This window comes from Pantherophis guttatus, chromosome 4 (genome assembly GCF_059756535.1).
Source record: "Pantherophis guttatus breed Tessera chromosome 4, ASM5975653v1, whole genome shotgun sequence".
In the NCBI taxonomy this organism is placed as follows: domain Eukaryota; kingdom Metazoa; phylum Chordata; class Lepidosauria; order Squamata; family Colubridae; genus Pantherophis; species Pantherophis guttatus.
In genome coordinates, this window is record NC_142066.1 from 151,311,116 (window position 1) to 151,379,379 (window position 68,264).

A 68,264-nucleotide genomic window follows, 5' to 3' on the forward strand; every position below is an offset into this window, starting at 1 on the left:
AAATGAGAAAATGGTAGCAAGAAGAGTAGTTTACAAAGGTGGGAATTCTGGGCTCTTCAGGTTGTTGTTGAAATTTAACAGCATGGCCTGGCTAGCCAAGGCAATGCTAGGAGTTGAAGTTCAGCACATCTAGAAGACCATAGATTCCCCATTCCTGCCGTAAAATATCACCTTTGTAGGAATGGGGAATTAGTGGCCCTTAAGATTCCCTTTAAGGTAGGAATGCTAGGTAGGATCATTTATCACTGTCATAGCATTTTATTTTTCCAAAGGATAATATTTCTTGAAATGCCCTGCAGAAATTATAATCTGTTTGCCTTTTTAATCAAATGAACATCTTTCCCTTGATCCTCTGACCAGTTCCAGTTAATGCCATTGTTATCAAATATTGAGAAACAGAAATTTTGAGACCATTTTTAAATCTCATATACAATTCATTTGCAGTAACCTGAACTGTAAGTTTCTGGAACATTAGAAATGGTATAACACGTTGATCTAGATAAGTTCTATAAGACCCTCACTTGGATTAAATGATGTGAAGAGGGGTGAAAAAGATCTGATGCCTATTGGTTTCATATAGCTGTTAAATACAGGAAGTCCTTGCTTTTGGAGTTACAAGGTAGGACTGGCAACTTGGTCATTAAATGAAGCAGTTGCAACTCTGTTTATGATCTTCCTTTAGCTTTCCTTTGCTTTACAAATCTATAGAGTTTATAAATGCAAGGATTGAATATAGAGCTTTTCATTGCCCTTTTAACTGCAAACAATTGTTTAGAGACTCAATAAGGACTACCTGTAATACAAACAATGTAACAGAACCTTGTGAACTTCCATATTGTAATTGCCAATACAGTTCTTTTACTCCAATTTCTGAAGCTACAAAACAACCCAGAAGATTGCAGTTTGTTTTATGTGAAATCAATGTTTGATCCAGAAAAACAAGGAATGGCTTACAAAGAATCCAATTTACATTATTTGAGTTTAAAGTGATTTTCATATCTTGACTAATAGAAGAGAATATTGGTAGTTAAAAATTAAACTGTAAAGTTCTTGGAACCAGGATCTGAGAGCACCAAGAACTCCATGTATTTTTGCTAATTGGAGTTCCCATATTCAGACATAATGCCTGTATTCAAAGATACCATTAACTAACTCTACATGACTAGGATTTCTGGTTATGGTTTGTTGGAAATGCCAGAAATGGCTGTTTTGCTCATAGTTGCTCAAACTATTATGGCTATGTACACAATTTAAACTAAGCCAAAAGCAAATAAGCATAACAATGGCTTAGCACAAAACGTGAGCTTGGCCAGTGGCAAGCTATGATTAATATGGCATTCTCAATAATTTCCCGTCTCACATAAAGGAAAAAAAAAACAGCATATAGATACAGAAGGCTTATTCATCTCTTGACTTCTGTAATATCCAAATCTTAACCTAATATTACAGATTGGATTGAAGCCTATTAAGTAAGACTAGATATTTGATTCCCCCAAGCAGTTAACTCCTTACCCCAGTGCACAGAGTGAATGGTTGCTTTCCGCAACCTTCAGACACTGCATATAAGATGGAGACTTGTTGGTCTGCTTGAGTTTACTCACATTGCCTTCCTTTGTCTCTCCTGTCCTCCTATTGGCTATACCTGTATTCAGTTAGCTAAAGGTAAAAATGGGAATTTACATACACACACACACACACACACACACACACACACACACACACGCTCTTGGTAAGATTACACATAAATTAGTTTTTGCTGTCATATATAATATACTTCTTTCAAATCTCATGATCTTCAAAAATAATACATGACATATAGGTTAGCTATGCAAAATGTTTGCTGGGAAATCGCTGTCATACTATACTGTTTGGAGCATAAACACGCAATTAGGATGAAGTTTTTATTAGGTTGTTCTAATTTTAAATATAGTTTATGTTTGAAAACAGTAACATTACACTTCACTTTTATCATAAAAATAGACTTGTTGTCTTTAACCTATTCCTTGTTAGATTACGTTTCAGTATTTAAATTATAATCTCTTTTATCAAGAATCTTCTAGTTAAATGTATTTAACCAGTGCCAATTCTGTTAGAACCAATGAATACCTACATACAAAGAGATCATTGCTTTTAAACTAATACTTTGTTAGTTTTTCAACAATTACTCTTGATTAGCTGTGTGAAATTCACCTGTTCTAGTGTAGAATATGTAAGCCTTTAGTTTTACCTAAGTCCACAGAAAGGATCTATGTGCCAGTGCACAGTACTGATAGTTAAGAACAGGACTTGGAATGTGTTCCAATGGCATATTGTTAATAAAGCTAAATGTAACTTGATCCAGACGTCAGATGGGAGTTTGGGGAAACAGATGTATTGCTAATATTTGCTCTTTGTAGACTACATAAATTACTTAAGTAAGAATGGCTCTCTAAAGGAAAACAAAGCCACTTTTTAGAAAGTGCTTAAAATGTTCATGTTAATTTGATTTGGGAACTAAGCATTCCTCTATATAAAATAATCCAATTGTCTCTTAACCTGAATATTCTTATTTTTATTGTGCTTATGAGGACAATTGGACAGCCATTACTGTTATGTGCATTGTGTTTGCAGGTTCATCGGTTGGTGGTTGTGAATGAAACTGATACTATTGTTGGCATCATCTCCCTCTCTGACATCCTCCAAGCATTAGTGCTGACGCCAACAGGTATGAGTTCCCCATTTTCTCTAGCAACACGACAAGTATTTTACATTGCTTTTATCTTTATAAGAACTCCTAAAACATAGGCAGACTATGAAAGGATTCCCCCATTGAAATTGAGGACAATGAATAAGGATATTTTTATGTACGTGCCTCTCAAATGTAGTAATAATTCATTTTAAACCAGCATATGCTTTAGATATAATCCTCCAATTTAAAAAAAAAATCCTTAAAGCTTTTTTTTTATTTGATTTATATGCCGCCCTTCTCCAGAGACTCAGGGCGGCTTACAATGTGCTAAGCAATAGCCTTCATCCTTTTGTATATTTATACAAAGTCAGCTTATTGCCCCAACAAACTGGGTCCTCAATTTACCTACCTTAGAAAGGATGGAAGGCTGAGTCAACCTTGAGCCTGGCGACATTCGATCTTACTTTAATTGCAGACAGCTGGTGTATACCAGGTGAGTTCTACTCCTGTCTTAGGTGTGAAAACCAACTAGGTGACTTCCTCAGCCCAGCCCAGCCCAGGGCTACTGTGGGGAAAAATAGGAGGAGGAATAAGTATTAGGTAGGTTTATATTTATTTATTTATTAAGTTTATATGTCACCCACTTCACAAGTTGAGCATTCATGATGTTTGTTACCTTGACTTATTTATAAACATAAGAAAGGTAGGATTTTAAAAATCTTTAAAAATAATATTATGGGTGAGTATGTTCTTCCATGCAGTTTGTACGCTGAGATTTCTTAAACATTACAAGTGAACAAGAAAATTATTATTATTGTTAAGTATCTTTGACATTAACAGAGTCCTGATTCAGTCTCAACAGAAAAGTTTAAAATAAATAAAAGACATTAATATATCAGCTGCACTAGAAATTTGTTGTACTAGAAGTTTAAAAGTATATTGTAAACTAGAAATATTCAAATTGATCTAAATATGCATAAAAAGATTTTTGACAGAATACATAAGAGATTTTGAAGTAAATTATGAAGTTGGAAGTGGATGTTTTAATCCATTGAGTACATATAGAGACCTGGCATATACAGTTCATTCAGATAGTGTTCAGACCTCCTTCACTTTCATCAATTTTGTTATGCTGAAGCCTAACTCTACAGTTGTTGAAATTTATTTTTTTCCCTCATTAATCTACACTGGATACCCCATAATGCCAAAGTGAAAATAGAATTTTTAAAATGTCTGTAAATTTATTAAAAAGAAAAAACTGCATTATCACTTTGGCATAAGTATTCAGATCTTTCACTCAGTACTTTGTTGAAGCACCTTTGGGCATGATGCAACAAGCTTTGCACACCTGGATTGGGGGATTTTCTGCCTTTTTTTTTTTGCAAATCCTCTCAAGCTCAGACAGGTTGGATGGTCATCATTGGTGGACAGCCATTTTCAGATCCCTCCAGAGATGTTCAATACAGTTCAAGTCAAGTCTTTGGCTGGGCCACTCTAGGGTATTCACAGAGTTGTCCCTAAGCCACTCCTATGTTGTCTTGGCTGTGTGCTTAGGATTGTTGTCATGTTGGAAAGTGAACCCAGATTCAGCCCAATCTGAGATTTTGAGCGCTGTGGAATAGGTTTTCATTGAGGATATCCCTGTACTATACTCCATTCAGCTTTCCCTTAATCCTGACCAGACTCCCAGTCCCTGCCCTGAAAAATACCCCCCCACCACAGCATGATATCATCATCATGCCTCTCTGTTGAGATGGTATTGGGCAGGTGATGGTACCTGATTTCCTTGAGTTATAATATTTAGAATTGAGACTGAACAGTTCAATCTTGGTTTCATTAGACCAGAGAATCTTGTTCCTCAGTCTGAGAGTCCTTCAGGTGCTTTTTTACAAACTCCAAGTGGGCTTTCATGTGTTTTGCACTGAGGAGAGACTTCTGTCTAGCTACTCTGTCATAAAGCCCCAATCAGTGGAGGGCTGCAGTGGCAGTTGTCCTTCTGGAACTCTGTCCCATCTCCACACAGGATCTCTGGAGTGGAGTCAGAGTGACCATTAGGTTCTTGGTCATCTTTCTAAGGCCCTTCTCCGGCAATTGCTTTGATTGGGTGATCAGCTCTTGGAAGAGACCTGATTGCATCAAACGTCTTCCATTTGAGAATTATGGAAGCCATTGTGCTGTTAGGAACCTTCAGCGCAGCGGAAATTTTATTGTAGCCTTCCCCAGATCTATGCCTTGCAATAATCCTGTCTCTGAGCTCTGTAGGCAGTTCCTTTAACCTCATGGCTTTTGCTCTGCTACATATGCATTCTCAACTGTGAGGCCTTCTGTAGAGATCTGTGCCTTTCCAAATCATGCCCAATCAATTTAACATATGTCGACTCCAAATCAAGGTGTAGAAACACGTCAGCAAGTCGAGAGAAATGGGAGGCACCTGAACTAAATGTCAAGTGTTATTGCAAAGGGTTTGAATACTTATGCCAATGTGCTATTTCAGTGTTTTCTTTTTAATAAATTTACAGACATTTCTAAAGTTCTGTTTTCACTTTGTCCTTATGGGGTACTGAGTGTAGATTAATGAGAAAAAAATGAATGTCAACAACTGTAGAATCAGGCTGCAAAAGTGACAAAAGTGAAGGGAGTCTGAATACTTTCTGAATGTATATAAGCCTTTAATATAGGAAAAGCAAAAGTGTGAGTAGCACTGAGGTGAACTAGACAGTGCTGGACCTAATCCATCTGTGCAGAAATCCTTAGCCCTGTGATGCAAGTGTGGCATTATCTTGAAATGGGCTCAGATTTGGTAGGTGCAGTCTGTATTTCTTACAGGGTATAGCATGAAACACTAAAGTAACTAATTTTGTGAAATACAATAGGAATAAAAAAGAGGGGAAATAATCCTACAGATAATACACCACAAGAGAAACATATTTTAAGGGAAACCATGAGAAAGCAAGCTGTAAATGGGAAAATACACACTTGCTACACAGAGATGCCAGAGATTTATCTATTTGCTGTTTATTAACAGGCGCCCGGCAAAAGGAGAGTGGAACTGAATGACTGCTTTGAACAGAACCATCTTGGAAAGAAGAATTTGAATAAAGTGGCTGGGTCATCTTTGCCTCAAGAACATTGATGGCAGTAGAGAAGAGTCAAGTGATGATGAGAATGTGTGTGTATTAGGCTAAGTGATGGATAGTCTATTATTTCCCAGTGACTGTCGCAAAACAAGCAGCATGACAAAAAGCTTCTGTATTCAATGCAGGCTTGCATTTCAACATGTTTGCCAAAAGATTTCATCTGATGTCCATCTCAAATGCACTGGAAAAGAATAGCATTTAATGTTATGTTTTAATCTGATGCAAGTCACTGGTCAGCAACAGATCTCCGACATAAGGCAAGTGTATGGCATATTCATATCAGAGTGCCTTATGTCAAAAAGCCAACAATATGTCATCACTGTTGCCCATCATAGTAAAGGAACTTGCTCTGTGAAACAAGACACTGTATTTGAAAATTCAAGTCGCTAAGCCTAAAACCAAATCAATTTCAGTTATCATTAGATTTGTTCTAAAAGCTGTAATTTAAATATCAGTAGATTACTTTAAACTTTAATTACAACTGTGTGTTTCTAAATGTTACATTCTGAAGAGAGATGGTAAAACAAAACTGATTAAAAGCAGCTTTATTTATTTTTATTTCTGCAATTTTTACACATCTTTGGTGGATAGTTAAACTTCACCATATTCATTAATAAAGCATTGATTCATATATAAGAAGCAAATCTCTCATTACTGAAACAGGTGATAGAAGCCATCTTTACAGATGCATTACACAAAAGGTTGAGAAATTGTTTATTAAATATATTGCTACCCAACATGTTTTGTTTGTCCACAAAAATCATATAGTGGTATTCTAAATGAATAAAGTATATTGAATTTAAGTTGCAAGAAGGTAAGAATATAGTGTTAGAAATCTATCTACTATTAAAACTCTTTCCTGTAAGCTTTAATTGGGCAAAATGATGCATCAGGACAAGTTTTGAACCAAGTACCTCAAGTGGTTTGGACAGAAATTGTCCAAAATATGGGATTCATGATTCCCGAGGGAATGAGATTAGGGAAATTTGTGGCTTCTTCAGCTCTGGTCACATGATGCTCATTTTGAACAGTTCTGTGAAATCTACGATAGTTTCCCAGCTACTTTTAATATTCCCGGTGTTTTTTAAAAAAATAGAAAATTTGAAGTCCAAAACATATGGAAACACAAATTTACCTGCAGGATTAGTTCATAATTTTTTAAAAAAATTATCAGTTCTACTGGATTTTTCTAAAATATTGAATTACGGAAATTTTACATTACTTAACTGCATATTGGTAAACAACCTCTTGAAAGCCATGCAGATTTCAGACAGAGTTAAAGCTTGCTTAATTTTGTTGAACAGATGCTCAGCTTTTAGATTAACTTTTAAAATTATACAGACTAAATATGTACACTGATTGAAGAAAACAATCTGGAAAACGGACCCATGTGCCCTGTTTGACCATGCTCTCTTTAAATAAAGGCAGAATTCAAATTGAGGTGTGCAGATGTACACAATTTGCTGGTGAGAACATTTTATTCCACAATGTAATGTTTTTCATAGGAGAATTCTTCAAACTCATTTGCACTTGCCCAACTCCAACATTCCTTTCTCAGGGTATGATGACCTGAAGCAAGCACAGCCTTCAAATTGTGAACTAATCTGTTTCTGCTCCTTTCCTCAAGACACCAATCATTTGCCATTGCTTTTTTCTTCAACAGGCATCACTTTCTTGGTCATTTACCAGTAACTCAGCAAATATGTATGTAACTTTTTTTCCCGTTAACTACTTAGTTTGCCATTTTCATGCCCATTCTAGGCAGATCCTTCAATACAGATCTCTTCAATGTCTCCTTTAAAAAACGCTACCTTGCTATCAGTACAATGCCTGAAATTTTTAGGCTGATGTCTTTCAAATTTATCCCCTATTATATGGCTGGATTCCTTCAAGAATTACATAAACAATCTGGCAAGTGCTAAAAATTTAATATTCTATATTATGTTCAATTTTCATGTGTGTGGACTTCAGTTCCCAGAATTCTTCAAGAGGCTGGCAAGGGAATTCTGGTAGTTAAAATCCACATATCTTAAAAGTTGCCAAAAATGAGAAATTTGAATTTACAATTAAACAGAAACTAATCCCAGCAACATATTCAAACATGATTGTATTTTCAGCACATGAATTGTTCATTCATTGAATCAAGACTGAAAATATGTTTTTTATCAACAGAGCTTACATTTTACTCCCCCTGGCATGTACACTCAAGATACAATATACACCCACATGCAGTAAAAAGTTGTAAAACTGCCATTATTAAAAGAAACGTGAGGAGAAGCAGGGTCGGTTTATGAAGGGGTCACAACCGGATTAGACTTCCTGGTTTGCTGAGTCTATGCCTGCCAGCTGCGTTCTGCCTACTTTGAGTTGCATCTGTCCCAGCTTCATCTAACTGCGCATGTGCCTGTTTTTTTTAAAACCATATATGTTAAATATATATTTTTTAAATGTTGGAACTACTGAGCCGAGTATGCAACTCCCCAAGCAGAAAAACCCGATGCGATGGACCCCGAGGGAAGAAAAGCAGCTCCGTCCTTCTGCATGCAGATCCCCTGCAAGCTGGATCAAGGGGAGTCCCCTCTCCGTCCTCAACATCTTGAGACGCTGAGCTGTATGTGGAACCACCACTAGATGGCGATAGAGCGGTTTGGAAAGCAACCTCGGGCTATGGGCGAGAAAAAAGTATGCGCGTATACGTGGAGGAAGAAAATAGAGAAAAGTGGGTATAAAGGAAGAGACATAAATTCTCACTTCTGTTTATTACCCTTTGTCCAATGTTTCTCAACCTTGATGGCTTGAATATATGTCGACAAAAGCCCAGCAGCAGACTGGCTAGCGGTTTCTGGGAACTGAAGTCCACATATCTTAACATCATTGAGAAACACTGGTCTAAAAGTAGACAAGTATGTTATTGCAAATCACATTGCTTCAACTGTATCTACAGGAAAGAGATCAAAATCTGCAAGTTGGTGCTGTGTTGAGATTCAAGACCTGGCCCTTTTGTACCTTGCAAATTTTGACCTTGCTTTTCAGAGCTGATTTGATCTGTCCTTGGAGCTTTGATCTGATCAGTTGGAATTTCTACAGATCTACGGATTTTGTGAGCATTCTGATTTTGCAGGGGCATGAACCCCCAATTCCATTCCAGGGTCTCTTATAGGTTATGGTCAAGATGATGGCCACAATGGTGCAATCAAAGCTCCTCCCATTTTTACATGCATTTTTAAACTTCACATGTTCAGAGCTTTTATTGCACTATTTTGACGGACATCTTGATTTTTTTGACAGTATCTCGCAGACACTCCTACTGCTTGCTCACAATTATTATTTCTCCATTGCCCTCAAAGATGTACAGCAACTCTTCATGCAGCTTGCCTCTTTCTGTGTGCATTGATGGGAATATATTCCCAACCTCTGTAGCGCATCTGTCATAACAACAGGGACTAGGATCTCTGCTATTGGAGAAAGCCCCTAGTTGCTCACAGAAACTTGCAAATGCCCTTTATTTTTTACCAAAACAAAGCACCAACTGTTATTACATCCACCTGGCCTACCAGGACAGGAAGGCAAGGTATGTTACAGGTCCCATCGATTAGGTATGTAGCTCTGGTGGGACTGCAAAAAATGGGCCTCCTTGGTGATGGCCCTTTCCCTATGGAAGATCATTCCACCTGAGGAACAGGTTGGTTTCCACCATGTTTGTTTGCTTGCTTATTTATCGTACCACCAGGTAACTGGGCAACTTACAATATTAAAAAGATAAATTTCATAAAAATAAAATACCAAATGTTCCTTTTCCAAAAGGCCCTAAAATATGGTTTGGTCAGTGGTACTAGAGCCCATGTGTGGAGATGAAGCCAAATAAGTAGTTGATTTAATTGTGTGTCTGATGCCATGGGTGGGGTGTAATTTTTAACAGGATTTTATATTGTGATTTTTTTAATGTTGTGAGATAATTTGGAGTCATTTATGTATGAGTTGCATGGTCATGTAAATTTGTTTAATTAATTAGATCAGATATTGTAATATCTTTGGGGTGGATGTAGAAGACGACCAGGCTGAGGCCAAGGGCAGGGTCAAATTTATCATCATTCTGGAGTCTCTATACCCCTGAAAGGGACCTAAGTCCAGCCACCCTTGAAGTTTGTTGACTCTTATCTGGCGCCAATTTGCCTTGACTGTTGGTACATCAGATTCTTGTGTATAGTTGTATGGAATAAACTCAGAGCTTTTGAACTCTATCCTGGTTCCTGGTTTCTTGCACATGATAGTGGATGTATGAATGACATTGGTTGGTCTCTGCACCTCTGTACTAAATAACGGAGAATAAACTCATTCTCCATTATTTTGTCCACATTGTTCCAGTCTCTCGACATTTAGCTGCTTTTCAGACAAAGGAATCTGAAGCGTTTAAAAATAGCTGTTCCTGGGAAGCAGCCTGAGAAGTTACAAGCAGTCCAGCCTTTTTCAGACTTTCTTTGCATCTGCCGTAAAGTCAACACTGGACTCACCAATCTCTGCTTTCCCGACATCGTCACTGTAGTACAATCCAAGTGACATTTTGAAGCAGCCTTACTTCACAGGAAACGGAGAACAATTTACAGTGCAGTGATTTTGAACAAATGTTTCTTTCTCCACCCCCCCCTCCCTCTTCTGACATTTTGCTCAGAATGCTGTTTGCTTAAAGGCCGGCCAAGAGAGAACGTGTATGTTTTCACTGTGATGTGCTGTTAACAAGGGCACAAAATGCACGGAGGTTTGTTCAGGGAACCGAACCTTAAGAGCACTTGAAAGGTTGTGCCTAACCTCTTTTCTTTCACCTGGGATTTTAAAAAGAACATCTCGTAACGTAGGCATCCCTGAACTGATTTATCAGTAAATGAAGCAGAATTGTTGGGGAGCACAGTGCATGTAAATCCTTAACTTACCACCATTCGTTTAGTGACTGTTCAAAGTTACAGTGGCACTGAAAAAAACTCACTTATAACTGGTCCTCAGGTTAACATCCATCCACGTTCACATGATAAAAATTCTGGCACTAGGCAACCAGCAATGCCCCAGAGTCGCATGTTTGCCATTTGCAACCTTCCCAGCCAGCTTCCAACAAGAGAACTCAATGGGGGAAGCCAGATTCCCTTAACAATCACACAATTCAGTTAATTATGCCAGTGATTCACTTAACAACTCTGGCTAAAAAAGTTGTAAAATATGGTGCAACTCACTGTACAACCATCTTGCTTAGCAATAGAAATTCTGGTCCTAATTGTAGTCGTAAATAGTTCTTACCTGTAATGGGCTCCCTGTGTTTCAGTTGCCTTTTTCCCATCCAAATCTGCAAGCAGAAAGCAATGCTATTCCGCTTCTTCGCTCTAGGAATTTTTTAGAACCAATTACCTTGTCCCTAATTGCATACAACTACCAAAAGTCCTAGATTAAAGAATATCTTAAGGTTACACCAACTAGTCAGTCTTAACATCACAGAAGCTTAATGCACAGGAAGTGTAACTGGCTTCATTCTAATACAATTTCATTAAAACAAATCAATTCCGCTTTTATTCTGGGGCCGCATAGTTTTTGGAGTTGGCTTTTCCAAGGAAAAGCACAGCCTTCATTCTGAAAAAGGAAGATTTTCAAATGGGAACATTTCCACGGTACTTTAAAGCTCTTGACCATTTTAATGTTTTGTGGACTTCAATTCCCAGAATTCCACAGCCAGCTCACCAACTTTTTAAAACGAGCAAAGTGCAACTCCCCAAAAGTTTCAGCAAGCACATAGCTGGGAAATTCTGGAAGCTGAAGTTCACACACCTTAAAGTTGTCAAGGCTGGGAAATACTAGTTTACACTGAAAATAAGGCGTACCAAAAACCACCACTATTCATGGTCTTGTTTAGGAAACAGGCTCTCTAGCGGCGCCTCCATTTCCCCGCGAATTCCAGCAGCCCCGCCCACCGCTCGCATTGTGAACATTTTGACAATGAGTCCTGCATGGAAGCATGCATGAGGGGCACACACGCCCTTCTGTCCTCGCGCAACCCCGCCCTGCCGCCGCTTGACCAATCCAAAGGCAGCACCCTTCCCGACCCCGCCCTTCTCGCGTCTCTGCGGCCAATAGCTGAAGCGTCGAGGAAAAAATCAATAGCGAGAGGGTGGGGAGCGTGCATCTCACGAACGCGAGGAGGGGGGGGAAGAGTGGGAGGCGGGACCCCCATCCCGTTGGGCGGAGCAATCCTCGGAGAGCAATGACGCCGCGAAATTTCCAGGGCCAGCGAGCTCCACCGGTCGGCCAATAGGCGGAGCCGTCGCCCTCTTTTCCCCGCCCCCTTCCGGGGGCGTCCCCACGCTGAGGGGGATCCCGGGCAGGCAAACGGGGAGTGGAAGCGCAAGTGCGCGCGCGCGGGGGCGGGGCCGAGGAGGATGGCGGTTGTCGTCACATGAACTAAAAAGCCGCCGCCGCCGTCGCGTCCCTCAGACAGACCTCACGGGAGTCCCTCGCAGGTCACCGACGCCCCTTCGGCAGCTCCTCCCTCAGCGCCCGATCTTTCTCCGCTGCACGGCCGCCGTCGTCGCCGCCGCTCCTGTCGCCGCCACAGCCTTTGATGCCGTTGGGTTCTCGGAGGGGAAAAGATGCCACCGTCCAAGTCTCGTAAGATCGCCATCCTGGGCTACCGGAGCGTCGGTGAGTCCCGCCCTGAGGTATCCGGGGTGCTCGGCGGGCTCTGCCCTCGCTTTCACCGGGCGGCGGACGGGCAGTAGGGGCGGGTTGAGGCCTTCCCGTTCAGATCCCGGCGCTGGCAGGTGCCGAGGAGCGCGCCGATGAACCGGACGGGCCTCTCCCGCACTGCCGGCCGGTGCTCGCGGCGGATGCCAGGGCTGCCCCGGAGGAGCCGGCGACCGGACACCCTGGCCGATCGGACGCCTCCCCCGCCGCCCGAGCGAGGTTTGCATTTCCCGCCTGGGCAGAGCCAATTCAAAGGGCCTTCCTGGGCGGGAGGCGATCCTGGGAGCCAGCAGGGATGCTCGTTCCGCTCTCCCGGAAGGCGCCGCCCGGGGGTCTCTCTCGATCGCGCCGCCGGGATTCACCCCGGCGCCCCGATCGCGCCTCCCTGGTAGCGGCGGCGTTGGGAGAAGAAAGGGTCGTGGTCGGCGGAGAAGCCTCTTCGGGTGGAGGCTCTCGCCGCCTCACGGAACCCAGCTGCCTTTGACGGCCGCCATGAAACTTTCGGCTGAGTTGGGTGGGAGTCACCGGCCCTTTTCGGAGGGCATTGTGCAAACGGCGGGGAAAAGGTTAAACGCGAGTTACGCAACCTTTTATTTTGCTTCCTCAAATTACCACACAGGCTTTTTTTGTTTTGTTTTGTTTTGGTGTGTATGTGTGTGTGTGTTGGTGTGTGTCGGTGTCAAGGTGGTTTGGCCTTTTTGTCCCCCTTTCGGTAGTAAAAATTAAGGTGATGCTGTGAGCCGGATTGAGGATTAAAAAAGGCTACCTTGAGTTTCACAGGAAAATAGATGCAAACCAAAGGTGACTTTTTAAGTTGTAATGTTCGTTCAGCAGGTGTGCTTGCAGTAAAAGTTTTCTTTTGTTTTCCGTAGTAATTATAAATGCACCATGCCTTAACAGGGTTTTGGGCATGCCATAAAAGTGAAAGTGATGCGTTAGGAAAGCTGTTTTCACTTTTCCAGCACCAATCCCATGAGGAAGACCACTTGCGCATTCTGCTTCTTGAATTAAAATTTGGACAGTTCTCTCTTTCCTTCTTTTTGTCTTTCTCTCCCCCTCTTCCCTCTTTCTCTCTCTCCCTTTTCCCCTCTTCTCTTTCTTTCTTCTCCCTCCCTCTTCTTTATTTCTTCCCCTTTGTTTTCTTTCTCCCCCTCCTCTTCTCTTTCTCTCCCCACTTCTCTCTCTCTTCCTCTCTTTTCTCTCTTTTTCCCTCTCTCTCTCTCCCTTCTCTTTCTCTCTTCCCTTTTTCTCTCTCTCTCCATCTCTCTCTCTCTCTTCACCTCTTTTCTCTTTTTTCTCTCTCCCCCTCCTCTTCTCTTCCTCTCTCTTCCCCTTTCCTTTCTCTTTCTTCATCTTCTCTCTCCCCCCCCACTTCTTTCTCTCTCTTTTCCTCTCTTTTCTCTTTTTTCCTCTCTCTCTCTCTCCCCCTCTTCTCTTTCTGTCTTCCCCTTTTCTCTCTCTCCATCTTCTCTTCCCCCCTCTTCTCTCCCTCTCTTTCTCTCTCTCCCTCCCTCCCCCTCTTCCCTGCTTATCTCTCCTGTACCTTTTCCGACCTTTATATCTTTGCTAGCCATCTGGAATGTTATCCGAAGGGACAAGGAAGTGAAAAGTCAAGATGGAGAGGATGGCCACATGTTCTAAAACCCGCTCTTTACTGTGCAGGTTGCCTATGCTTTTATGTATATTAGTGACCTTCTCTCTTGTTCCACCACACATACTTCTTAAGTACTCCATTCCCACCATCTTCAATTTCCTTGTATGTTACTTCAGACATTCCCACAGCTCTCTTCCCTATGAGTGGCAGAATTATGCTCTTCTAGACAGCCATCTTTTCTTCTTGACACACAAACCACCTATCTGCCTACTTTTCCTTCTATCCCTATTTCCTTGGCTTACATTTTCTCCCATTCTGTTGCAAATATTTTAGGGGTATTTTGTATACTTGTCCATGGTGGTATAAGGATTCCTGCCTTGGTCAGGGAGTAGGACTAGAAGACCTCCAAGGACCCTTCCAGCTCTATTGATTCTCTCTTTCTCTCCCCTCTTCCCCCAATATCATTTCCATTGTCACCTGCCTGCTCAGAGTTCAGAAGTGGAATGAGGCTGTATTCTCCCTTGAATTACACAGATAAATAATAATGTGAGTAAAGCTGCACAGTTGTATACAACTGGAGAAATCAAGAGATCTAATACAGGAAGACTAGGCATTCCCAAATTTGCTTTCAGAATGCTAATTTTCAGATCAAGAAGCAATGAGGCACATTTTGTATTCCCAATTTTTTGTGGTCTTTGTAATTCTCTAGGATTCTCAGTGTTGAAAACTGTCCAGAATGGATTCCTACTTAAATTTAGGTTCCCCCTAATTCTGGCCCCCTTCTGGGAAAAAACTGAAGACTGAGCTCTTTTGGAGGACGTTGGGAGGGGGAGTGTGTGTGAGAGATGTCAAATGGATGGGTCATATGTGTTTTATGTTTTCATTTTTTGGGTTCTTTCTATTATCTTGCTTTCATGTTTTATTAATAGTTGAGAATCAAATTAGATTGCAAAGGCTAAACAAAATTTTAATCAATTAATAAACAATAAACTATTACATGCAGAGGTCCTTGAATTACAGGATTGTTATGGTTTGATGTCTGTGTTTTGACTTTTCTCCAGGAACCTCAAGGAACATAATTACCTCCAACCTCAATGTTATTCCTGCAATAATCTCAAGCAGTAGTTAGGCTGGAAGAGAGTAACTAGTACAAATTACCTAATGAATTTCCTTTCTGACTGACTCAGAAACCTAGAGAATTACAAAGGGAATTTGAACTTGACCCATGCCTCTAATCTTCTACCAGGACTCATCTCTAGTTAATTTTCTTCACCACCTGATTGTGACTTACTTGGGTGACCACCAGGAAGAGTAATAAAGTAGAGGCAGATTAGTTCCCTTGTGTGGTAAAGAAAACTATCTAGGTATTTATAGAAAGTCGGCAGAAAACAAGCTCAACTAGATAGAAAATTTACATTTATTCTGCAGTCCATACAGCCCTCTAATTGCTACTAATAAACTAAATGCAGAATCAGAAGAAAAATTAAGAACAGCAGACTAGAACAAAGCCTTCTCAGATTATTTGACAATAAAGTGAGATTTGCTGAACATGGAATGTGAAGTTGTTCCTAAGGAAAATGCCCTTTTTCTAACAGCTGAAAGCAGACTGAAGCTTTCTTAGGAATTACAAAGACTTTGCAATTTGTATTGTTTCTCATTATTTCCACTAACTGGCATAACAAGTAAATATAGGTTAACATGTGTTCTGTGCATACATAGTTTCTTCACTAGGCTGTTGCATTTAAATATGCAGTTGACAGAACATACTGAGTAATACTAATGTAGATTTTCTTGCATTGAAGAAATGTGATCACCTAGTTGCTATTGGTGACCTCAAAGCTTTTCCTGGTAATTGCATTTGTGAATGATTTTGAAAGAAGAGCTCCTTCTTAGAATCCTGTGAGTGTGTTGATTATATTCAGGAACAAACTAATGATCAGCTAGAGTGGATGTTCAATCTTACTCAGATAAAAAATATTGGTTAAGGCGCACAGGATATAAAAGTCAATTATTTTAGGACCGGAAAACACTGCATAGTTAAAGATTTAGGATTATAGATATTTTGCAGACATAGACTTAGAAAACAAAATGTAAGTGACAATTACATGCCATTTTTTCATGTATTGTACAGCATAGGGAATTACACATGGCTCTTTTGATGCTTATGCCTGGTTCAATATTTGGTTTGCCTACAAGTGAAATAACTGGATGCTTATTGAAGTTCTCATAACATAAATCATACAGTTTTCCAGTTTTACTGAACACTATAAAATGCCCCTTTATGTTACCTACCTGCTTCTTACTCCCAAGAGAGAATCATTGTATTCTACCCCAGATGATTACAAGCTAAAATGAATCTACTTTAAAGGTGTATTGTCTGCTTTCTCTCTCCCCCCACCCTTGCCTTTAAGGCCTTTAAAGAACTTTAAACAAGGAGCCATTGACATTCTTTACATATTTGTTCTATTGTAAACAGAGTGATGTTAAAGAACAAGGTGAATCAGAGAATAGATTCAAAGTCCAGCCAGGTACATAGGCTTGGGCCGCAACATCTACAATATGTACCATGGGAGGGTTGCATAATAATGAGTTGTCTGAAATCAAGTAATTTCCATGCAAACGAAAGAGAAAGTATCAAAGGTAAAGTGATTATCAGTATCACAGTAAGCTTTGGTGTGTGTTTACTACCCTGTTTCCCCCAAAATAACACATCCCCTGATAATAAGCCCAATCGGGCTTTTGAGTGCATGGCAATAAGGCCAAGCACTTATTTCAGGGTTCAAAAAAAAAAAAAAAGGCAAGGTCTTATTTTCGGGGAAACACGGTATATTATGTGGAAATATAACAGGTAATTCAGTCAGAATTTTTATATTGTATTCCTATAGTGAGCTGAACATTGGATTTAGTGGCCTAAACATTTTCAAAGGCATCTTTCTGACATTTCTCTTCCATTTGTATGAATTTTGTCTTGTAGCATGTATATTTTTGAATAAGAGGTTGAACCCCAAGAACTGAGAGGGAGATAAGTGTGCAAGAATTACCTGTAAAGTCAAACTATATTTTTTTTATTTGTTATAAGTAGACAAGTAGCTTCAACATATTTATACCTGCCAAAAAGTATAGGTTTCCTGTTTGAGGTAGATTCAATTGTTTTATTAATATCTACAAAATAATTACTAAATCCTACCGTATATAGTTCTGAAACAGTATATATATTGTAGAGACAAGGCACTTGAGTTATTATAAAAGAGTCATTATTCTAGTCTTCCTTTTCTTAGCAAACTCTAATGGGAATGTGGAGAACCAGTGGTTAAGTAGTTTGAGACTCTGTTAAGTGCTTTTTAAATGACCAATCAGCATTTTCCAGCTCAGTCTACCTCAAAAATTTCTCATGGGGATAAAATGAGGGGAAGATCTCTATGTGTTCTCTTTCAGTTCTACAGGAATGGTCAATAAAAATGTAATACAGTAGAGTAATAAGAATCAAAAGGATACAGCCTTAGTGAAACAGATTGGCAATTCCTGTTATTGTGTGACAATAACTGTCACGGGGAGGCAGGGGGGTCAGACTTTCAATTGAAAATTACATATAATTAAGATATATCTAAGACCTTCTGTATGCTTACTTGTCTTCCAGTTCTTTTGCCTTCTTTTCTCTCTTCCCATTTTTTGCTCTCCAAGGACACAAACACATGTAACCTGAATTGGAAAAAAGAGAATAAAGCTACATGTGAAAATTGGAGAAAAAAATATCAACTGGCTTTAAATAAACACCAGAATTTATGATATCTATAGTCCTCAATTTATGACCACAACTGAGTCCAACATTTCTGATGCTAAGCAAGAGAGTTGTTAAGTGAGTTTTGCCACATTTTACAACCTTTCTTGCTATAATCTGGTTTCAGGCGTGGCCACAGCACGGAAACGGCATTGGTCGCCCTAGTAAATGATCTCTGGCGGGCCAGGGATGGGGGTTGCTCCTCCATCCTGGTCCTTCTTGACCTCTCAGCGGCATTCGATACCATCGACCATGGTATCCTGCTGCAGCGGCTCAGGGGGATAGGGTTAGGAGGCACTGTTTTACAGTGGTTCTCCTCCTATCTCTCGGGCCGTCTGCAGTCTGTTTGGGCGGGGGGTCAGGGATCCTCCCAGAGGCCTCTCACTTGTGGGGTGCCTCAGGGCTCGGTTCTCTCTCCTCTGCTCTTTAATATCTATATGAAACCGCTGGGTGAGATCATCCGTGGTTTTGGGGTGAGGTATCATCAATATGCTGATGATACCCAGCTTTACATCTCCACCCCTGACCACCCTAGGGATGCCCTTTCCGTGATGTCCCACTGCCTGGAAGCGGTGCGGGTTTGGATGGGGAGGAACAGGCTCAGACTCAACCCTTCCAAGACTGAGTGGCTGTGGATGCCGGCATCCCGGGATCTGGAGGTTCCATCCTTAATGATCGGAGGTGAAACCCTTGCTCCCTCCGACAGGGTCCGCAACTTGGGTGTCCTCCTGGATTCTCGGCTGTCTTTAGATGACCATCTGACGGCCGTAACCAGGGGGGCCTTCGCACAGGTCCGTCTTGTGCACCAGTTGCGCCCGTTCCTAGACCGGGATGCCCTCGCCACGGTCACTCATGCCCTTGTTACCTCTAGGTTGGACTACTGTAACACCCTCTACATGGGGCTGCCCTTGGGATGTGTCCGGAGGCTTCAGCTAGTCCAAAATGCAGCCGCGCGGGTAGTTACGGGGGCGTCTAGATACTCCCGTGTAACACCTCTCCTGCGTGAGCTGCACTGGCTACCGGTGGCACTCCGGATACGTTTCAAGGTGCTGGTGCTCACCTATAAAGCCCTTCATGGCTTAGGCCCGGGGTACTTGCAGGACCATCTCCAGCCGTTCTCCCATCGTCCTGTGCGCTCTCACAGAGTCGGCCTCCTCAGGGTGCCGTCGGTCAAACAATGTCGGCTGACGACCCCCAGGGGGAGGGCGTTCTCTGTGGGAGCCCCGACCCTCTGGAATGGATTGCCCACTGAGCTCAGGACAGCCCCCGACCTTCTTTCCTTCCGTCGCGAGCTGAAGACGTGGCTCTTCCGCCAATTAAACTGATCCGTTTGGGGGTACACTGATATAATTTTAAATCGTTTTTAATTGGGTTACTGATTTTAATTTGGTATTGTATTGTGATTTGTATTGAAGTTGTCTTTTTGTAAGCCGCCTTGAGTCCCTAGGGAGAAAGGCGGCATATAAATCGCAATAAATAAATAAATAAAATAAATAAATAATTGTTAAGTGAACCACAGCAGTTAAGTTAGTACTTGTGTATCCCCAAAAATAAGAATGTGTCTTATTTTCTTTTGACCCCCCGAAAAAATGGCTAGGGCTTCTTTTTGGGGGGTCCTAATTATTGAATCACCTTGTGGCAGTGGGACCGACAGCCCCGCCCAGCAGGAGCCCGCTGCTAGCCTCCTTCTCTGGCCGCTTGCCACCGTTCGCACATGTCTCCCCTGGACTCCATTTCACCATCAGAGCCTTCCGGAAAGCACTCTGCAACTGAAAAATGGGCACCGGATTGACGTGTGCATCGCCCCCAGCTTCCATTTTGCCTTCAGAGGCCTTCCGGAAAGTCCTCTGTAGCCGATAACAGAGCTCCAGATCGATCTTATCGGCTGCAGAGGGCTTTCTGGAAGGCCTCTGAAGTTGAAATGGAAGCCAGGGGCGCTGCGCCCGTTTCTCAGCTACAGAGGACTTTCCAGAAGACTCTGACGGCAAAATGGAGGCCGGGGCAACACTTGCAAGCGGTGATAAGTGGCCAGAGAAGAAGGCGAGGCAGATGTCAGGGTATGTGAGGCCTGGTAAGTAGGGCAGCTCCACCCCTCCATCTCCATCCTAGCTTAATTTTTACCTCTGTGCCTCACCCCACCCTCTGCATCCCGGGGTGGGCAGGGTCTTAATTAGGGCTAATTTTGGGGGCAGGGCTTAATTTGAGCGCATGCATGCCAACACATAGGGCTTCTTTTCAGGGTGAGTCTTATTTTAGGGGAAACATGGTAAATGAATCTGGCTTCCCACTAACTATGCTTGCCGGAAGATCTTAAAAATTGACCATGTGACCCCAGGATACTGTAACCATCATAAATAGGAGTTGGTTGCCAAGCATCTGGATTTTGATCATGTGACGATGGAGATTCTGCAACGATCGTCATAAGTCACTTTTTCAGTGCCATTGTAACTTTGAATGATCACTAAACGAATGGTTGTAAATTGAGGACTACCTGTATTTAGGCATTATGGAGAGAAATTAATCTGGGGATGCAAAATAGTTTTCTCATGTGAGAAATCAACTAGAGAATCCAAAGTGAGAAAGCTCTAATACTGAAGTGAGAAAATAAATTGAATAGATCTAAATTTGGAAAGATTTTGATTTTTTTATTCATTGAAACATTGAAGATCCTCAAAATACCAATCCTACATTGGTGTGTTTTAACCATAATCAGGAAATGATCACAGAATACTGAATAAAACTCATCCTTAATTATTAAAAATGTAGACAAATACAATTAAGAATCTGGGTATAAAATTGATGTATAGAGGGGAACAAAAAAACAGATTTGTTCCATAAAAGAAGAATTCATATCATCTTGGAGTACTGTGTGCCAATTCTGCCATTAATGGGTTTCATTTTGCTGCCCCTCGTGTTTCAATTATTCTAGTGCTGTGGACAATTCATTAAGCATTAGATGCATTTTTAGGGGGGAAATTATATTACATAGTTATACTTTGCAGAGTTGCCAAATCTTTCATAATAAAACTGGAATAGTAGTTCAGCATAACTTAAGCATTATGTTGGGTATTTGTAAGGAGTTTGCACTGGATTCCCATAGTGCTAGAGCCTAGATCATGTTGGCTGTTCCTCAATAGTAGCCTAAAATGCCAACTTTAATTAAAAGCTTCATTTTATGCCTGCCTGCCTGCCTAGTGGCAAATCTTACTGCAGTGAACTTGTAAGTGGGAGCAGTAAGCACTAGAGGCAGTATTCTTAACTGTAATATTGAGCCAGAGAAAGGGTTGTCTAAGGACACTGTGCTAGAATTAACTCTTGAATTACCTGTATGCATTTGCTTAGCTTTGATCTCACTTTCAGAAGTATTTGATTACTTAAACAGTACCTTTAATACACTTATGTCCCAACATTTAGATATTTCTACTCTACTTCCTAGTTGTATTTATTTACAGATTGGCTTCTTTAAGTGGGCTGCATAATTTATATATCCCATTGTAATTAAACCTTGGATCACCGTGCTGTGGACATTTCTGATATAAGTAGCTCCAAAGGGAAGCAATTTGATACAGTCAAATCAGCGTAATTCTAATATTCTAAATAGCTGTGTTTGAAAAATGTGCATGAGTGCTGTCTTTGAGGATAAATTGCACTCACTTATTTCAAATATTTTGGTAGGAAAAAATAAGAACACTGGATTGAATTCTTAGAACTACATAGAATCCTTCAAGCTAAAAGTTTTTAGCTGCTTTGCCTATTTTAGTTTATATTTTCCATAATACAAATTTGGAAGTCTGTTCTTCCTGAGTGATGTTGAATATTGCACTTAGTTTGAAATTCCTCTTATATTCTGTGTGAAATAGAAAGGTCATACTTTTATGAAAATCAAGTTAGGCATGACTCAGATTATAATCAGAGTGTACAGCAGAATGTGATGAAGTTTAATCTTAGGTTGATTTTGGTCTGACAAGCACATTAAATGGATTGTTGAAATACTAAGTTTTGGTTCTACAGTTTAACATTGTGTAGGAAACTACAATATCCAAAAAACATAAATTGGGATCCTCAGTGTTCCTATTTGCTTGCAAAATGCAAGATTTATAGAGAGAACATTTTTCTATTTAAAAAAGGGACATCATATATTTATTTGAATGTTGAATGTGCATGAATTTATTTGAATGTGCATTTCTCACAGTCCTGACAGAACATGGCAAAATACTTTCAGAAATGGAAGGATTATTTTCCCCAAAAGCAATTTGTAATATGTGATGCTGATTTGTTAACTATATTAAAATCACTCTAAAAATGCCTAGAGACAATGTTCTTTATCCTGGCCTTAGTACATTCAGTAAAAATAAGATTCAAAAGTTTAACATAGTCTTTCTGTTCACATTTGACTCAGTATTGTTTGCAATTTGGTCCATCAAATGCCTATAATTCTGTTAACAACTTCATAAATGTTATTATTATTTGTCAGATTTTATCTTTCTTTTATTTTTGTCAGCTCAAAGCAGCATGTATGCCTAATACTCCTGTCTTTTATTTTGCCTGCAATAATAACACTGGGGGCAACTGTCCCAAAGTCACCCAGCCAGCTTTCATGCCTAAGAGAGGATTAGAACTCATGGCCCCTAAGTTTCTAACCCAGGACTTTATCTACTATGAATTCTCTTTCCTTGTTTTCATCAACTTCTTCCAGATTTAAAACTCTCTTACAGGTATACAGGTAGTCTTCTACTTACAATCACAATTGGGAATGGAATCCTTGTTGAGCGAAGCAGTCTTTAAGCAAGCTGCCCACGTGACTGCTTTGCTCAGTGACTGCAATCCCAACACACCCAGAGTTTAGGTCTGTGGGATCTGAACTCCATTTTTTCATCCCGCTGAAGGAATTCAACTCCCCTCAACAAACATTTCTTTCAACCAGCCCCTCGAGACAAGAGGGAATCCTCTTGGCAGGCAGCAGCAGCTTACAACCTTCCCTGCCTGTTTTTCTATTGAACTTTCTGGAGAAACCCGCCAAGAAAATTGCAAATGGCAGTTGTATGACTGTGGGGTGCTTGGCAACTGGTCATAAATGTGAACAGGTAGCCAAGCACCACTCAGATCACAATCATGTGACTACAAGGTGGGGATGGGGTTTAACCTTTTACAATGACCAGCAGTTCTTTATGAGCCAAAAAGTACTCTTTCTCAGATTGACCATAAATCGAGCACTACATATACCAAACATTCTGTATATGAACCATTTCATGTACAGAATAGCTGATTTAGGATGCTATGTATAGAAATCAGAATTCAGGTTTTCAAAGTTTTGTTATATATGTGGAATGACACAGGGTTATTTGGTTCTCCATGAAAAGCAAAACACAATTATTGTGGTTAAGAGCCTGAAAGCAGAAAAAAAGCTAAGGATGTGACAGCAATGACAGTGAAGAGATTTGGAAAAGATAGTAAATTCATCAAGGCAAAGAAACATTTTCCAAGAGCAGTTCTAATAAATAATAGGACTATGCATAATTTTGCAAAGAATTTAGAAATGCTTTTTCAGAGGAGGGTCATTATGAACTTGCTCCCACACATTCCATATCATGAAGCACCTTTTTGGAATAAAATCCAAAAGACATTTTCCAGATTTACTTTTCTAATAAATACATTCTTAATACTTTGAGAACTGTTTTTTAAATTATAATACTGGAACATTTTTATCTTCTGGATTTTCTTCGCAAACAGTTTTTGTCTACATTTGCAGACAATCTTCCAAAAGAGAAGAGGTCTTCAAACTTGGCAACTTTAAGACTTGTGGACTTCAATTCCCAGAATTCTCCAGCCACCATAACACAGCATGGCTGGAGAATTCTGGGAGTTGAAGTCCACAAGTCTTAAAGCTGCCAAGTTTGAAGACTCTGCAAAAGAGAGTGACAGAAATTTTGTATTGGTAGATGGGGGCAAAAATAATATATTTGGTGATAGAATTTGGGTAACTCATGAGTTTCCAGTAAGATCAAAATATTGTATTAGTGATGACAAAATTAGACCAAAGTTGGAAGTACAGGTAGTCCTCGACTTACAACAATTCATTTAGTGACCATTCAAAGTTACACTATGACCGTTTTTCACGCTTACAACCATTGCAGGTCATGTGATCAAAATTCATGCACTTGGCAATTGACTAATTTATGACGGTTGCATATGATCCCCTTTTCAGATCTGACAAGCAAAGTCCATGGGGAAGCCAGATTTACTTATCAACCATGTTACTAATTTAACAACTGCACTAATTCACTTAACAACAGTGGCAAGAAATTGAGACAGAATTCACTTAACTGTCTCATTTAACATCAGAAAGTTTGGACTCAGTTGTCGTAAATCAAGGCCCACCTGTATTCATTTTTTTAATGTTATGTAGGAATTGAAGTGGTATATAAATTATATGAATAAATATGTATAATACTTATGTTAAAAGCATATTTTGTGTTTGTCCCCCTTCTTCCATTATTGCTATTTGCTTTTTTTATTTGCATAGCCTATCCCTTTAAAAAAATAGAAAACAGCAGATGGGATAGGATGCTGTTGGTTCTGGCTATTAAAAAAAACTTACCTAAAAAGATAAGTAATGAGAGGTTAAGGAATGTGACTATTTTGACTCTGGTGCCATCTGGTTATGGTCTTCAATTGACAGAGTTCCCAGCTAGCCATGTGTCTTAAAAGTAGCCTGAGATATTTTGCAAATTTTTAAACAGTTTCCCCCAAAATAAGTCATCCCCTGATAATAAGACCAATCCGGCTTTTGAGCGCATGGCAATAAGGCCAAGCGCTTATTTCAGGGTTCAAAAAAATATAAGGCTCTTATTTTCGTGGAAACACAATGTTAGTTTATAAATATTTAAGAATTATAGGCTGAGACAATTTATTTGGATAAGTTAGTGTATAATTTAGGCCTATAAATTTAATAAATAAGTAAATTTACAGCTTTTTCCAACTTGGTACTTTCAACATTTCACATTCTGGTTGCAAATTCTGCAACTTTTTGTCCTAACATATTGAGAGGGTATCCAGTTGGGGAATGCTGACATATATTGTTATGTATGTTATTATTTTGAAAGAAAGAAAGCCTTTTAACTTCAGAAATTTCACTTACGAAATTTTTGTCAATGTTGAAAGTGAGCAATATGATCCTGGTGCCAAAATTATTTGTCTTCTCTATTCCCTTCTTTTGTGTAAAATAGAAAAAAGTTTGAGTAATAAGAGAAAAAATAGCCCTCTATTAATAGCTCAAGCAGAAAAAAAATGACTGCTGCAATTTACAAAAATATGCAAGAATTGCACCATTCTGGATTATTTCAATGTCCTAATAGCATAAAATTTAATGTTAATGCCCTTTATTGAATACTATGCAGATTGTTCTGGATTTATTTACTTACAATCTCTTACATCCACCCACAGCTGAATTGATAGACTGAAATAATCACTATCACTGGCATGCATATCACCAGTAACTTCAGTCACCATGTCCACATACAACTTTATACATTTTATTCCTATTCCTCTCCTCTGCTTGCTCATAAGGTATTACTGTCTCCCATTCAGAGTTAAGCATCGTATCATATAGTCCAGTGATGGCTAAACTTTTTTTCCTCAAGTGCCAAAAGCACACACACACGCGATAGCCCACACCCATAATGCAATGCCCCCCACACACCCCGCCCCCTGCACATGCACGTGCAATACACCCCCCTGCACTGTCCTGCCCCCCTGTGCAGGCATGTGCATTTTTGCCTTTTATGACCTTTGCCAGTTTCCCCCATTGACTTGACTTGTCAGAAGTCAGCAGTGAAGATCACAAATTGTGATTGATTGATTAAAAATTATACATTGCCCACATCACTGTCTAATGACTCTGGTGGTTAATAAGTAAAAACTTTGTGATCACATGACTGTGGGATGTTGCAACCATTGTAATTGCAAGCAATTTGCCAAGTATCAGATGGTGGTCCTGTTCCTGGGGGGGATGCTGGAATGGCCACAACTACATAGATCTATCATAGGTCCCCCTTGTTCAGCACCATTGTAACTCAGAATAGTCAGTGGTCATCCAACATGAAACAATAGAATAACAGTTGGAAGGGACCTTGGAGGTGTTCTAGTCTACCCCTCTGCTCAGGCAGGAAACCCTATACCATTTGAGATAATGGCTTTCTAATTTCTTGTTAAAAACCTCCAGTGATGAAGCACCCACAACTTTTGAAGACAAGCCATTCAATTGGATTATTGTTTTCATTGCCAATAAATTCCTCCTTAGTTCTAGGTTGCTTCTCTCCTTGATTAGTCTCCATCCATTGCTTCGTGTCCTGCCTTCAGGGGCTTTGGAAAGTAGGTTGACCACTCCTTCTGCAACCCCTCAAATATTGGAAGACTGCTATCATGTCACCCCTCGTCCTTCTTCTCATTAAACCAAACATACCCTGCAACCATTCTTCATAAGTTTTAGCCTCCAATCCCCTAATCATCTTTGTTGCTCTCCTCTGCACTCGTTCAGGGTCTCAACATCTTTTTTACATCTTGGCAACCAAAACTGGATGCATGAAGAACTCATGAAGCTAAGATGAAATGTTGAGAATTACTCCTAATTTAATAGGAAAGGGCATAACTTATCTAAGCTGCACAAACTAAGAGTTAAAGCCTCCCCCTTTCCCACCATTGTTTTCAAAATAATATAAAAAGAATCATTCCAGATATCCCTAAATGAACATATAATAGCCATCTCTCCACCTGCTATGATCCAAAAGGGTTTGCCTTGTGAAAAGATTCCCAGCAGCTTTGTGAGCATTGGATTTGGGCTGGATTCCAATATATGTTGAAGACATCCGGTAGATAGGAATAGTCTAGAAGGCAAATTATTTACAAGACTTTGAATTAAAATAATTTCTGAGACTGTTCCAGTTTTCACTCACAGATGGCAGCCTGATATGAAGATAAACTATGCCAATGATTTGATGCAGGCGAACATGTCCAACTTAAAGATCCAGTGTTCTCTTCTTCCCACTTAAAATAGAAAGTAGGCAGGCAAAATAGTGTCAGTAATCTTATTTGATTATAACTTTATAAAATTACAATCTATTCTAGTGTCTTTCAGTCAGCTCTGAATTGTAGCTGAGGGTGCAACTTGCATGCCTACATTTTGTTGGCAAGGAACTAGAAACATGAATGTCACATAGCTGACATCTTCTGGGATGATATTCTTTTTACATTACTATAATTTGATTTGTTTGGTTTTGAATAATACAATTTATGTGATGTCAGGGATTCTAAATTATTGCTTTTTCTCATCCAGTTTTTCTAACAGCTGCATTCTTCTACAACTGTGATTGCATCATATTTCAGGCCCTACATTCAGTAGAGTTTTATGCATAAAATGTTGATCCTAACTTTAACATATGCACTGTTTGGAATCTGTATGATATAACATATAACATGTATGTTGCTTGAATGTAAGTCCTAATGCTAACAAGAAGTTGAGTGAAGAAAAAATTGATCAATATAATCAATGATTATGTGAAGAAGATGGAAATAGCACTTGAAAAAAGAGTTTTATATTTCATCAACATAAACATTGATCTAAACTGGTGTTTTTCAAACATGGCAATATTAAGATTTGTGGATTTCAACTCTCAAAATTCCCAAGCTGGCATGCTATCTGAGAAATTCTGGGAGTTGAAATCTATACATTTTAACATTACCAGGTTTGAATAACACTGGTCTAAACAAAACATTAAACCAGACATAAATTTATGCCAAACTATTCTTTGAATGAAGGTACAATATATTTTGTGTCTTTATGCATGTTTTAATGAAACTGATAGGTAGTGCCTACTTCTGTTCAGTCTCCCCTTTTCCTCCTTCCATTCTTTCAGATAAAACAGGAACTTCCTTTACTAACAAAACAACCATGTACAAGGTAAGAAAGAAATTAGTCAGTGTTTTTTTTTTAAGTAAGTGAAATCTCTTCTTTGGTTTCTGTGAATTCTTTAAATAAGCAATATTAGTACTGAAAATTATATATTGAATATTCATCTAAAATGGTATTCTATATATTCTAGAGTAGGTTTTTCAAACCGTGAGTTGCAATCTTCTAGAGATGTCATGTGCAAATTTAAGAGTTTGCAGTCACCAGAACTGGAATTTGAATGTTCCGAGGCTTACACTTGTATCTTGCTGTTGGAAAGGAGGGATGATGGTGATGATGATGACGATGACGACGACGATGATGATGATGACAGCTAACAAGATAACAAGGTTTTAAATGTCAAGTTAAACTAAGGAAACGAAGGAACAATGCTAAAAAGTTCTTTTTGTACCCAGCAAACTTTTAACTCCGCTCTCCCTGTTTGGGAGTGATTGAAGAGTTGGTGAAGATTAAAAGCAATATCCTCCTTGCCTAAGCATGCATGAGAAATATTTATATTTCCTAAAGAGAATGAGTAAATTAATCTATACTTTTTGGTGGGGGTGGGAGGGTTCTTATTTCTATTATTCCCATCATTACTTATTGTTACATATTTTTCTGGATATTTACATTACTATTCTAGTTTTTACTATCTTAGTATCTATCATAGCGTGAGTAAAAATATATACACGTTTGTGTCTGTGTAGTTACTTTGGCCTGTTCTTGCTGTGGCAATACTCATGTTAGCATCCATGATAGATGGCTCCCTTTAACTAGAAAAACTTTTGGTGTTTCACTTGTGCTGCTTGAACATCTGTGGTCTGAGGATGGAGATTAGGCCTAACCTTGTAAATTTTGTAAATTTGTCATGCACAAGGTTGGGAAGGAGGAAATCTCCCAAGAGATTTCTGTTAGAATTGAGTATATTGATGAGTGTATTTAAACCTATTTACTATTTTAAAGAATGACAACATTACAGTGATTTTCTTTTCCATATGATTTGTTCAGAGATGAATTTTAAGTCACCCTTGATGAACTGTGCCCTAGCATGTTTTTAAGGTCAACTTTTCATGTGGATGAAAATGCATACAGTAGATGAACAGACATTGATTAATCGGAAATTGGCTATAACTGGTGCCTCTTGGTTTTAAGTTGTTTTTAAAAGAATTCTGATCCATCTGCAGTTTGATGCCAATTATGATTTGACAATCAGCTACAGGAAGTTCTCACTTATTGATTGCAGTTGGTAATGGCAATTCCAATGCTAAACAATGCAGTCAGAAGATGAAATATCACTATACTGACTAATGATATTAGTTCAGATTGTGGTTATTAAGTGAATCACCTGTGGTCATTAAGTGCAACACCATATGACTACAACTTGCAAATTCCTACCTTCTTGACTTCGCTTGTCGGAAACCAGCTGTTATAAATAGTGATCATATGACTGCAACATAGACATCAGTTGCCAAGTGCCTGAATCACAATCAGGTGTCCATGAGAGCACTGACGGAACTTCAAGGACTAGTCATAAATCTTCTTTTTCAATGTTGTTGTAACTTCAAACAGTCGCTGGAAGAGCAGTTGGTAAGCAAGGATTACCTGTATTCCTATCTTGGTACCTTCCAGGTGCGATGTTACTGTAAATTTGGCCTTGGTGTCTGAAAATGCTTAAATTCTAATCCCATCACATCTGAATGGTACCAGACTGGATCTATAGTAGATTCAACATCTCTCAGAAAAGTGATGATGGCATAACACTTCAAAAATATCTGTATACAGAGGAAACATGAGAGACTATGTTAATTTAAAAGCTCAGTCTTTATTACACCATGATTCTTTCTCTATGGTGAAATACTAACGTAAATATGACTTTAGTATTAGAAAAATGTAAACCTCATCTGAAAATACCCAATACATATCATGGTTTAAAAATTATATTGCCTATAGACAAACGTATGAAGCAGAAATTTAGCAGGTATTTCATTAAGCTGGGCAGTATAGGCAAAAAGATAGTAAAATTTTAAAATAGTTTTCCATGTGTCTAAGTTAAGGGTGGCATTCTGTTTCATACTGTATTAACAATGCTTCTAAATCTTAAAATCTGTTATTAACGTACGCCTGACAAAAAATACATTAGTCAAAATATTATTTTTCAGGGATTCAACTTTGAGAATAGGTTTAATATTTGATTATAATAAGTCTATGAATTAAAGGACGGTTTATGCTCTACTCTAAGAATTATGTCTATTGAACTAATAATCACAGAGACATAAGTGGAGAATGAATTTATTGCCAGTTCTTCATCACAAAAATATTTGATTTCTGGTTGATTATCAAAATAATATTGTTTTAAAATATGTGTTGTCCACAATCATAAAATACCAATGCAAGCAAGTCAGTTACTATAATTGTAGAAATAATTGTGATAAATTGAAAGCCATAGCATTTGACATGTAAATTGTTGTGATTTCACTTGGAGCTGTTTTAGGATAGCTTTCCCTCTACTGTATTTCAGGAATATTTTGTTCCTTCAAGCAATCTGGGTATGCTTTGTATATTAAGAAGGCTGTTTATGTATCCAGAAGTGCCTTGAGTTCAGTTTGTGGCATCTTCAAGTAGGGCTGAATGAGTCTTCTAAGAAAGGTTTAAAAGTTGTTGTCAGTCAAAGTAGGCAAGGCTTCCGTGTCCTGAGGTTCTTCAGATTATTAGGGCCAATACTGGCCATGTTTGCTGGGCATAAAGAGGGAACAACAAGTTGAAAAAGGCTGTTATAGATAGAACCAGATAAATAGTCTATAGTATGGTGAGATTCAGAATATCTGAATTGAGGATCATAAAATCACCATTCCTATGTACCTCAGCTAAACAAAATCAAGCCATGGAAAATATTTATGGACTGAAATTCCTATCATTTTTTCAGATCTCAGTCCATTTTTTTCAAGATGCTGAAAAACTAAAATCTGTCTGAAAAAAATTTGCTTAATGTATAGTGTGCAGCACTTGTAATACTTCCTTTGCTTTCTTCATAGGGAAATCATCTTTGACCATTCAGTTTGTGGAAGGCCAATTTGTTGATTCCTATGATCCTACCATAGAGAATAGTAAGTAATTCTGAACTCTGCACAAGTCAGAAGAATTCTCAACAATGTAACACGGTTTCTGAACCTTGTTGTTATGTTTTCCCCTAAATGTTTGGCTATCTTAAGGTTAAATGTTCAATAAAGGCGGAAATATATTCTATGTATATTATATACACATACGCTATTTTGTAGCAATACTCTTATAGCCAACTCTGTGGCATTTAAACATTGTTCTCATTCTTAAAACAAAATAAAATATACAGCTACCCAATATATATATATATTTGCTGTCATTTGGCTGCAGTAGTTTTTCTAGCACGGTCTTTCTACTTTCCAAACTTGTGCCATTTTAACCCATCCTCCCAAGGCAGCAGTTTTAACTAGCCTCTTCATTGCAAAAGGCCCTTCCTGGGAGCCACCTCCAGATATTCTTACAATTTAATCCATACATAAGATAAACCATGTTTTTGTTTATTTTTCAATTTTCATTGAATCTTCAAGTTAAGATTCAATAGTTTTAACATTGTTTACATTACATTTTAACCTGTCTTTTCTCAAACTACATAAATAATATGCTAGAATTTTATATTACTAAATACATCAGAGAAATCTCTGTGCAGTATTTAAGGTACTTTGTCTACAAATGAAGGCAAATATATGTGCCTAGGATAATGTTGCAAGATCCAGTCTGGGTCAATCACTGGGACCAAAGGTTTACTGTCCTGAGCTTTTGGACTCCTGTTGCAGCCCCTCTTCAGGGAACTTCTAAGAGAAGTTAGAGAAAGAAGTTCCCTGAAGATGGGTTCCTGCAGGAGTCCGAAAGCTCAAAAGAGTAAATCTCCAGTCCTGGTGACTGACCCAGATTGGATCTTGTACTTTGTCTGCCTTTCAAAAAGGGTATCTGAAGATTTTCTTATTAAATGTCAATCAGTTCTAGCTATCTATTCCCACACATCCACAAATACATCCACACACATGCTGAGTGTACCGGAAATTAGGCCCCATAGGCTAATCACAATATAGTTTGTTTGTTTGTTTGTTTGTTTGTTTGTTTGTTTGTTTGTTTGTTTGTTTGTTTATTTCTCAGAAAAAAATTGTTTTTGTACTTAGGAATGTTCAAAGGTCACATGTCAAATGAGAAAAGAAATGTTTAGAAGCAAATAACAACCAAATCGTTTATAGTTCAATTCATATAATAAATTGTCCGTGGGGCCTGACTTTTGGTATACCCTGTATAGGCAGGTGTGCACACAGACACACAAAACCATACATTACACATAGTATAGACAATACTATGCCACATGGTTTTAGTTACCATTCCTGAAGGTTATTTAATCTTATTTCAAAAATATAAGTGTGAACACTATTTCTCATATTTAACACTCCATTATAGATGAGAAGTAGGAGTTCTACAATGTGTTGGCCTGTAATAAATATTAATTGTAGTAATTTTAGAGAACTAGGTCAATTTTTGCATTTTTCTGTTTTTTTCTTCCCTTGTGTTTGGATTGGAAACATTTGCAAATATGATTGTTGTCTGTGAATCGTAAATATGTTTAGAAGTAACAAACTGAAATCTCAATCCTCAATGAGGATTCTAAAACAAGTCTGAGATTTACAAAGTTCTGCAGTTGTCTAATGCAGCAAATCTAATTTGGCTGTATTCAAAATATATTCACAAAACCTTTGAGATATCATTCTGTATGTATATTGTGAAATACACCAGATTCAGTTCAGTAGCTTAAAATTCAGTTTTGTAATCATGGCATCCTTCAAACATTGAAAAATGAACTTGATTTGAAGTCTGTTGCAAAGTACAGTATTGATAAACTATCTTATGGTGTGCTGTCTACTGTATTACTGCCAGGAAGCTTGTGAAACCTTGGTGGAAAAATTCCCCAGTGCTCCTGTTTTGACTTAAATTCTGAGACCTTGGTAGAAAAATTCCTCAATGTTCCTGTTTTGACTATAAATTTTTGAGACTTGGAAGAAAAATTTCCCAGTGCTTCTGTTTGGATTCAAGTTAGCCTTTCAGCTGGACCTTCTCTGCATAAAAGTCCTCAGAATGGTGGCCTTGGTATAGCAACTAATTCTTCAGCAATGAATGTTTAACAAGGTGTTTTGCATTTATCAATTCTGAAATTTTATCCACCACACATTGCTGCTGATAGAATATCTAATATTTATATTTGGAATGATTTGGATGGCACTTTCACAAGATGATGGATATGCCAAGCTGCAGGTACTAAATTGGGGCAGGCAGCCTTAATGACAACAGATACAGTTCATGAATGGAATTTCAAATCTAGAAACCTGCTGCTACCAAACTTAATTAACTTTAAAGATTGGTTAAGGAAATTAAATTTATGTGTAATCAAGTACAATCTATTTAAATGCAGATAAGTAAAATTGAAAAGCAAGAAGCATATGAGAAACAAGAATATTAGTTTTAACATGATTTTAATTTTGTAAATGTAAAAAAAAGCATTTTAGTCAATTAAAAGGTAATTTCTTGAGTCAACCCTTTGTTAAATGTTGCTTATAATTTCCTAAATAAGAAGAACCATAAAGTCCTCAAGTCCACCATATTCTTGCAAGGAGGAGTTACAATTTTTTCCAATGCAGCCTGCAATTTCTAAGCATAGTGTATGAGCAAATGGACTGTAAAAAGTAACTTTTTCTGCCTCTGTGAAAAAGCCTTTCATGGAGTCAAACGCAGCTAAATTTATTTCATATTCTTGAATGTACTTTACTGGAAATATTACACAGTGTGATTCCCTTATATTGTGTTTGTATCAGTTTTCAAACTTTTAATATAGTTTATAACTTGGAGAAAATTATATTCTATATTATTATTATTATTATTATAAAAATAATACATATACTACTGTGTTTCCCCAAAAATAAGACCCTTTCTTATATTTTTTTGAACCCTGAAATAAGCTTTGGCCTTATTGGCATGCGTTCAAAGCCCGATTGGGCTTATTATCAGGGGATGTCTTATTTTGGGGGAAACAGGGTAGAACCAAACTTTTAATGTCCAACTGGGTTTTTGTTTTGTATTGGGCCTGTGCATCAGTCTCTCTCTCTCAGCCCAACCCACCTCACAGAGTTATTGTGAGGAAAATAGGAAAAGGAAAGTATGTTTGAATATATTTGCTGCTTTGAGTTATTTATGAAATTAATAAAGGCAAGATATAAATAAACAGAGCCTGGTGGCGCAGCAGACTAAAGCACTGTTATTAACATCAAGCTGTCTGCAATTACTGTAAGTTCGAATCTCACCAGGCTCAAGGTTGACTCAGCCTTCCATCCTTTCTAAGGTAGGTGAAATGAGGACCCCGTTTGTGGGGGCAATAAGCTGACTTTGTATAAATATACAAAAGGATGAAGGCTATTGCTTAACGCATTGTAAGCTGCCCTGAGTCTCCGGAGAAGGGCGGCATATAAATCAAATTATAAATAAATAAATAATTCTAATGGAAAAATTAAATATCTTATTAGCAAATCTATTTTTCCATTATTATTATGTAAATCCATTCAGGTGTCATAACTGAAGTTTTGGGGGATTGTTTAGTAACATAGCATTTCTCGTGTTACCTAAAATAGTTTTACTTCAACACTACTGCTGTATTTTATTAAATGCATGATTTTAATGAACTGCATCTGAAACATTAACGTAATCTTATTTTTATTTGTCCAGCATTCACAAAGCTGATTACTGTCAACGGACAAGACTATCATCTTCAAGTGGTTGATACTGCTGGGCAGGTATTAGTTTGGGTTCAGTATCTTCAAATTGCATTTTGTGTTGATGTACTTGAAGAACTGTGTTACGATCAAATGAGTTCAGTCTTTTTAGTGTTACCTTCTTCACACACATTATTGTAATACAAAGACTCCAGTGGTTAGGAGGCTGGAGTTGTACATGCTGGTCCCCCATCTCCCTTCCCGGCTCTTTCCATTCCTGTCTCCTGTCCCATTGTTCCCTGGCCTCCCTCTGTTGAACATGAACATCTGAACACCTGCAGTCCTGGAGCATGTGCAGGAGCACTGTGATTTCGTTCAATCAAGCATATGGACAATGCTTCTTTAGATGTCCCTGCTAAATATGAGTTTGGGAAGGAGGTACAGCAGTACATTAGGATTGAGCTTCATCTTCATGTTTGTCCTCCCCGTTTTAACTTTCCAAGTTCATTAAGATCCCAAACAATAAGAGCAAAAGCCACTACCAAGTCAATTCCACAGGATTTGTCCAACCCAAGTCCTGGGGAGAACCATAACCTAAGAAAATGTCTCACACAAGACCATCTGTAATTTTCAAATGGACAAAGGAAGTGGCAAGATTCTGTTGCCACAACCTTATAATATAAGTAGTATTGGCAAAGTCTTATCTCCAATAGGCAATCAAGAAAATGCTATGGTAAATGGCCATATCTCTGAAAGGTGCTTGGACTGGCTAGGAAGGCAACCAAAATAGAACCTTTAGAACTTTGGAAATGTCTCATAATAAGCAGCAGGATTAAAGTTCAGATCTTTGGAACTTTACCATTGTTTGGTCCGGCCTTTTGTGCAATACTCTTTATGTACATTCCGGATTTTGCTATAAACTGAAATCTGAAGGGTTTTTTTTAAACCTTTGTAATGCAGTTGAATATGTTCAAAGTTACTAGAGTGGGTTATCTATGTAATTTTGTATTCTTAACAGCAAAAATATAAAATTGATAAACTGTAAATCTAGTTTATGTAATAGCTTATTTTAATAGTCTTCTTGCAACTTAATTTTAATATAGCAACCTGGGAATGCAAAGTCCAGTATTACCAAATTCCCATTTAGCATTTGTCAAAATCATTGGTTATAAACTTGATTATATGGACATACCATTTTCAGTAATACTGCTTCTATGCCTTATATTTTCAACTGATTTCTTGCTGACCCTTGTACAGGCATTGAAATCTTTCAACTATGCCTGGAATTTCAAGCGTGTAAGACGGTGAAAAGATGTCAGTTTGTATACATTCATGTATGGTGTTCCAATGTTGTGATGATTATGTTTAATCTTAAGTATCAAAGGTAAGTGTGTTTGCTACAGAACTTCAATATGAAGCTTTATCTTCCAACAGGATGAATATTCCATATTTCCTCAGACCTATTCCATAGACATCAATGGCTACATTCTTGTTTACTCAGTCACTTCAATAAAAAGGTAACTTACGTTCCTATATACTATATACACTATATATTTGTTATCTAATTTTGAGCTGTTTTAATCTGTGTTCAGTCTTTCCATAAAAATCAAAATCTGTTTTATAGGCTCTGGTTGCTTTTATATGCATTGAGGAGTTATAGCACATGAGCTTAAATACATACTATAATGGAAGGCTTAAAAACAGAAGAGCTAAATTGTATTTTATGCTTTTCACTCAAGTTGCCAGTTTCACTACTTTTCCTCATCAGTGTGAACCTACAAGGAAAAAATATGTGGCCAGAGCAGTGACTGTGCTACCTAATGTCAAAGTGACCTTTTAATAAAGTTAGGATATAAGTTGAGTAAAGACTGTTATAGTACAATTACAAACAGATTTATAGTACATGTTTAAAGTTATGGGCGTCTGAGATTCTTCATAGTCTAAATGCTAGTCTAAACACTGGGGCTTCTAAACTACATATGTGTGAGTTCTGAATTGTCTCAAGGTTATCCATTATTTTAGATAACACATTTAAAAATTAAACAATGAAACAAGTAAAAATATCCAATGATTATGCAGGAACTTGAAAAGGAACTTTTTGATCTGTTTCTCACACTTTGCCCTAGCAAGCAAGGGGTGATAATTTATTCCAGTACAGTACTGAATTCTCCACTAAGTTGCCATTTGTTCTTTTTTGCCTCCTGAAGCAAAAACCTTGGTGCTTTCTCAGGGTAGTTAGAACTTGAGAAGCTAAATCCCATTACTCTAAATATAAAACTTTTTGCCTTTAGTTCATTCATGTATATAAGGTTATATTGTGATATTTCCAATCTACTGCTGCCTGATTGTGTGTATAAAATAAGGCAGGCAGGCAGAGTTAAGACTCAGACCGATCTTCTTATTGGATATTCTGGCCTAGGATGTATTATACAGGGCAACAGAGAACAAAAAAAATTTAATGGACCAAATAACCTCAGTTTCTGAATTGGTACTGAGGCCAACACTGGAAATTTCCTTTGCTGGAACTCTGCTTCATCTGATGGGACTCAATTATCACTTTCTCATATGTGTGTATTCTTGGCTGCAGGGGATACAAAATCTTTTACTTTTGTTTTTTGAAAACATTTAAAATAGGCTTTTGGCATTGTAGCTAGTTGGAGAATTAATAAAAGTTGTGATGCGGTAATCTTTGGTTTCCAAATTAATATGCTGAAAACTTTTGAGATACTTCTTACATGCAAATGATCTTTTTTTTTATTAAAGTCTTTTCTTTCTGTGGTGGCTTTCAACAGATTTGTTTAGGGTTTATTGATTTCAAAGATTAGTTTCATAAGAATGTTTTGCCCCCTACAATGATTGATCTTGTGTGAAGTGGCCAAGTATAAGTATATATATCCATTTTCCAACTGACCTTGATAGGGTTAGGGTTCCCCACTCTTGCTTTGGCCTGCTATATGCTTGCAAGCCACTGCCTTCCCAATTCCATGGATGCCCAGCCTTTCGAGATGGCATGCATTGGCATCCTCTCATAGAAATATAGACAACTGATGACAGAAAAAGATCTAGTGGTTCGTCGAGTCTTCCCATTGAGTTTTTGTTGTTTTCTTTTATCTATTATTTTAATTTTTGACATTTTGCACCCAGTTAGAAATTCTAAACCTGATTTTAACAGAAAATGCTGTGATTTTTGAAAATATAAGAACTATGCATAGCTTATTAATATTTTTGAATTAAAATGACTGAAATCTCATGAGATTAGGTGGCAGACCCTGGTTCTTGTAATATTCGACTGCTTCCTTTTATTTCAGAGCAACTGTAAGTGCCATATTACTTATCCCCATTTATACAGCACAGGTAGTCCTCAACTTACGACCACAATTGGGACCAGAACTTCCATCTCTAAACAATATGGTTATTGAGTAAGCTGCACCCAATTTTATAACCTTTTTTGCCACAGTTGTTAAGTGAATCACCAGGGTCATTAGGTGAATCATAGTTGTTAAGTGAAACTGCCTCCACTGCCTTGGTTTGTCAGAAGCCAGCTGGAAAGTCGCTAATGGGGATCACATGACCCCAGGACTCTACAACCGTCATAAATACATGCCAGTTCCAAGTGCCTGAATTTTGATCACCTGGCAATGAGGATGCTGCAACAGCTGTTAAGTACAGGATCTGATCCTAAGTCACTTTTTTAGTACTATCTTAACTTTGAATGGTTGTTAAATGAATGATCAAAAGCCAAATATATAGTCTTTCATTTATCCTGAAATATATGTCCTGCATTTTGGTATTATTATCCTTTTCTGCTTTTCTTTTGTTCCCATCTGGGTTTCCTTTCTTGGCATTTAATTTCTTTGTTTTTATGTTTCTTGTATTGTTACTGGTTTTTAATTTTATTAATGCTTTTAACAACTTGTAAACCCAGCGTTTCTGGGAGTCGGGCAGCATATACATTTTAAAAATAATAATATTAATGTAAAACAGCCCCCTTATTTTGAATATGCAATCATTGTATTTAGTTATGAGATTTTACCATTTTTTAAAAAATCAAATTCATACGCAGCTCAATTAACATTTCTTGCCATTGGATAAATTGAGCTAAAGACTAATTGATCATTTCAAAATGTATCTCTATGGGAATGTTATCATTGGCAAGTTTTCGTTGATTATGTATGGACTAATTTTTTCCAGGTCTGCTTTGGCACTGGAGTGCCGGGTCACCAAATCTCTTTCTGCTCCAGACAACCCACTGCCAGAAATGACCCAATCTCCTGGGAAGGTTTCAATTTGCTCTCTGGAAAGACAGAATATTCTTTACACAATCATCATCCTTATTTTTCCACATTTATTTCTAGGCAAATAGATACTCTAACAGTTTAATAGAATAATTTGATCTATTTAAAACTATTTTGTAGATTGGGTAGAAATGTTACAACTTTGATTGTCAGATATAATGTCATCCTTTTATTTTGCAGTTTTGAAGTGATTAAAGTTATCCATGGCAAGTTACTGGACATGGTGGGAAAAGTCCAGTAAGTAGAAACACAGTCATTTTCATTCCATATTTCATTTTTTAAGTTGTTTGCAATTGTTTTACTCCCTATGAATTTGATTCTATTCTGAAATCAGTTGTATGTTTTTTCTTCCACAGGATTCCCATTATGCTGGTTGGGAATAAGAAGGACCTGCATATGGAACGGTATTGAATATTTCCTTTTAAACAGGAAGGTTCTGCTGCAGTCATGTTAAACTTAAAATATAGTACAGTATTTTAGGGATCTTCATATTTTCCCCCCTCCAATGTATTACCTTGGACACAAAATTTTCATCTGATTCTTTTTTCCTGGCCTTTATCTGCCTATGCTTGTAAACCCAACTAAGCTTGGATCATTGGCCAGTCAATGACCTATTTAGCTGAAGGCAAGAATTGCAGGCCGCCAAGGACATGCTATATTTATCCTACATTTATCACTTTTTCCAAGGGTCTTAGGGTTATTCAGGTTCAACCTCAAAGGCTCCCTATGTAGCTGGTTAGATTAAGACCACGTAAGAGGTTCAGGTTCACCCACTGATCTTCACAGGATATGTAGGAAATCTAGTGTTACCTAAATTCTTGACTTGCTTTCTAGTACTACAACGAATCCATGTGGCATTCATGTTTGTGCATGCCCATACACTCGCACTCTCTTTATGGAACAAGTAGATAAAAATGTGTACTTGTTGTGAAAATGAATATTTTTCATTACATTAAGGCTTCATCAGGGATAGATCTGGGGCAATAGTTCATTGACAGCTGTATTTGCTGGACAGATTATTCTGACGTTTTATCTTCTCTCTTTTGCTTTTCTTTGCATGTTTTATCAAACTTGAGGTTTTTTCTGGCACATCATTTCATGCATTACAATTATTCTTGAAAATGTTATCTACATTCCTTGCTTCTTATTCAGGATATTCTTAAGCACCAAGGTCATTGTTGCCACTGCTACATCTACCAGTACTACTGCATTGAGAATTTTGGCCAGTTTCATGGCTTTTCAAGATGCTTGCAATAAGCTGAATAATACGGCTATCATTGAAGACATTAGTGTTTCTTCATTGGACTGATAATGTGTGTTGCAGCAATGAAGCTGCAGAGGTTTCTCCCTGTCTCAGTTGCTTTCTCTAACCCGACATTCTCCAAATGCATTGGGATGAAACTCCCATAACTTCTTGCATATGGAACTTGTTGGGTTCCATAAATCATCTAAGAACTCACCACATCTGGAAAAATTGGGCTAGCTGGAAAAGTCGCTTAGTGTCAGAGATATTTATATTTGCTTGTGTGAGGCTTGGGGCTGGGCTATTGGAAGGACTGCCTATCCTCTATTACATCCACCTGGCATACAGGATGGGAAGGCAAAGCTTGTTATGGATCCCATCAATTAAGGATGTACATCTGGCGGGACCACAAAAAGGGCCTTCTCAGTGGTGGCTGCATCTCTATGGAACATAATCCCCCCCCCCCAAGTTATGGTTGGCCCTCACCCAATTGCTTTTCCAGAAGGCCCTAAAAAACTGATCTTGTCAGCGGGCCTGGGAACCCCAAATGGAGACAGAGCGAATCAAATAGCTGATTTCATTGTGTTGTACTGTAGGGGGTGAGTATAGATTTTTTAATGGGTTTTGATTACATGGTGGATTTTTTTAAAAAAATGTTATTTACCCAACATATATGTGAATTGGGTAGCTATGCAGTTGTGGTTGACTTAAATCACAACTGAGCCAAAAATGGCCATTGCTAAATGAGACAGTTGTTCTCCATTGTTTGGTGGAGACAACAGCCAGTGTGGGTAGCACTCGCCCAATCAGCTGAAGGACTGAGTCAGCCAATAATGTTAAAGCCCGCCCTTGTTGCCGGGCAGGTCCAGCTTTTGACTCAGTCCCTTCAGTTGATCGGGCATGTGGGTTCCTGGCTCTGTTCTTCTATATCCCTTTTATACCTTTTCTATCGCTAAAAATTGGATTGATTTACCGTGTTTTTGACCTTGGACTGCTGGACTACGTTTTGTTTGTGTATTTTGGTGTTTGGACCTCGGATTGATCGACTTCAGCTTCTCTTTCTGGACTGTGATCATTGTGAGTGACTCCTGCCTCATTGTTTCGTCCGTGGCTAAAAGGAAAGCCCGCTTCCCTTGCTGTCCCCTCCGGGGGTTGGGGGGGGGGCTCCTTTCCTTATTATCGGCTCATGGTGAGGCTGTAAAGTGACTTATTCATTCTGCCTCGGCTTCGAACTTCAGAGCAGCGTTTGCTCTCCCTTTGCTTGGGCGCGGCTGCGGCAGCCATTTTGGGACTCCTTACGCGCCGTTTCTCGCAGGGGCATTAATTGAAAACCTCCGTTTTCGCCTTTCCAGCCGTTTGCCACCGGAATCTTTATATTTAGCTGAGAGGGGCGTTCGGACCTGGGAGGCCTGCTTCTCCTGCCTTGCTATCAGTCGCTGCCGTTTTTTCTGCTGCGAGGCTTGTTTCTGACTCCTGCCTGCTCGCGCCTGTCAATCAACCTCACTGCTTCTGTTTCTTCAACGTGGGAAGCCTCATTTAACAGGAACTCTCTAACGCTTGCAACCTGCTAGCTGGGCTTCGCTTTGCTCCATTCCAGCCGCCTCAGTGACTGCAGGGATTTCCTGTGCCTTCCTTGGACCGCCTGCCATTTTGCCATTGATATTGCGACGGCGGCCATTTTGGTGAATTGTACATTGACTTTCGGCTGGAACTGTGCCATCCTTCCTATATACTGACATTTGGACAAATATTGTGGAGCGTTTGCGCCCCCTATCCTCAGCCTCTCCAATCTCCTGGCAGAAAATTTATGCTGTTTGACTTTATACTCTTTATTTGAGGGGCTTTTACGCCCCCACTGCCTTTTACAGCGTGATACTTGTGGAGTTCTTTAACGCTCCCGTCATTGGATTACTGTATTGACAGGGGATAATTGGTGGAGTTTTTCGCGCCCCCTCCCCCAGTCTTAATTGAGGCTCTTCCTTTACACACTGCAGCTATGCCAAAAGCACTGGCAAAATCTAAACATGGCCGTTCAGCCAGTACTGCTGCTCAAGTCCAGTCTCATTCTGGTTCTCAGGATAGACCTGCGGAAATTGCAGTTTCCAGTGACTCGTTACCATCGGCTGAGACTCATCGACCTCACCATAAAGGCCACAAGCACAGCGGGACATCGAAATCTGAGAAACACAGAGACACAGTCTTATAAAAGCTCTGCGAAAAAGCGAGCGCTGATATTGCTGCGAAGGGGGTGGTTTCCACTCCAGTAGCTGACAACCCGCCTCTTGAGTCTCTTTCTAGACCTGATACGCCGGATCAGTTGTCATTGAGGGATTGTCCGGTGACCATCTCGACTTCGGATTTGTGGGGTACTTCTGCTCCTCCTACTTCGGTGGCCCCTCTTCCGGAGGTTGTGCAACCTGTCGCTTCTGCTCCTGCGAATTCTTCTCAAGTAGCGACGGTTTCCTGTCAACATCTTCAACTTGAGCAACTCCAGCTTCTTATCGAAACTGCAGTGCAGAGGTCTTTAGCTGCACGAGAGCAATCTCGTAGTCGCCCGGAATCTGTGCGTTCAACTTCATCCACTTCTCCGGAACGACCGGTCGCTGAGGAATCCCGGCTTTGGGCTCCTGATTCTCCTACTTGTTCCCACTCGAGCCATCCCTTGGCCTTGACTGATGTGGACTATTGTGACTCTGCTTTATCTGACGATGAAAATTTGCCTCAAGATCAGCCGGTTTTCACTGGACTTTTTCCACAAGCCTTATTTAAGTCCTTATTATTTAAGGCCGTTAACACTGCTCGCTTGTCTTCACCAGCGGTGGATTCAGCTCCAGCCTCTGAGGCTTTGGATCCCATGTTTGCTGAGCCGGCCAGACCTGTTACCTCTATCCCGACTCCTCCCCTGTTTGTCCATGTGGTGAAACGCCAGTGGTCATCTCCGGGTTCGGTCCCGTCGCTTTCTTCCAACGACCACAAGAACTTTCAAGTCGCTAACGAGTTAGGCTCTCTTCAGGTGCCGTCTGTTGACGTTCCTATTGCCGCTCTCCTGCCCAACGCCAACGTTCCGGGTGATCCGGATGAAGCTCTTCGTCCGGATGAACGTCGTTCAGACTTGGTCCTTCAGCGAGCACATCAAAGTTCTGCTTGGGCTATTAGGGCGGCTTCCTCCGCCTTGTTCTTCAACCGTAGTACTTTACTTTGCTGCGCCAGCTTCAAGAGAAATTGCCTCTGGAGGACCCACGGATCCGGCAAGATTTGAATAAAATTGTCGCAGCCTTGCAGTTCTCGGCGGACTCCACATTGAGCGCTGCTCGTTTCGCTTCCAAGGCGATGGCTTCCACGGTCGCTGCTCGTCGACTTGTCTGGCTTCATCACTGGCAGGCTGACGCCCGCCATAAGTGGCGTCTGGCTTTGGTTCCGTTTGGGGGGTCTCGTCTTTTTGGTGATGCCCTGGAGCCGTTCCTCACCGAAACCAGAGATAAGAAGAAGGTGTTGGCAGCGGTCTTTAGACGGGGAGACTCTCAGTTTGCTCCTTATACCCCTCGCTCTCAGTTCCGAGGTGCTGATGGTGCGGGCTCTTCTCCCTCCTTTTCCTCTAGGCCTTACAATAGCTTGGGCAGGCAGCGGGGCGCTTTAGATAGGTCCTCTTGGGGGAAGCCCTTTGTGTCCAGGTGGCCCTTTCGAGGGGGAGGAGGTCGTTCCTACCGGCGCCGGCGCTGATTGCATCGCGACTCCACCCATTGGCGGCAGACTAGCCCTTTTTGTCGCTGTGTGGGAGAAGTCTACTTCTGATAATTGGGTCTTGGCTACCTTAAGATCTGGGTTGGCCATTGAATTTTTTCCCCTCCCCCGAGTACCTTTGTTTGCTGTCCGATTTCTCATAATCCTGAGAAGAGAGCGCGTATGGACGCTGCGGTACAGCATCTCCTTTCCATCAGGGCTATCCAACCCGTCCCTCCCGAACAGATCGGGTTGGGGTTCTATTCCCAGGTTTTCCTGGTCCCTAAGTCCTCAGGGGGGTGGAGACCCATTCTGGACCTAAAATGGTTAAATCAGTATGTTGTATACCATAAATTTAAGATGCAATCGTTGAAATCCATCCTTGACGGTGTTAGGAGGGGCGATCTCCTTTCTTCCATCGACTTGACTGAAGCCTACTTGCATATCCCTATTCTCCCTTCTCATAGAAGATATTTGAGGTTTTGTTACAGGGGGGGTTCATTATCAGTATAGGGCGTTACCCTTTGGGCTCTCGTCTGCCCCCCGTACCTTTACAAAGGTATTGGCGGATTTGGCTGCTTCCCTCCGGGTTCAGTCTGTTAGACTTTTATGTTATTTAGATGACATGTTGGTGTTGTCCTCTTCTGCTCACCAAGCTGTGTCGGATATTAAGTTAACTCTGGAGACGTTAGCTGCCCGTGGTTTTTCTGTTAATCTAGAAAAGAGCAATCTTGTTCCCTCCACCTCTCTAGTTCATTTAGGGGCCCTGATTGATTCTGTACAGGGTAGGGTGTTTCTCTCCCCTGACCGCCAGAAGAGTTTACGGGACTTGGTAGTTAAGATTGAGGGCTGTAGGTCTACTTCCCCTTATATTCTTTCTCAGTTATTGGGAAAGATTATTTCGGCCATTGCCATTGTTCCCTGGGCTCAGCTCCACGCCTGGGAACTTCAATGGTTTCTCTTGCCTCTGCAGAAGTCGGGCAAGGGCACATCAACCAGACCGGTTCCCGTTCCCTTCTCGGTGCTCCGATCCCTCCGGTGGTGGCGGTCCCCAGCGATATCAGCAGGCTGTCTCTTCCTAGAACCCTAGCAGGTGGTGGTAACCTCCGACGCCAGTCTCCAGGGCTGGGGTGCCCATTGCCAAGGCCAACTTGCCCAGGGGACGTGGAGCGTAGCGGAATCTCTTCGTCCAATCAACTGGTTGGAACTACAAGCTGTCTTCCTGGCTCTCCGGGCTTTTCGCCATCTGGTCTCCGGGTCTCATGTGCTTGTACTAACGGACAATGTGACGGCCAAGGCACATCTCAACAAGTTGGGCGACACCAGGTCCAAGGCCCTGTTGTCTCTGGCCATGAAACTCGGCCTTTGGGCGGAACGCCATCTCGAGTCTCTACAGGCGGAACACATTTCAGGTGTCGCCAATGCACAAGCAGATTGGCTGAGCCGTCAGGAGGTGGACAATGCGGAGTGGCGGCTTCATCCCAGGATCTTTCAATCCCTGGTTCATCGGTTCGGGACGCCAGTTGTGGACTTGTTTGCAACTCATGCCAATGCTCAGCTGCCCCGTTTCTTTGCCCGATTTCCGGAGCCTCAGGCAGAAGCCATCGATGCACTTCGGGCTCCATGGCCGGACGGTCTTTTGTACGCCTTCCCTCCAACCTCCTTACTTCCCAGGGTCATCCGCAGGATTCTGGACGAATGGGCGGAGGTGATTCTCTTGGCCCCTCATTGGCCGCGCAGAGCATGGTTTGCGGACTTGGTCTCCCTCTCTGTCACTCCCTCCTGGCGCATTCCCTTCGAGGCGGACGCTCTGGCGCAAGGGGCACTGAGCCACCCGGACCTTCCTTGGCTCAGCCTGACCGCCTGGAGATTGAGCGGCTCTCCCTGAGGAGTGCTCTGGCTCCAGAGGACGTGATTCGGACGATCCAGGCGTCGAGACGTTCCTCCACTGACAGAATATATTCTGCGACTTGGCGGGCTTTCTGCTCATGGTGTGACCGGATTGGTGTGAATGTTCTCCGACCCTCTATTATGGACATTCTTGTCTTTCTACAACGGGGTCTCTCCGATGGCCTTGCCCCTAACACGTTACGTCGCCAGATGGCCGCCATTTCCTCTGTACTTACCTGAGGTTCACTGTCTTCTCTGGCTCAACATCCTTTGATTAGACGTTTTCTTTGGGGCGCTATGAACCTTTCTCCTCCGGCCCTGCATCGTTACCCTACCTGGGACCTTCCGTTGGTTCTCGAATCCCTCATGGGTCCTCCGTATGAACCACTGAGGACGGCTTCTCTGCGGTTGCTGTCTTGCAAGATTGCCTTTTTGGTGGCTGTGACCTCGGCTCGCCGCATTTCGGAGGTGGCGGCCTTGTCCATCCGGGCTGATCTCTCTGTGTTCCACGCGGACCGTGTTGTCCTCCGATTGGATCCTACCTTCGTGCCGAAGGTTAACTCCGTTTTCCATCGCTCACAGGAACTTATTCTACCAAATTTCTGTCCACGACCTTCGCATCCTCGTGAGCACTGTTGGCACACTCTGGACGTCCGGCGGGCGTTATGAATTTACATCAAGCGGACGGCTGCCACTCGCAGGTCGGAAGCGTTATTTGTCTCCTTCCTTCCAGTCTCATTGGGTCTCAAGGTATCTTCTTCGACTATAGGCCGCTGGATTCGACAGACCATCGCTTCAGCTTATGACCTTCGTTCTCTGCCGCGACCTTCCCGGGTGACGGCCCATTCCACACGTGGTGCGGCTACGTCGGCGGCCTGGGCCACTCAACCTCCTTTGTTGGAGATTTGCCGTGCGGCTACATGGACATCTCCTGAGCCATTCATACGGCACTATAAACTGGACAAGTTTGCTTCGGCGGAGTCCGCCTTCGGTCGTCAAGTGTTACAGCAGGTTGTGACCAGTGACGTAGTTTCGGACCAGCCTGGCCCCTCCCAGACTTGGGGACAGTGAACTGGGGTATGTCCCACACTGGCTGCTGTCTCCACCAAACAATGGAGAAGGGGCGTTGGTCCTACCTGACATGCTCCTTCTCGTTGTGTGGAGACAGCAGCCAGACCCTCCCTTTGCCTGTCTGGTCCTCTTATTGCCTTCCTTCTTGAGTTTTTCTTTTCTGCCTACCCACACGCCGAGTCTGCCATTATAGTCCTTCATCAAAAGCTGGACCTGCCCGGCAACAAGGGCAGGCTTTAACATTATTGGCTGACTCAGTCCTTCAGCTGATTGGGCGAGTGCTACCCACACTGGCTGCTGTCTCCACACAATGAGAAGGAGCGTGTCAGGTAGGACCAACGCCCCTTCTGTGAGTTTTGCCTCATTTTATGCCCTTTCTTGCCACAGTTGTTCAGTGAATCTGTCTTCTCCTATTGATTTTGCTTGTCAAAAGGTTACAAAAGGGGATCGCATAACCTGGGATCTTTGCAACCGTCGTAAATATGAGCCAGTTGTCAAATGTCTGAATTTTGATCACATGACCCATGGGGGTATTGAAACAGTTGTAAGTGTGAAAACTGGTTATAAGTTGCTTTTTTTAGTACAATTGTAACTGTCACTAATGGTCATTAAAGGAATGGTTGTAAGTCAAAGACTACTTGTATAAATTTATTTAATTAATAAATATTTAATGCTTGAGCCAGAACTTCTAATTATGATAACTTCACATTTTTTAATATTCTTTTAGAAGAAAGATTCCCCAAATAATGACCCTTTCTGAGTACAGGACTCTGCAAAATGTATAGCATTTCCCCAATGGGCCCAATTGGCTGTTCCAAAAATAACACACAGCAAATTGCTTGTGAAGCTGTTGTAATGTGCAATTGGAGATGGTGCCTAAGTTTTATATGGGTTGCATAACTCTACAATGAAAATGACTGCAGATTGGTTTTCCCATGCAGTGTTGACCCACACGGTCAAAATTCAGATGCTTGGCAACTGGCTCATATTTATGACGGTTGCAGTGTTCCAGGGTCACATGATCACCTTTTGCGACCTTCTGACAAGGCTACAAAAATCACACACCAGGACTCCAGGGCCACACTACCATTGAACTTCTGGGTGAGCAGATGGGTCTTCTCCCTATCATAAGTCTCTCACAACAAATTGCCTTTTTCTCCCATCTCCACTCCAGGGTGATCAGCTATGAAGAAGGGAAAGCTTTAGCAGAATCATGGAATGCAGCTTTCCTGGAATCTTCTGCTAAAGAAAACCAGGTAACAAAATATATATTCAAATCCCAAGAGAGACAGAACACTCTCAAGAGCTTGTAAAAATATTATTATAATTATTAAAACTTTTATGCCACCGAATTCTCAACAACTCTGGGTAACAGACCAGCTTTCAACCTCATACAATTTTGCACAGAAATCCAGTCAATTAATTTATGGATGTGCAGAAGGTAAAATAATTTACCTTCAAATAAATGAAGTAAAATAATATATAAATAATTTTTATTTATATTAGAAATAAATAGATGCCACACATTTTTAAAAATACTTATATCCCATGTAGTTAAATGGTGTTTGTTTATTGCAGCAGCATTCTTATCTGCTCATACACTCTCTTATTTGGTTGCTTTCATAACCTGATGCTATTCCACATTAGGCGTTTAACTGGAACAGACACGGCCATTTTAGAAATTTGGTAATATGTGTTTTGTGATTCCTGTTAGTCCTTTTTTCTATATTGCTTTTGTTTTTACAGTACTTTTAAGAAAGGAAACATTTTCTAAAGAGGCTTAAACAAAAATTAAGTCAGTCTTCCTACAACTTGCTAATGATCCCTTTTCAAGGGGGAAAATTCAAGACTGCCATTTATTTGACTCTTTCTATCACAAATCACCATATGTTACCCATTTCAGCCAGTGAGGCTATTGTGAAACAGATACAGACATCAGAAACTGAATATAGCCACTTGATTCCAATTGCCTAAAATGTTTTTTTAAAAGGTAAAAGAGGATGTAGGGTAAAAGCCGCTATTTTCCATGGCCCATCAGGGCAACTTAAGCCAGAGTGTGAGATGAAAAGCTATCATGAAGTGGAAGACTAGTTCAAGGATGCCACACCTTGGCGACTTTAAGACTGGTGGATTCCAGCTCCCAGAATTCTCCAGCCAGCATAGATCATTCCATTTTGAAATAAACTGAAAAGGGTATTACTAGTTTTCCACTCAATCCCATGCAGCCTTATGTCATGGGGTTTGTACCTGGATTAATAATGATTATTGATAATGATACTACTTACTATTACCCAGCAGTAGTAAAGCTTATGCCCTGGCCCAGTGGGTGAGACCAGCTATTTGTAACATACACAACAAATCACAGACCATTGCTTATCTATTAAGATGAGAATAGATTTTCCTTGTTTCTAAACTCCTGATTCAATAATAGGATTTTTTTTTTTCATCAAAACAATATTCCTAGAGGTTCTTTCCTAAAGAGAAAGTGACTTGCAGGTTTGAAATCTGTGTAGAAAAAATTGTTAATTCGTTGTCAATACAGTTTAGGATTGTGCTAAAGTAATATTCAGGAGAAATAAATTAACTAGCTCCTTATGGACCATTTATATATAGAGAGAAATACATTGATATGGTGAATATGTTCATTTGATTTTAGATTTTAAAATGGCCCATGAGACCCTATGCGCATCTGGCCATAAACAAAACACTGTTCAATTACTTGTTGTATTACATTTTTAAGATGCCCAAGGGATCATTTGAGTCCATGGAACAAATTAGACTGGAAGCCCAATTCAAAATTACACCTGGTTGACAAATAATTCTTGCAATATAAGGAGACAGGCATTGGATTTGGGTGGGCTTTGCTAATTACTGGAACCAATATTTTCTCCTAGTGCATTTTCTGGGCAACTGTTTCTTCTTCAGTCCCAGCCCTCAAATACATTTCAATGCATGTTTTAAAAACAATGGAGGCAAAAATGCTACTGAAAATCAATGGCACGGTAAGAAGCAGATTATTTTAATCAGGCCACAAAAGGCCAGTACTTGGCTAGAAAATCTAGTTCTTGTGTTGCTGTTCCTGTGTATTCCTCACTGTTGCTTCCCTCAACTTGATGATTTCTGGATAGGCTAAGATTACATTTCTCTAAATTTGCTGCCAAAACCTCCATGGCCTCTGTGACTTTCAAAGGACAGTTACTGTATCTAATCCACCCCATTTAACCACCAACACTGACACTGGGTATTAATTATCATTCTAACACAAAAGAAGGAACTCTGTACAGTTATGCATTGAGTTCTTAAAAGATCTCCTTCTGTTTCCTTCTTTCAGACTGCTGTGGACGTTTTCCGGAGGATAATTTTAGAAGCAGAGAAGATTGATGGAGCATCTTCACAAGGGAAATCTTCCTGCTCAATGATGTGACTGCACACTGGAGGCTCTAAAGTGGGGATATGTCTTCTCTCTAAAGAAGCAAACTGCCTGTTCCCCTCACAGTGAAACTACGCTTTTTATTCTGTTAACTTGAACTATATACACTCAATTTGAGACTTTTCCCTTCTGATTATGTTAAAGTCTGACTCAGAAAGGCTTCATTTTCATTTTCAAATTTTAAGCAATCATATTTTCAATTTATATATTTCTTAATATTATGACCAAGAATTTTATTGGCATTAATTTTTAAGTGTAATTGGATTAGAATAATCATCCAGATGAAGCATATTGTTACACTACTAACTAGGCTTAAATATCAGTGTTTCTTTGTGTTCAATGTATACTTGTAAATAAAATACTGCAAATTAGGTATGCCTCTTGTTGAAGTTCTTTCAGAATTGCAGTTCTTTTCACATTAACAATGCTTTGCCCAGGATAATAAAATTCAATGTGGCATTTCTGAACTCTGATGGTATATGTCAAAGAGAAAATTCTTGGAGGTAACTTAGAATCATAGGTCAGGAAGGGACTTTGGAGCTCTTCTAATCCAATTCCTTGTCCAAGGCAGGATGTCTTATTGCATTTTGGACAAATGATTGTCCAATCTTTTCTTGAAGGTGTTCTACTCATTAATTGCTCTCATTGTCGGAATTTTTTCTCCTTACTTGTATGTCTGTCCCATTGACAAGCTTCCACCCCTGACTTTTTGTCCTTTTGTCCTATTCTACCCATGACTTTGTCCTGGTGCCCTAGAGAATAAATCAATATTCTCTTCTCAGCGACAGCCCCTCAAGTGCTGGAAGACAGCTATCATGTAACCCTTAATCCTTCTCTTGGATAGATTACACACACCTAACTTTTTCAACAGTACATCACACAATTTAATCTACAGATCTATTATCATCTTGATTGCTCTTCTCTGCACGCTTCCAGGCTCTCAAATACTGTTTTTTGTATTGTGGTGACTTAAAGAATCTGGAAGATTTTGATTGATTGATTGACTGATTGATACACAGAATTATATGGCTATCTCTCATACAGTGACTCTAGGAAGCTCATAACAATCCATAAAAAAATCAGCTAAAAACAAAAGCTCCCGGCAAAAACCTCATCCTAGCCCAGGGGTGGGCAAATGTGGCTCTTTTACAACCTGTGGACAGGTTATAAAAGAACCACATTTCCCCATCCCTGTCCTAGCCCATCTACGGTGCTTGGAGGAAGAGACCAGTCTCACAGTCCTCTGGAAAGGTAAAAGGGTGGGGTTCCCTCAGATCTCAGGTGGAAGGTTGTCTCAAAGGCCTGGGGTGATCACAGAGAAGGTGCACTTCTGAAATCCCATCAGGTACCCACATTTAAGAGAGAGGAGGACCTAGAGTGTATCCAACTTAAAGGCAATAATCCTTGCCCCTTGAGGAAAGCAACTGGTAGTCAATGCAGCTGACATAGCAGTGGTGTTACTTGGCGCCTCAAACTGCACATGCTACTACATTCTGCACAAGTTGTAGCTACCAAAATTGTCTTCAAGGACAGTCCCATGTAGAAGGCATTGTAGCAATCCAAATGGAAGATGGTTAAGGCATGGGTGAGGATGAGCAAGTCACTTTTGTTCCAGGTGTCAAATCATTTCAGCTGGCAAGAGCTTTAATAGGCAGGAGGGGGGATTACACTTCAGAAGGTGAGTGCAATCACCCAATTGAAGACTCGGCTACATGCAATCCAAAAAACAAGTCAAGTCTTCAATTGTAAGATTTCTATTGCCATCTTGACCCACCCCCACCCTGGAGATGTCCCTAATGATTGGTTCTTACTGTGTGGGCAATTCATTAACTCTGGTGATTATATTTTAATTTGGCATTACATCTGTATTTACTCTTCTTGGTAAACGTGTTTTTTTTCCCCTTTGGAGTTTCATATTCTTGCGAAGATTATTTTCAGTTTGCAGATCCTTTGCTCTCTGAAATAAGATCTGGTCTGAATGTGGCATGACAAACTTTCCTGTAAAGCTTATCCTGATACAGCTGACTGTTGAGGTGTGCGTGAATACATCAATTGACCACTGTCACTGTGAATGTGTTTTAAGTTGATGCTGTTATCCTGACGAGTTAATGGAAACAGACTGCAGAACAATTGTTTTAAATTGCCAGCTATTTTACTAGAGTAAACAGCATGTTGACCATTTTGATCTTTGCTCACTTAATAGATCCTGCACACAGTATTATAATACACATTCAGCCATTGTGAAGTTGCAATTAGGCAGAAAATTCAAATCACTTTCCTTGATGATGCCTCTTGCCTTTGTCTACTACAGTGGCTGTAAGATATTTTCGGGGTGAATCTCTGCTAATTGGAAAGAATAGGAATTTATTTCTAAATTCTACTGCCATTTCATTTTGCCCCAAGAAGAAATTAGGACATCACAGATTCTGGACCATAAGGCTTAGAAATGGGTAAATCTGAATCAGATGATGATGATGATGATGATGATGATGATTAGCTAATCTTTAGTGAGATTCACAGCCTTTGAGGCTGATTAATAGCTCAGCAGCTCGAGTCCTATCCAAGGACCTAGGAACTGTTAAGGTATTGTTGGAGGATGTAAGCTGTTCCGAGTAAGGTGGTTTTTTGTAGAGTCAAAATGTTCAAGTCCGGCAAATTTAGAATTTCTAAATAGCGGGGTAGCCCTTTGGGTATTGCTCCAAGGGCTCCAATTACAATCGGGACAACACACAATTTCTTTTTCCACAGTCGTTCAACTTCAATTTGCAAGTCCCAGTACTTTGTGATTTTTTCTTGCTGCTTATCTTCAATCCGTGCATCACCAGGTATTGCAATGTCAATGAACCATACTTTTTTCTTTTCAACTATTGTTATGTCAGGTGTGTTGTGGACCAAGTGTCTGTCAGTTTGAATCCTAAAGTCCCACAAGATCTTGAGTTTCTCATTCTCTAAAACTTTCTCAACCTGATGTTCCCAGTGGTTTTTGCTGTACTTAAATCCAAACTTCTGGCACAATTTCCAGTGAATGATCTTAGCAACACGGTCATGGCGTTGTAGGTAGTCAGTTTGTGAAATTTTGCTGCACCCACTGATCAGGTGGTCGACTGTCTCATCTTTCTCATTGCAGAGGCGGCATTTGCTGTTGGTAACATGTTGAATTTTTGCCTTCATGCAGTTTGTGGCTAGGGCTTGTTCTTGAGCTGCCAAAATAAAGCTTTCTGTTTCTTTTTTTCAGTACTCCTGATCTTAACCAGTTCCAAGTTAGTTTCTGGTCAGTTTTGCCTTCAATACTTTTCAAGTATTGGCCATACAGAGCTTTGTGTTTCCAATTTTCAGTTCGCTGCTCAATTACTTCTTTCTTATATTCTGCTTTTGTTTTAGTTGTCTTTAAAAGGCCTCCTTTATTTACTTCCTTAATCATTGGTTCTTCACTTTTCTGGATGTAATCATTCAAGCTGCATTTTTCTTCTTCCACAGTCTGCTTTACTTGTAGGAGTCCTCGACCACCCTCTGCTCTTGGTAAATATAATCGGTCAACATCACTTTTAGGGTGCAAGGCATGATTCATTGTCATGAGCTTCCTTGTTTTTCTGTCCAAATTGTCTAACTCCATCTGGGTCCAGTCAATTATTCCTGCAGAGTATCTAATCACAGGTATAGCCCAGGTATTTATGGCTTTTATGATGTTTCCTCCACTCAATTTGGACATTAATATCTTACGAATTCGCCGAATGTACTTGGCTGAAGTTAATTCCATGACTTTATTATGCATTAAATCAGAGGCTTCTAAAATCCCCAAGTACTTGTAGCCTTCTTCTGATTTTACTGCCTTTATCATTTCTTCATTCTCTAGTTCTATTCCATCCTCTTCTATGATCTTGCCTGCTTTGGTTGCTATTGTTGCACATTTGTCAATTTCAAACTGCATACCGATGTCTTGGCTGAATTCTTTTGTGTTTTCAATTAATAAATTCAGTTCAGCTTTTGTTTTACCAAACAGCTTCAAATCATCCATGTACATCAAGTGCGAGATTTTCAGTCCTTTCTTTGCAAGTTCGTATCCCTAGTTCATCTTCTTCAAAATGATTGTCAGTGGTAGCATTGAGAGTATAAAAAGTAGGGGTGAAAGGGAATCGCCCTGGAAAATGCCTCGTTTAATTTCAACTTCACCCAGTTCTTCTTCATTAGCCATAAGTTTCGTTTTCCAGAGGTTCATTGAAGATTCCATGAATTTTTGTATGTTGCTGCTGATGCCTAAGATTTCCAGGCATTTCTTGATCCAGCTATGGGGAACTGAATCAAACGCTTTCTTATAGTCTATCCAAGCCATGAACAGATTGGTTCGTCTTTTCTTTGAGTTCTTTAGGATTAGCTTGTCGATCAGCAATTGATCCTTTGTTCCTCTTGAGTTTTTGCAGCATCCTTTCTGTTCTACAGGAAGCAAGTTATTTCTTTCCAGGTATCCATAGATTTGGTTTGCAATGATACCAGTAAGAAGCTTGTATGTTGTTGGCAAACAGGTGATTGGTCTATAGTTTCCAGGGTCCTTTCCTTTTTCTTTATCTTTTTGGATCAAAAATGTCCTTCCAGTTGTCATCCATTCATCATTTTCAGGTGTTTTTAGGATCTGGTTCATCTGGGTTGCCAATCTTTTGTGCAGACTTGTAAGTGCCTTTAACCAGAAGCCATGCAGCTCATCCGGTCCAGGTGCACTCCAGTTCTTCACTTTTCTTGACTGTCTTTGCACCATTGCTTTTGTTATTTTCACGTCTTCCATTTTATGCACTTTAATAGAGTCCTCAACCTGTTTGATCCATTTTGCATTTCTGTTGTGCTTCTTGTTGTTTTCCCACAAATTCTTCCAGAATTTCAGAGCTTTCTCTTTATCAGGCTTTTCATTTGTTGTTACTCCGTCTCCATTTTCTAAGCTCTTATAAAACTGGTGCTGATTTGCTCTGAACTGTGAGTTTTCCTTGAACTGAGATACTCGGTTTTCATACCTTTTAATCTTTTCAGCGATGGCAACAACCCTCTGCTTCAGCTCTTCAATTACTATCGCAATCTCCTTATTCCTCAGATCGTATCTTGCTACCAGGCTGCTTTTGACCTGCTTGTTCTTTAGCTGACCTTGCCTTAGGTTCTTCAAGTTGCTCAAATCTCCACGTACTTTTTTGATCTTCAATTTTAACCGAAATTTCCACTTAGGCTTCCCCTTCTTGCCTCTTTGGTTCTTTTGTATTTTCAACCCCAGTTCTTTGGTGGTTATGACAGCTGCTGCATACATCAGTTCGTTTGTTTCGGCTAATGTAGTGGTTCGAATAGTTTGCACAGCCTCATTGACCTTTTTTAGTACATTTCTCAATTCTTTCCGGTTCACTTGGTTCAGCTTTGGCAAATGTGTTCTTTCAGCATCTTCCATTTTGTGCTTTATTTTTCCAGCTAATTGAGCACTATCTGTTGGTGTTTGTTCTTTAGTGCTTCCTTGTTCTTTATCTTCATCCATTTCAATATCCTCTTCTTCCCTTTCTTCCTCAATTTGCTTTTGAGTCTGGAAATCATTCTTGATGTTACTCTTCTTTGTTGATGTACTCAGACCATTAATTGCTTTCTCTTCTATTGCTATTAATTCTTCTGTAGTGAAAAAGTTGTGGTTTAGGATTACACGTCGTTGGTCCATTAACCTGTGTTCACTGGTGTCACAGTCCGTATGGTTCATCTTCCAAATCTGATACATTCGTTTTTGAAATCCATGTTTTTCTGGCTCAGACTGATAGTAAGTTTCCATAATAGAGGTGTTTTCTTCCCTGGTCCAGATTTTTCGCTTTTTGGGTTTTTCTTCCAGTAGCTTGTCAGCTCCATGCCCTGGTTGCCTAGCAGAGGGAGCTGAGCCCTGTAACTCATTTTGCGTAGAATGCCCTGGAGCCATAGCATCCAACGGAACCCTTGTTAATCCGGGCGACGGTTCAGCCGGCATAAATTTCATTTTTTCTGTATTCACCATGTTTGAATGGGTTGTGGAGCAGATTTTGTCTGGCCCTTCACCTAAGGTCTGTCTGATATGGTTGCACCTGTTCAGCATAGCCCTTAGGATCACTAGAGCACGCAAGCCCCTCCACCACGACAAGGTAGAGCTCCTCGGAGGGGATTATTATTATTATTATTATTATTATTATTAATATTAATATTAATATTAATATTAATATTAATATTAATATTAATATTAATATTAATAATATTATTTAAAGTATTTTAGGTGAAGATTTTTTGGAAAATTTGATAACACAGTTTGTTCTTAACAAAGAAGGGATTGGCATGTACTTCTCCAAATAGCTTGAGTGCAGTACAGATAATCTACAACAGAACCACAATTGGGATTTGAATTTCTATTGCTAAGCAAGATGGCTACTAAATGAGTCACACTTGATTTTTGCAATCTTTTTGCTATGGTTAAGCAAGTCAGTGATCGTTAAATGAAGCACATGGTTAAGTGGGTCCAGCTTCTACTGACTTGTCAAAAGCTGAATGGAACGGTTGAAAATAGTGATCACATGACCCCAGGAAATTGCAACCATCATAAATCCATGCTAGTTGCCAAGGGCCTGAATTTTTATCATGTAGCCATGGGGATGCTGTGAGGGTCATAAAAGTGAGGGTCAGTCACATGTCTACTTTTTCAACACCATTGCAACCACAAATGTTTGCAAAATAAATTGAGGACAATTTGAATGGAATGCTTCCTGCTATTACAGTATAACAAAGGATTTAGGGCTGTTGCTGGAGACTTGATCACAGAAAATCTCTGCTTTTGATGGCTAAGAGGCTGAATCAAATTCTTCTCCAAAGCAGAGCACTAATCCAGGCAACATCTCCATGGCCACTGGCCAATATATTCCACATTGAAACATATAGAGGTAATCCTCAACTTAAAACCACAACTGAGCCCAAAATATCCATTGCAAAGCAAGATGGTTATTAAGTGAATTTTGCCCTAGTTTATGACCTTTCTTGATACAGTTGTTAAGTGAATCACTGCCTTTGTTAAGGGAATCATTTGATCATTAAGCAAATCTAGCTTCCCCCATTTACTTTGCTTGTCAGAAGGTCGCAAAAGGTGATCACATGACCCCTGGAACACTGCAACTGTCATAAATACATGCTAGTTGCAGAGGTGAGATTCACTTACCTTCCCTACTGGTTCGCAAATGTCACCACCTTCCACACATGGTCAGCCTTCCACACATGCTCTTTGTTCGCATGTGCACCTCCCACGCAAGCACATGGCCTCCAAAACGTGGCTAAATAGGATGGCATTGCGGGTGGGCGGGTGGGCCACAGTCGGCGCTACCTGTTCACCAGAACCAGCTGAATCCCACCAATGGCTAGTTGCCAAGTGTCTGAATTTTGATCCCATGACCATGGGGATGCTGTAACTGTCATAAGTGTAAAAAATAGTTATAAGTCATCTTTTTTCAGTGCCATGGTAACTTCAAACGGTCACTAAATGAATGGGTATAAGCAAGGACTACCTGTAGCATTCTGGCCCTGGGAATCCATTTAATGGCCCTGATCCTAGCAGGCACTACATTGCAAGCAGTCTTCTGCTACTTCTTAGGCTTCAATTTCCCCATCTCTGGAAAAAGGACAATTGCCATTAGGTTTATCCCCAGGGGTGATGTGAAGATTTAATTAGCTTATGTCCCCAGAGTGCTTTGAGCAGAGATCTTCCTGCTAATAAATGATGTGTGGGACCAAAATAGCACTTGCTAAGCCAGTTTACTTTCATTCTGAATGTGCTGATTATTTGGGAATTAACCCTGTAGTGCTCAGAACATTTGCAAGCACTAGAGCATGGAAGGAAAGTCAGCTCAAAGATAATAGCACTCTTGAATCCAAGAGAAGTCAGCTTGCCTTCATTTCTAGCACCACAAATAGGAATAACTCTTACTAAACAACAATCGTGTTTGCAGTCAAGGCTGCTCAACAGATGTGCACGCTATAACTGCCATTGTTTTAGCAGATGTAGAAAAGTAAATTGGATTAAATGCAGAAATCATATATTATTATGTTTACATTGTTACTAACTGATTAATGATGGCCATTCATAAAACAATTGGTTGGTAACAATCTTGTGTTGATGAACTAATACATGTGATGTGATAAAGAAAGCAAGTCTACTGTGCCTTTCCAATGGCTGCAGGCTAACTTTTCTTTCAGGTAATTGGTTAACACATATGGATAGCTTTTTTAATGTCTTACACAGCATGGTGTTCTTGCTTTCTTGGGAAAAAAATTAGGCTTGATGGACATGCCAGATCCTCCTCCTGAAGTCACAGATCAACTTCTTGTTTTGGAAGCCTAAATGACAACAGAAAGTCCACATTCCAAAACAAATCATGTATGCTTTTCATGTTGATTGATATTATTGTAAACATTTCTAACAGCACTTTAAAATATTAAGTCCACAGAAGCAATTCTGCAAGAGTTTATGTTTTGTATACTGATTCCTTATCTGCTATAATTCCATACGAGGATTGGAAATATCCATGACTATTTTTCAATGATTTATCTTACAAACTAATATTGTTTACTGAAATCAGGATGGAACTAGTTTACTACAGATTGTTTCTGTCAGGCACAAACAACCAGACCCTTGTAGAGTTCAAGCTTACTACTTTATTATCCCACAGGTGCTTTTTCAGGAGGCAACTGGACTTTCTTGCTTTTTTTCTTTTGAAGATGTTTCGCTTCTCAGCCAAGAAGCTTCTTCAACTCTGACAGGATTGTGAGGAATGGAAGGATTTATATTCCTTGAAGACAGCTGGTCATTTGCATCCTTTTAGAGGGTCGTTGAAGGACTTGGAGGTTTATCTGTGTCCTCAGGGTCACCTTCCATTCCCCACCATCCTGTCAGAGTTGAAGAAGCTTCTGGGATGAGAAGCAAAACGTCTTCAAAGAAAAAACAAGAAAGTCCAGTTGCCTCCTGAAAAAGCATCTTTGGGACAACCATGACCTGGATGACCGAGAATCTCTACAGATGTTTACTACTTTATTATATTCTGCCTATTATATAGGAATTGCCAGACTGTTGGCCTTTGTTTGGGAATAGATAAAATTGGCTATATGGAGCTTAAGAGGAGGGGATCAGTTCTGGACCTCTAATGGCTGCACAAGGAGATAATTTTGCTCTTGAGTCCTGTTCCCTCCCCCCCTTCCCGTTTCCCAACAATATCAGTGAGTCTGCTATTAAGGTATCCATAATTGGCTTGCAGAAATGGGAAGGGACACTAGATGGCACCAGAGGGTTTCTATAGATCTCTATTGCTATCTAGTGGATATTTACATTTCTGCAGCCAGATCCAGTATGCCTAAATTTAGCTGGGGGATTTGGAGACTGGAAGACCAAACTGTTAGGTAGCATTATATTTAATGCTACTCTGGAGTTTCTTCTGAAAATATTTAGATATTCCAGGATAGGAAGCTTAAGTGGAAACAGACTATGTGAGAAACAAGAGACTATCTTTTCAATATTCCTTTCTGATTTTAATTCAGTATTTGTCAATCTTGGCAGCTTGAAGATGTGTAGACTTCAACCCCCAGAATTCCCCACCACCTAGGCTCACTGGGGAGTTCTGGAAATTGAAGTCCACACATCTTCACGCTGCTAAGATTGACAAACACTGTTTTAACTACTAAAGCTATTCTAAAGGAAATAGTAAACACTGAACACTTGTTATAGAACTGCCTCATTGGAGTGATTCTTTTCTTAAATTGTCAGGTTTACATTAGAATTCCTACATCAACTGAATCTAAGCTTTGGAGTTCTTGCCAGGTAAACATGAATTATTCCCAGGATGCATTATTTGGTAGACTTGCCCCTCACCTGGTCTCCGCTTTGCTCACTTCAAGAAAAATTTGCACTGGTAGTCTTTGCAACTACCATAGAAAACATCCCCAACTAAACATTCTCCATAATTAGGGAAAGTGGTTTTAAAAAAAAATATACTTTCTCACTATGTTTATATTTGATATCAATTTATTATTAAAAAGATACTGCAAGGCAGAAATGAAACTTAAGCATTCCAGTGGTTTGGATGACTTCAAGGGGCAATCAGGGGAAAATTTGGAATTGTGTTGTGTCTTGCCAGTCAGAGTCGCGCAACTGGGGTGGTCCACAATGTGCAAACATTCCCTTTGAAATGCAAAGAAAGGAAAAGGGGATTGAGAAATAAAATGGAGAGCATCCTAATTAATCTAAATATACAATTTAACAGTGATGTTTACAAAGCTCCCAAGAGGAAATTTGCATTAGGAGCCACACACAGTGTTACATGCTGGAGCAAAGCTGCATATTTATTTATTTATTTGTTTGTTAAAAACATTCAGTTTTCAGTGAGCTGATTCACTAGATGAAGAACTCAATCTGTCTTGTAGGAGATGCTGTCAGCATGGATAACCAATGAATATTGGAATGGGATAACTTACTTATCCAGGTTAAGAGTTTATGAGTAGATGGAGCATGTCCAGTGGACCAAACCTCTCCCTTCTAGATAATCTTCCATGTTTCCTAGGCCAGAAACTGGAGATAGGCAGGCCCCTATGATCATTTCCAGAAAGGGACATTCATGAGCTGAGTTAATTCCCTCTGTAGATGCTATGAAACTTGGATCTGATACAATCATGTAGACTTTCAAGGCCCACACGAGCATTGGAGTGGGGAAGGAACAAAACTGAACAAATTAATTTCTCTTCTTGTCTGACCCACATTCAATCCTGATGAAGCAAGAATGGATTTTCTTTTCTAAGATCATCTCTGCATTTCAGGGAGAAACTGTCCATATTTATCAGAAACACTTTTAGCAAAAGTTCAAATGTCTAGCTGTTATGTGTTCCAGCTTGAGAACTTTATTTTGTAAATGCATCCATTGCTTTTTAAGTGGTGGCGATTGATTTTTTTTCCCTTGCAAATTCTAAGAAAGGATGAAAACAGGCTAAGGCCTTGTTATACAGCTGAGTCTCTAAGTTGGGTCACTGATCGGAGGACTCAAAGGGGGCAGTTCCTTTGGGAGTTAATAGATCAGTAGGAATAGATCTCAAAAGAATGAGAAAGCACCAAAACAGAAAAAACAGACATACCTACATTTATGATACATTTTTGGAAATTAATACATTTTTAGATAGGAAGAAAGATACCGTAGGAAGACTATTGAAGTCTTTAAGCTTCAGAAGACTCCTGAGAATACCATGGGTAGCCAAGAAAACTAACTAATGGATCATTGAAAATATTAACCCAGAGTTCTAATTCAGTTGCAAATAACCAGGCTCCAATTAGCCTAATCATTATGCAAAATCCAGTTCTCTGAAGAAGACTTTAATGCTAGGAAAGTTGGAAGGTAAGAGAAGAAGGCAACCAGAAGCCAAAGGGATGGGTTCAGTTACAGTGATGATGGGGCATCATTGGAAGTCCTGAAAGACCAGGTTTGGGTTATATCAGGGCAGAGGTGGGTTTCAGCAGGTTCTGACCAGTTCTGGAGAACCGGTAGTGGAAATTTTGAGTAGTTCTGACTGGCCCCGCCCCCATCTATTCTCTGTCTCCCAAGTCCTGGCTGATCAGGAGGAAATGGGGATTTTGCAGTATCCTTCCCTTGCCACGCCCCAAACCACGCCCACCAAGCCACGCCCACAGAACCGGTAGTAAAAAAAATTTGAAACCCACCACTGTATCAGGGGCGTCAAACTAGCAGCCCGCAGGCCAGATGCACCACATGCAGGCCACGCCCACCCTGGGTCTGCAAAGGCAAAAAATGTCAAAATACGTGATGTCACCTGACGCGATCAAGTTTGACACCCGTGGTTTAGATCATTGTTGAGAAAATTTAACTCTATGGTCACTATTTATTTATTTTATTTTATTTTATTAAATTTCTATACCGCCCTTCTCCCGAAGGACTCAGGGCAGTGTACAGCCAGAAATAAAACCATGACAATATAAAAATTAAAAACAATTTAAAACAATTAAATAAATTGGCCGAAAACTCTAATAAAACAACCCATTAAAATAGTAAAATATTATTATTATTTAGGCCAGCCCTGCTTGTTGGAATAGGAGTCAAAATGATAGCAGATAATAAAACAATGGAGTTCAGGAACAAATTCAGATAGATTTCTGGAGAATCATAGCAGAAGAATCCTTGGGCTTAATTTGCAGCAATGGGGCCTACAATATACTTCAGCCTTAAAGTAAGGAAGGGCAATGCTTTGGATCAAAATCACCACAGGCTTTTGAGTCCCTTTTGGCCTGGCAAAATGGCTGCCCAAACTCAAGAAATCACATCTCTGAGGTCAGAAACTGCCAACTGAGCATGAACAAAACCATTTCGAGTGGATGTGGGCAAGCAGTTGACACCTCTTAATTCAAACATTTTCCCAACCTGGCTATCCAAGTAAAAGAAATATCTTCTTTTAGAAGGTGCCAGTATGTAGAGCATGTGTGTCCTCTCATGCAGCTTTCCAACTTTGCCTCTCCAGTGTTGCACATCCCTACTTTCAGGGTTGCCAAGCTCAAAATAAAACATGTATTTTCAAGCCATGACATTGCACATCTGTGATAGTTTTGCAACTGGGCTTAACAACCATATGATTCACTTAATAACTACAGTGATTCACTTAACAACTATAGCAAAATGGGTCATAAAATTGGACTTGATTTCTTACCAATCACCTTGCTTAGCAACATAAACTCTGGTCCCAATTGTGGTTGTAAATCGAGGACTACCTGTATGTCATATTTAAATCTGAAGTAAAAATGATGCTTCAGATCCAGGATGGATCACCTCCTTATAGCTGTTGGAGCCTTCTTAACATTTCCTTAACCAAAATGTGTTTTCCTGGGATTGCACAGCAGCTCTATATCCAGCAGCTGGCTTGAGTTTCAATAGGTTCAACAAGTATACCATATTGCACTGCAAGCACATTTCTACTTTGCATCCATACCCTGCACAAATTTAGTAAATGCAACAATTTTGAGTATGATGATGATTTGCTGGTATGTTGAGCTTTAATGTGCGCATTTACTATATACAGTAGATCAGTGGTGAAATCTAAAATTTGTTACTACCGGTTCTGTGGGTGTGGTTTGGTGGGGGGGGATTAATGTGACTGGGTAAGCGTGGCCAATTTTTTTTTTTAACTTTTAAAACCATTTTTTCTACAACCTCTTTGGTGAAGAGGTTGTAAAAAAAGGCTCTGATGATCCCAGCTGAGTTGCCTGATCGTAAGAGGCTTTTTTAAAAAGCCTCTGCCGATCAGGCAACTCAGCTGGGATCGTCAGAGACATTTAAAAGAAAAAAATGCTTTTTATGGACCGATCCATATTTTCTTTTACGGACCGATTCGGTCCGAACCAGGAGCATTTCACCTGTGCAGTAGATGCTTGTAGGTCCACCTGTTGAGCTTTAGGATGCATATAAGCAAGGAAAATGTGAAAGCTAGTTTTGGTTGATTAGTTGAACATTTTATCTTGAATATTCAGGTTATATTTAAAATGCAATTAATATGTTTATTTGAGCTTGTTGAACTTTAAAAGGATTTTGTGAACATTCTTTATTGTGTTTTCCTGATCTTGAATTTCCAGAATACATAACAAATGCCAAGATTCTATGTTGGTTAGTGGGAGTGTGGCTGAGTTTTGTGCATAACTATTTTGTCCTGATGAAAGACAAAAGATAGTCAAGCTTTGCTGGTTGTAGAATCAGGAGTAATAACTGTGGGGCTTTTTTTCCCTTAATTGAGCCGTAATCTTTATTTATTGACACAAGAATTATAAGCAATATTTGATTACAAAAACTATTTATTTAAATAAAGTAAAAAAAGTTTCATAGGACAATATATATATATACCGTATTTTCCGGCGTATAAGACGACTGGGCATATAAGACGACCCCCAACTTTTCCTGTTAAAATATAGGGTTTGGGCTGTACTTGCCATATAAGACTGCCCCTCGTCCAATGCACACCAAATAAAAATTAAAAAACATCAACTGGCTCACCTACAATGTAAAAGCAGGTGTGCTAAACCCAAAATGGACACTGTAACAAGCAGGAACCTCACACAGCCACAAAAAGCCCCCCCAAAAAACTTTCACACTCTAAACACACACAACACAACACAACTGGCTCACCCACAATGTAAAAGCAGCTGTGCTAGACCCAAAATGGCCCCTGCAACAAGCAGGAACCTCACACAGCCACAAAAAGCCCAAAAACCCAACTTTCACACTTTACACACACAAAATTCCACATACAGCTTTGTGAGATTTTGTGTGTTTGTGTAGTTGGAGTGAAACACTACAGAAACACACTAAATCTCAGAAAGCTGCACAAATATTATTTTATTTTATTTTATTTTTATTTTTATATGAAAGCTAAATTTAAAACTTCCTAAACGGCTTCCTAAATGGCTAGGTCTAAAAAAGAACAACTAAAAAAACCCCAATTGACTATTTTTTTTAAAGCTCCCAAAGGGGAAAAATCTTACCCAATAGAACAGGGGTCTCCAACCTTGGCAACTTTAAGACTTGTAGACTTCAACTCCCAGAATTCCTCAGCCAGCTTTGCTTTGCTGGCTGAGGAATTCTGGGAGTTGAAGTCCACAACTAACTCCTTGCTTGATTGCAGGCAGGGAGTTGCTTGCTTGCCTGAATAGATTCAAGCAAGCAAAGCAAGGCAAGCGTTGCGATTAGCAGCTGAGGTAAGCAAGCTGGAGGGGGAAAACTTTTTCCCTTTTACATGGCTCTGGCCATCCCAGCTGAGTTGCAGGGAACTCAGCTGGGATGGGATCGACCGTCAGAACTGGGACCGTCAGAGCTGGGATCCTCAGAGTAAAAGGGAAAAAACTTTTTCCCTTTTACGTGGTTTCTGGCGATCCCAGCTGAGTTGCAGGGAACTCAGCTGGGATTGTCAGAGCTGGGATCGCCAGAGCTGGGATCGCCAGAGCCATTTAAGGCTCGTCAGAGCCTTTCGGGCTGGTCTGCCTGGTTACAGGAGAACTACACCCGGCATATAAGACGACCCCCGACTTTTGAGAAGATTTTCATGTGTTAAAAAGTCGTCTTATACGCCGGAAAATACGGTATATATATATAGAGAGAGCCATGTTTCACTTGAATGAATGCGGAGTAAGCACTGAACCAGTTTGGCAAGCAGACCTTCTCATATAATAGAGAAACAATATGGCTCTAATTTACAGAGTCAGATAATCCTAGTTTCTCTGGTAGAAATAGGAAAAAATGTAATTTTAAAAACTAATGCAGAACTCTATAGAAGCTGGGGGGGAAGAGATTGTATTGATATTATTTCACTATTTGTATTTTTAATATTTTAATATCTAGAAGTTTTGAGGACCTTATGCTTCTCAAGCATCAGATTTAGAAAGGTAGATGTAATGAGGCCGTCTCAGAAGATTGGTAAGTGGTAGTGGAAACTATCAAGTTGCTATTTGGAGCAAGGAGATAAATCCAGCATGTGAAAACCTGGGAGGCTTCTGGGAGTGGAAGTTTCAGATATCCAGTCTTCCACCAAAAAGCTTAGCTATTTCACTTCTTTCCCTATGCTGGGAAACACTGGGAAGTGTTTCTAAATGCTGTCAAAATAAATATTTTTGAAATGAACACTTTTGTTCTCTTAACAACTTTTGTTAGTGCTTATTGCAAGAGCTAAAAAAGTCTTACGAATGAAGGCAAATATATGTGTCCTAGGATAATGTTGCAGGATCCAATCGGGGTCAGTCATTGGGACCAGAGATTTACTCTTCCAAGCTTTCGGAATCATGTTTCCAGAGAGAGGTTCCCTGAGGAAGGGCTCCAGCACAAATCCGAACACACGGAAGACAAAACCTCTGGTCCCTGTGACTGATCCAGACAGGATTCTGCTTAAAAAAATATATCTTATTTTATTAAGGAGTTTCTTTCATGATATTTTAACTAATTTTGTGCTATTGTTTCCCAACATAATCCTTTACTATTGCTTTTTAATGTTTGTAAACATGTTTTAAAAATCTTTATTTTTTTTCTGTAAGTTGAATAGCAAGTCACAGTAAGTTTTATATGTTTTATATGTATACAATTCACTGCTGCTGTATTTTTTTTCTTTTTAAAAAGGTTTATGGCTTTTAATATTGCATTTTTCCAATATCCAAGATTTAATGTATATTTACTCAGAAAAATCCGTATTTTCTAAAGGCAAAATGTGCCAAAAATGACTAGTTGCAGGAGAAGGAGTGACAAAATCTGGGGGTGGTATTAAAAGAGGAATCAGCCTAGAATCTCTACATAATCACAAATGGACTAAGTCCAACCCTTCTTGAATTTCATTGGCTATTCTCTAGTGCCAAAATAGTGTTAACAATTAGTTGAAAAGGTTCCTGTGCATAGGCCAATTAACATAAATCAGTTTAATTGAAACTTCATGTGTGATCCTGATCTTTCATACTTGACACTAGTATTGTCTCTACCATAATCAGGATATGTTGAACATGCTATGGGAATGGCTGAGGCACATAGCTAATCTATACCTTTTCTTTCTATATGCTACTAAACTCTTAATTCCTATAACTTTTAACTGAGAGAAATGGTGTAATCTAAGGAATACCTTTTGAATCAAGGTATCTCAAAATAGACTAATTTACAGAATGCATATCCAAAATCTCCCTGGAATTCAAACTGGACAAATTTTTTATAAAATATAAAAAATATCATAAAACAGTTTATAACACAATACAAAATGTCAGTAAACATTTCTTACGCTTGTGTTTGAAATGACAAAACCCTATTTTGTCCAAAGATTCAGGAAACACCTGAGATAATCAGGGTTGGATACAAGGATGATGAGACGTTTTCAGTGTGAAACAATAATACATGTCTTTTTTTAACCTAGAAAAATAAGAAAAAAACCCAAGAGTGAATAGAATAGAATGGAATGGAATGGAATGGAACGGAACGGAACGGAATGGGGTGGGGTGAGGGTGAGGGGGGTGGGGGGTGGGGGTGGAATAGAATAGAATAGAATAGAATAGAATAGAATAGAATAGAATAGAATAGAATAGAATAGAATAGAATAGAATTTTTTAATTGGCCAAGTGTGATTGAACACACAAGCAATTTGTCTTGGTGCATATGCTCTCAGTATACATAAAAGAAAAGATACGTTCATCAAGAATCATAAGGTACAACACTTAATGATAGTCAAAGGGTACAAATAAGCAATCAGGAAACAATATCAATATAAATTGTAAGGGTACGAGCAACAAAATTACAGTCATACAGTCATAAGTGAATGTCAAACAAGTACAAGACCTGAGGGAAAATGTAAGAAATACACATATAAATACACACACAGAAATATACACACACTTTAACTCAAATTCTGACATTTTTCAATGTTTTAGCCTTGATCTTTCATTCTTCACTTTCCTTGTGAGCTTCCAGAAGCCATCAGGAAGGTCACAAATGATGATCATGTGACCCAGGGATGCTGTGATCCTTGTAAATACATGCTGGTTGCCAAGCACTCACATTTTGATCATGTAACTGTGCGGATGCTATGATAATCATAATTGCAAGGATCAATCATAAGTCACCTTTTTCAGTGCCACAGCAATTTCAAACTGTCACTAAATGAATGGTTGTAAATTGAGGATCATATGTACTGTAGGATCAGGCCAAGCTAATGAGTGAGAAGGACAAACATATGTCCTCTTCTTCTGCCTTCTACACCTGGCATTTTCCCTGAAAAATGGAGAATTACACAGGATTGCCCTTATAGCTATGTTTCTCAACCTCAACCACTTTAAGATGTGCGGACTTCAGTTCCCAGAATTCCCTAACCAGGTTGGCTGGCTGGGGAATTCTGGGAGTTGAGGTCCAAGCATTATAAAGTGGCTGAGATTGAGAAACACTGCCTTTTATGCTAGGTTAATGAAGGTTCTCAGACACCCAGGTAGAAATGTC

General features: G+C 39.8%; 2 protein-coding genes across 8 annotated transcripts in view; both read left to right on the top strand.

The window, feature by feature from the left end:
* Nucleotides 1–6,438, top strand: part of PRKAG2 (protein kinase AMP-activated non-catalytic subunit gamma 2) — a 238,371-nt gene extending 231,933 nt beyond the window's left edge. For all 7 annotated transcript variants that reach the window (XM_060683390.2, XM_087893091.1, XM_087893090.1 and 4 more), the window contains 2 exons: nt 2,611–2,704; nt 5,694–6,438. In XM_060683390.2, coding sequence (XP_060539373.1) covers nt 2,611–2,704; nt 5,694–5,725 — 126 coding nt within the window. In that variant the 3' untranslated portion in view covers nt 5,726–6,438. The remainder of the gene's footprint in view (nt 1–2,610; nt 2,705–5,693) is intronic.
* A 5,600-nt stretch (nt 6,439–12,038) lies between these two features.
* RHEB (Ras homolog, mTORC1 binding) lies at nt 12,039–50,633 on the top strand. The gene is made up of 8 exons (XM_034401724.3): nt 12,039–12,483; nt 30,873–30,944; nt 34,627–34,694; nt 36,048–36,130; nt 39,089–39,145; nt 39,265–39,312; nt 48,007–48,088; nt 50,164–50,633. Exons 1-8 carry the CDS (start codon nt 12,432–12,434, stop codon nt 50,254–50,256), a joined length of 555 nt encoding a protein of 184 aa, XP_034257615.1. The 5' UTR covers nt 12,039–12,431; the 3' UTR covers nt 50,257–50,633.
* Nucleotides 50,634–68,264: the final 17,631 nt, after the last annotated feature.

Bases quoted from the DNA above. Each gene is read 5' to 3' on its own strand.
- RHEB (XM_034401724.3), top strand. From the start codon at position 12,432: ATGCCACCGTCCAAGTCTCGTAAGATCGCCATCCTGGGCTACCGGAGC. The intron at 12,484-30,872 runs GTGAGTCCCGCC...CTTTCTTCATAG, and splicing joins CCTGGGCTACCGGAGCGTCG to GGAAATCATCTTTGACCATT. The intron at 34,695-36,047 runs GTATTAGTTTGG...ATCTTCCAACAG, and splicing joins TGGTTGATACTGCTGGGCAG to GATGAATATTCCATATTTCC.